Raw genomic sequence first — 72089 nt, 5'->3', positions numbered from 1 at the left:
TCCAATTTAATAAGAATTAATTGTTGAAGTTGAAAGTATATGCATACATTCCAGTTTTTCCCAAGGGAGATTATGCATAAGAAATGCCTTATAACTGGGTTGTATTCACTTTCCAGAACAGCTAACACTAGACTCACAAACGTATCATTTCTCAAATTTCTATCTGTCCCCTCTCCTTCTTTACTATCAATGATACTATCCCTTCTGTTCCCTCAAGATAACAATCAGACTGTCATGAACCAACAACATGGCCTATATAGGAAAACATCTGATCCATGTTTCTTCTGTAGCACTTTCTCTCTAATCACATATTAAGGTCAATTTCTCTGTCTCTGTCTCTGTCACTGTTGCTATCTGTGTGTATGTCTGTTTGTCTTTCTTTCTCTCTCACTTCTCATGACTCTGCCTCCCTTTCTTCCCTACCTTTACTTACTCTAATATTATTTTTGGGCCAAAATGTTGACCAATAAGTTTTTTAAATCATATATGTGTTTCTTTGATAGCAAGGAGGTGGAATGAAATAATTTTGAGGTAAATTTAGATAAAAAGAGAAATTGGTGCCGTTATCATCTAAAGGCCTTGTTATTTCCAAGACAGTCCTTTCAAAAACTTCATAAACATTTCTAACTCCCATCCTCCTCTAATTAAATCTATATTTCTCAAGCACCACCATGTCAGGGAAAACAGAATTTGTCACTCAAGTTTAGGTGGTTGTGAAACCCAAATTCCAAACACCTGAATTAAAAATAAATTGAGGCAATAACATTTAATTTTGATTTGGAAATGGTCTATTAAAAAAAGTTACCCATTGGACCTGATAGTCATCCTAGCTGAATTGGTCTGCATTTTCTTCTAAATGATTGTTGTTTATCAAAACAAATCTCATCTGTTTGTTAAAGAAAATCTTCTGGTATGTCTATATTTGTGATTTTCTGAAAGAAATAAATTAACCTTCTTTATGAATATTCAATAATTCAGACTCTCAGTCTGATAAATTAATGAAATTTGACTGTCCTGACTTCTTACTACATCATACAATAATTTTTTGGAGGCCAACAACTTAGATGGAATTTTTGCAAGTAAAATGACTAGGAGTTAAAATTCTTGGGTTCTGGTTCTGACCTTACCTTAGGTTTGCTCCTTTGATATTTCCATTTTTCTTTCTCCCTACTTCTTACCTTTACCAACCTGTTCAGGGTACTAAAGAACCTAAAAAGTAGATCCAGGGAAGGCAAACCTCCAACTCAACCTGTATCTCTGCTATTATTCCAATCTTGGTGCTCAATTGTTTCATCTACCCCTAGAGGAAGGGCAAATGAAAAGAAATTTTTATAAACAGAAGAGGAGGTAAAGGAACTAGTAGGTTTTTTTTGTAGGGGGAGGTCATGTCTGTTCTAAGAAATGAATTTTGGGGGGCCCAGCAAGGACAATATTAGATTGCCATGCCAACACCTAAGCCCCAGTTTTCCCACTGCAACACACTATGATCCTCCAGGACCATATTAATTAATATTTGACAAAATACAATAAAGATTTTTGAATCCAAATACCCTTAACACCTATGATATCACACTCCTTCAGTAAATCTTTCTACTTTGTCCCTTCTCTGTCCTAAGTGTAGCATTCTTACCTGGATGGCAGAAGACCAGGAAAACATCTCATCGTCAGTGATGAGACTTTAAATGCAGAACATAAAACAGATAGCTGAGGACTAGCCTCTGAGTAGGATAGAAAGCACAATGATCCTGTCCAGGACACAGAAAGCATATTTCAAATCCTTGTAAAAGGGATGGGAAGAGAGAAGGAAGAAGGGCAAGGGGTGGGAGAGAAGAGTAGAAAACTGGCTCAAATTAACCCTTTCTATCAGAAAATATGCTTAGTGGTTCAGAGTACTTACCTTTCAAATAAGGGTTGCTTCTTTGAGGATAGTCCTGTTTTAATGGGCTTTGGTGTGAGCTGGTCTCTGGAGCCTCTAATATACTCTGGAGGGTTCTTCCTCATTAGGGTAGACCTGGTGCTCTATGTTTTTATTCAGGATGGTTTTCAGGTGTTATCAAGGGTGACATTATAGAGCAGGTACCTCAAAGTTACACACTCAGTTGTAAACTCTGAATGTTCTCTTTCTCTCTCACCCGTATTCTTTTTGACCCCCTCATGGGTAGGTGCATAGAAGGAAATAAAATAACTAAGTGTGTGGTCTACTCAAATTTTTCCATGATACCAGATATCTTCTAATCTATTTATAAGAATATATATGTATATATATATATATTTCTGATCCTAGATTTCATGATTTGTTTTCCTAAAGAAAAAGCATTTGAGGTACCCATACATTGCATCTATCAGTGTAGTAGTATGATCTTGGGGTTTGGTGGTATTTGGATATTTGAAATCAGGAACTAGTAAGAGGGTCTCAGAGTTGAAACTACAGAAGTCATCTGGTCCAACCCAAATGATCAAGCTTCCCTGCTACATCCTTGACAACTGACCCTCTCAGCACCACTTATGACCATAGGTGATCTCAATACCTCTTGCTATATTTCATTTTATTTTGGAACTGTCAATTGGTCAAATAATTTTTTTCTTATGGGGGTGAAACACACATTCTTGTACCTATTTTCCTTGAGCCCAGTTGAAACTAGAGTGGGATGAATGTAGCTTCATATCAGGGTACCAGTATAGAGGGAACATGCTTTATCAGTGAATTTGATGGCTGTCTGTACACCTATCCTTACCATCTTCCATTGATACTCTTAATAGCACAACCATCATAGGCTGCCAACCTCACAGCTCCATCACTGCTGCATCCTTATTCTTCCATGGGCTTTTGCTTCCAACACTTATAGGTGCCTAAGTTATACTTTCTGGGAAATGAGCCATCCCCATTTCTGTAGCCACCCCACCATTAGTCACAGTGCCCTCTGTGCTGTTGCAGTCTTTCCCTTACAGCTAAATTAGGCATGGTAATGAATATAGCTAGTTACTGCTCTACTCTCTGATACCATGTGGAGCAACTTTTCAACATGATGACTATTCAAACATCTTAAGACAACTCTCATACACCTTAATTTTTCTCACCAGGATAAATATCCCAGATACCTTCATTGATCTTCATGTGACATGAAAATTTACTTCTTGTCTATAAAGATATATCTTTGCTCACCAGGCTGTTTCATGGTTATCTGCCTTCCCTTGGATTGACTGCTCTTCATAATTGAGAGCTATATGTCACACTCATTTACCTTTTCCTGTTTACTTTCTTCCTACTCTTCTCTTATGGGAATAAGTTTAAAGCCATTCCAATACATTTTCTTAGTACTTTTTTGCCTTAGGAAGCTCCTCATCAATAATAGCTAATAGCTAATAATAACTAAGCATTTTATATAGCACTTACTATGAGCCAGGCACTGTGCTAAGTGTTTTATAATTATTATTTCATTTGATCCTCACAGCAATTCTGAGGCAGGTGCTATTATTATCCCCAATTTAAAGATGAGGAAATTGAGGCAAATAGACTTGAAGTGACTTGCTCAGGATCACACAACTAGTAAGTGTCCAAAGTTGAATTTGAACTCAGTTCTTTCTGATCCTAGGTCTAGTGCTCTATTTACTGTGTCACCTAGCTGATCCAATCATCCTTCCAACCCTTCTTCTGACATTTAACAAATTGTCAGTCTACCTTCTAAATAATGATATCTAGAATTTGGTCTGCTTCTTAGGGGTTATCAGGTCTATCACCCTTCCTCACTCTGAGCACTATATTTTTATTAGTGAAGTCTCTCCAAGATTGAACTTAAAGGGTAAGGTCCATGACTCACCATACCCCAATTCTACCAGTGGAACAGGATCCAAATTTTAGGGTCATTTGGAGTTAGGACATAATTTATCGAAGTCTAGATAAAACCCAAAGGAAAAATAGAGCCAACATTCTCCTAAATAGGAGATCGATGATCTGAGGGGGCCTTAATTATGGACATGAGTAGAAGCTCCTACAATTCAAGCTTTTTAACTTTAGATCATCACAGGGGGATCATAAAAGGCATCTGAGTTGATAGCATACCCTCATTGTCAAGACTTTAAAGGTATTCAGAAACATTATTGCAGCATCCCATCTTGCCCTTTACAAGAAAGGCAGGCAGAAAAAAAATTACAGAAGAGAGATCAGAGATTGCTGGACAGAGAAAAAGTGAGGCATGTCACATAGAAGCATAGTTATGGAGCAGTCAAGGCAATAAAAAGCCAATAATCACCCATGACCTAGACAATAAAGACTAGCTTTTCAGATAAAGGCCTGAGCAGTACAACCCACATGTTTTTCTTGAGAGTTCTCATTGAAGATATCTATATCCCTCCAATGATTAATCCTATCCCTCAGTGTATTCATAGGTCTGGGTAAATTTCTTGCTTCCTCACCAGTAACAACTCATAAATTCTTCTTGAAATATCTTTCCCCCAATAGGCTAGTCTTCAAATGCAATGCCCTTTTCTCATCATGTGCAAATTGTCTTTAATTCATCTAGGTCATCTAGGTGGGGGGACTGTGGCCTTGAAGCACATATAGCCCTCTAGGTCCTCAGGTGCAGCCCTTTGACTGAATCCAAACTTCACAGAACAAATCCCATTAATAAAAGGATTTGTTCTGTAAAACTCGGACTGATCAAGGTGAAATCATAACTTCATCAACTTTGCACAATCTTCAAACTCGTGTATATTCTAATAATTTGGCAATTTGATTGTATTCATTGATACCTTTTATATAAACTAATAAATACTATCAATACATTAATGTAGCTCTCATTTCAGCTAGATTATGTTAAGCCCTCTTATTCCTATTCTTTGTAATATATTTAACTAATGTGACATTGATTTATTAACTTTTATAATCATGGATTGTACAACTATTAAATTGTGTGAATGCTGTGGATAAGTTCACTTACCTTGGTGGTGTACTTTCCAGGGATGTACACATTGATAATGAGGTTGACGCATGCATTGCCAGAGCTAGCTCAGTGATTGGGAGGCTTCAAAGGAAAGTATAGGAGAAAAGTGGTATTAGACTGACTACCAAACTGAAGGTCTACAGAGCCATTGTGTTGATCTCATTGTATGCCTGTGAAACCTGGACAGAATACCAGCACTTTGCCAGGAAACTGAGTCACTTCCATTTGAATTGTCTTAGGAAGATTCTGAAGATCACCTGGCAGGATAAGATACCAGACACTGAGGTCCTTTCTTGAAATAAACTGCCAAGGATTCAAACTCCATTTCAGAGAGTACAATTCCAATGGGTTGGCCATGTTGTTCAAATGCAAAATGTACTCTTGCCAAAAAAAACTATTTTATGAAGAACTGACACAGGGCTAGTGTTCACATGATGGTCAGAAGAAGTGGCTCTCAAGGTCTCTCTTAAGAGCTGTGGAATTGATTGTGTGACATAGGAGACAGTGGCACATGGCCACTCAGCCTGGCATGCCCACATCAGAGAAGGTGCTGTGCTCTACAAGCAAAGCAGAATTGAAAAAGCTCAAGAGAAACACAAGATGTGCAAACTTAGAGGATCTACCCCAAATGTTCACACAGACTGTTTGTGCCCAGCCTGTGGTAGAACATTCCAAGCTCGTATTGCTCTGATCAGCCACAGTCAGACACACTAAACTTGACTCTAGCATAGTGATGTCATTTTGGTCCTCTTTGAAAATGAAGGACAACAACCAACCAACTCTTGTCCTCATTTGTGCCTTTGTTTCAGAAATCATCTTCCCTTTCTGTAGGACTCACAAGGGAAAGTCAAACTTTCTACCTAATTACTTTGAATCCAGAGAAAACTGAATTGTGCATTCATAATTTCAAATTCTTTATCTGAATATAAGAACCAATCCATAGTTCCACACATTGTTTATTGGTATGACTGTTTTTCTCTAGTCTCTTCAGCATTGACTATTTCCATTTTGTGTCACTGCTAATTTACTATGTGAGATAAAACTTAGCATTATTTTGACTTATATTTTTCTTACTAATAGTGACTCAGAAAACTCTTTCATGTGATTGTTCAATGCCATTTTTTTCTTTTGAAAAGAGATTTTTCATGTCCTTTGACCTCTGTGCTTTGAGAAATGACTCTCTCTCCTACATATTTGTTAGTTCCCTATACATGTTAGATATCTGACCCCTGTTAGGAATGTTTCATGCAAAATTTCCCCCCAAATATCAGCTTCCTTTAATGGAATTCATTTTATTTGTACAATATTTAAATTTCTTGTACTTAAAGTGATCTATTTTACATTTTGTGATTACCTGTTTCTTATCTTTGTTCAAGCATGTTATCTTTAGCCAAGGCTGTTGAAATGTACCTGATCAAATTCTGTTTTCATCCTTATAAATGGTATGATCTTAAATAAACAGGTTGCATATCCCTTTTGATCTTACTGTGAAATATGGGGTAAGCTGTTGGTCTAAATCAGGAGACTACACCTAGAGTCTATGAAATAGTTTACATTTATTTTTGATAATTGTATTTCAATATTATTGGTTTCCTTTGTAATCTTCTGTATTTTTATCTTCTGAGAAGATGTAAATAGACCCCTCTAGATTATTAATTCTATCCATGGCCCAAAAAGGTTAAGAATACCTCATCCAAACTGAATTTCTGTCAAATATCTTTTTCAGTTTTTACAGCAATTCTTGTCAAACAGGGAGTTCTTGCTCCTTCTCTCCAGTATTTTTTTTTGTTTTTAGTTTAATTAACCACTGTATTACTAGGTTTAATTTTTTATGATTCTCCCAAATCTAGTTTGTTCCAAAAATTTACTTTTCAGTTTGTTAAAAAATTATTCCAAGTTTTTTTTTTGATAATGTTATCTTTATGCCATAAACTGTACCTTCTGGTTGGTATCTCTCCATTTCTCCTTTATTTCCCTTAATAATTCAGATCCTTTTAAAATTAATTTTGTTATTATACCTACTTTTATTTGGTTTCTATAGTACAATATCCATAAATTAGTTTAAGTAATATTATCAATTTTATTATGTTGGTATGACCCAACCAGGAACACTGAGTATGCTTCCTATTATTTAAGTTTTGACTTTCTTTCTTTCTTTTTTTTTTTTTTTGCTAGGCAATGGGGTTAAGTGACTCACCTAGGGTCACACAGCTAGTAAGTGTTATATGTCTGAAGCCAAATCTGAACTCAGGTCCTCCTGAATCCAGGGCTGGTGCTCTATCCACTGCGCCACCTAGCTGCCCCCAGATTTTGATTTTTCTAAAGAGTATTTTGGAATCATATTTGTATAATTCTTGAGTGTACCTTGGTGATGGCCTTCTAGATATGGTATACATTGATTTCAGATGAGATTTCCCATTCAAGTATTTCTTCCTAGATTTTGTTATTATTAACTACAAATGCTATTAGTTTTGTGGGCTTATTTTATATCCTACTACTGTATAAAATACAGGGTGTTTTATGCTATGAAACTATTGTCTCTTTAAATTTATTGTCTGATGTGGTTTATAGAGGCATCAGAAACAGGGATAGTTTTTTCTTCTTTTTGCCTGTATCTGAGCCTTTAGTGTTTTTCTGTTTTCTCATTGTTATTGGTAGCATTTCTAGATCCATGTTAAATTTTTAAGGTTTTGGTGGAATAAGCATTTACTTATTTACTTAAGCATGGAGATTGACTGCCAACCTCTGTACAAACAGTCATCTTGGCCAGAAGTGCCCCCTCCGTAATTAAAATGTTTAATTTTTCTTCTTTCATTTTTTTAATTTATCCTCTTATTTTATTCTTTCTCTTTACCTTCCAGCTAAGCAAGTGTCAGCATATTCCCTCTTCTCCTCTTTTGCAACTTTTAATTTTTAGTATTGTTCTTTTAATGTATCCTTTTCAAGGAGTTTTTCTTTGCCTTATCCTTCTCATTATTTCTCTGCTTCTCTAGTCAACTCTGAATTTTATATCCTGTTTTTTGGATTATATCCTTACTTATTCCTCATTCATTCTTTGGTCTTTTATGTGCCTTTAAAGCTTCTGAAGTGCCAGGGTTTAGCTTCTTCTTCTATGTCATTTCCTCCTTATTGCCTCTGTAGATTTTACCTTATTGTACCTTTTTTCCCCTTTTACATCACTCTCAGAAATATCAATTATTGCTTGAAGCCATGATCAATGAAAGCAATATTTAAGATATTTGGTCCTATCTCCTGCCTTTCCCATGATTACTCTACATTTCCAGGGTTATTTTGCCCTATCTCACTGAACCTCAGAACTTGAATTGGTGGCTTCCTTTAAGAGCTCACATGTACTCTCATATAGGCTGGAATTTTTTCTCAGGATTTGCAACCCTAACTCAGAGACAGTAGTTTGAAAAAGTATAAATTCCTTCATATTTCATTCTCTGGAAATACTCACTATAAAGTCCCATTCTTTTACTGAAGACACAAAACTCTGCCATGTGAATATTCTTTAATTACATTTTATTTTTTCCTTTTCACTTCTGGGGAAAGTCCTTTTATCCTTTCTAGTCCTTCAACCATACTTCTTCCATTGCTTTTATTTCATTCTCCCAAAGTCGCTATTGTTGAGAAAATATATGAAGAACTATGACTTCATTGTTCATACCTGGAGTTGGTATGGGTATGTTACACACTCTCCTTTGTTCTTTATTATCTCTGACTCCACTGTCATACCTTCCTATTTTGTTATTCTTTGCCACAATAGATATTGATAAATTTATTTGGGATGATAGGATTTAATCCATGGAGTATTAATTCAATTCTTCTACCTTTGCTTCTTCTGAATCTTTAAATTTCCCTAAACATTTAGGTTCTTTTTTCACCTAATGTCTTCTTTTTGTTTTTCCTTTTATTATATAAATTAATCATTTTCTTTTTTAATACCAAGAATCCATAAAGATGAGAGAATTGATTTCATCACTTAGTCTTTTCTTGAAATTATACTTACTTTCTCTTTGTGTATTCCTAGTGTTTGGTACTGTTTGAATGATTGGCTCACTTTGAATTTTTTCCTTTGCATGAATGACTCACTTTTGTTGGATATCTCCATTTTAAAATTAATGGTCAGGCTCAGGTTTGCAAGCAATATTATTTTAGGCTGGTTGCTTGAACTCCTTTGCTTTTTGGATTGTACTCTTGCATTCTCTTTGATTTCACATGAATGCAGAAGGTATTTGTTCTGATTTTTCTTTATGCCTGAAGTTGTTTCTTCTGATTATAAAATTTGCTATTAACTACTTTAATAGTTATATTTAACTGCTACATGCGTTGAATTTTCAATCTTTCCTTCTTTTATCTTCATTTTTGCTCACTTCCTGACTCTCTCCCCACCGATTGTGGTTTCCTGGGGGTCTAGATTTCAAAGCATCTCAGCCTCCTTCTGTACTCGACAATTCATGGTTCACCAGCCTAGGCCTCTTCCCCAAGTGTCTTTTGGGTGGTCAGAACAAGTCCCAGCTGGGTGCTGTGCTCTTTCCTTCAGATTTGGAGTGCTGCACAGTCCCCCATATTCATGGTGTGTTGTCCTGGTGACTTGTCCCACTTTCTCTGTTCCTTAGTTCTATGGCCTAACACCAGCAGTTCAGATACCTGCTTATCCTAGCACTGGCAGAGCCCACTTTCCTCAGTACTGAGAATTCAGAGCTTTGTAGCCCTGGTGCTTCTGGCTTGCAGCTCCTAGCAGACTTTTTGTTTCTGAAGGGATACAGCCAAACTGACTGTCAAGGCCCAAGCAAATTTCCACATCCTGGAGTCAGGGTCTCTATGGCACTCGAAGAGAGAGAAAAGAAAGAGGTACAAGGGTGGGTTTTGACATGCAAGTAAAATCGTTGGTGCCAGAGCAAACCAGAACTAGAACTAAAATCAAACCTAAACCAAAAATTTAGAAACCAGTGAGGGTTTATTGAGTTCACCAGCAAGGGAGTCCTATACATGGAGGCAAAGATTCCCCAAAGGAACAAAAGGATCACACTTATATAGGTTTCAATTTAGACAGGAGATAAATTGGGTATGGGCTACCTCAGGATAAGACAGGACTTGTTGCTGGGAGCTTGCAGGTAGGAATAAGAGATGTGGTATCTCTTGATTGGACAGGATCTGTTACAGGAAAGGCTTTTAATCAGGTTAGTTATTTCTTGTAATTCCACCCACATAGATAGGACTGCCCTTATCGTTTCAGCAGTAAGGAAAGTTACAGACAGGGCAGGGCTGCAACACAAACATGGTCAAGGGCAAGATAGAAGAACTACAGACAAAATGGAATTGCTTTAGTTTCCTTGGATACATACAGTTCCCTGCTTTGAAACTATTAATAGTCTTACAATTTTTAAAATAATTCCCAAATCAGTATCAGTCTAAGTAGAAATGACACATAGCTTACAGAATAGGTAAAGGTCCTAACACACATTGAACTAATAAAACAAATAAAATTACAATAGGGTGAATAAAAAAATACAACGTAACCAATATAGCTTTAGGGGTGTCAAGTCCTTTGGCAGTGTGCATGTCCATGATCTTCAAGAGTATGTGGATGGTTCAGGACAGGTCTATGGAAGTATTTCCATGACCATCTCCAGGTTTTAGGTTACTTGTAGAGATTTTCTAGATAATGCTGCTAAAGCCTGCTTGTAATAAGACAGTATAATTTATTAAAACCTGACAGAATCTAATCATATTGGCCTTCCAGTGTTAGTTAGTTCATATTGTGGAAATCAGTTCAGATGTTATGGAAATAACCTTATACACAACAGAGCTAAAAGAAGAACACCAAAATAGGCTATGCAATAAAGTACCTTATACTTGCAGCCATTATAGCAACTCAAAGATGCAGACGCATTGCAACAACAGGATTTAATATGAAAAAAATTATGGTTTTACCTGTCACGGTTAGAGAGATTTGCTATGACCAGAAGGAGGGACGTAGGTGTAACAACTTTAAGACTGGTCCTCCAGGCCTAAGCCTAAGGACACAGAGTGACTTAAGATAGATAGGATGGTATAATGCATCCTTTGTTCTGTTTTATTTTGGGTAAGAGTCATAGTTAACTTTTTGAAATAGTCAATTATTCAGCAATGTCCCAAATTATTCACAGGGTATCATAGCCAAAATCAGAATTAACCAACTGGGAAACATTCCTTTTCAAAAAGGGAATAAAATAATGGGGAAATTGAGTAAAGATGATTCTAACTTTATCTATACAAGGTCATCCTTTTAACTTTCCCAGAAACAGACATTCACCTGTAGCAGTTCTTGGCTTTCAGCAACTCGTGGCATTTCCCATGAATGGTGGATTACTGACAATGATAATTCAGAAGTTAATACCTGAATTCAAAACTTAGATCGATATCAAGTTACTTTCCCAAGAGATTTTTCCTCAGATAGCAAGTTTCACTAGTAATAGCTTAGGGCTAGATACAGTTATTATTACTTCTCTTATGTTATTACAATAACAATCAAAAATAAAAAGTTTGCCAGGCCTTTAAAAAATTTCACTCAACATCCTTTTCTTCTTTTTTCTTCTCCTCCTCAAGTTTAAAACTCATCTTAGTGTAAAAATTTTACTCCATCTTATTTTTCCTCTGTTTATCTTTCTGTCTCTCTTTCCTTTCACTCATCTTTCCTCACTAATGCTTTGCTTCTGACCAGCCCCTCCCTCCAATTTGCTCTCCCTTTTATCAGTCCCCACTTCTCTTATCTACTTCCCCTCTTAATTCCCTATATGGTAAGATAGATTTCTATACCCAACTGAATGTGCATATTATTCCCTCTTTGAGCCAATTCCAATGAGAGTATAAGGTTCAAGTGATGCTTCCCCCCATCTTTCCCTCCACTGGAATAGGTCTTTTGTGCCTCTTTTTGTGAAATAATTTATCCTACTCTACCTCTCCCTTCCTTATTCTCCCACTGCAATCCTCTTTCTCACCTCAATTTTTTATATTATCTCCCCAAAGACAACGTGTACCTATGGCCTCTGTCTACGTATACTCCTTCTAATTACATTAATAGGGATAAAGTTCTTAAGAGTTAAAAATATTATTTTCCTGTGTAGGGATATAAACAGTTTAACCTTATTGAATCCCTTGGGTTTTCTCTTTCCTGTTTACCTTTTTATGCTTTTCTTGAATCTTGTATTTGAAAATAAGATTTTCTGTTGAGCTCTGGTCTTTTTATCAGGAATGCTTGAAAATCCTCTATTTCATTGAAAATCCATTTTCCCCCCGAAGGATTATACTTAGTTTTGCTAGGTAGGTGATTCTTGGTTGTAATCCTAGCTTTTTTGCCTTCCAGAATATCACATTGTAAACCCTCTGATCCTTTAATGTTGAAGCTGCTAAATCCTGAGTAATCCTGATTGTGGCCCCACAGTATTTGAATTTTTTACTTCTGGATGCTTGCAATATTTCTTCCTTGACCTGGAATCTGTGAAATCTGGCTATAATGTTCCTGGGAGTTTTCATTTTGGAATCTCTTTGCAAGTGTGATCAATGGATTCTTCCATTTTTTAAACCATATTTCCATATTTCACTCTCTGATACTTGGACATCAGGGCAATTTTCTTTTTTTATTAATCAATTTATTTTTAGTTTTCAACAACCACTTCCATAAGCTTTTGAGTTTTAAATTTTCTCTACCTTTCTCTCCACCTCCCTTCCCAAGATAGTATGCAATTGGTATGCAATCTGATATAGGCTCTACATATACATTCCTATTAAACATATTTTCAGGAGCCAAGATGGCAGAGGGAAAGCAGTGACTTGCTTGAGCTCTCTCCCCAAACCCCTCCAAATACCTATAAAAAATGTCCCTAAACAAATTCTAAAGCAGCAGAACCCACAAAAAGACAGAGTGAAACAAATTTCCAGCCAAAGACAGCCTGGATGGTTGATCAGAAAGGTATATTGCACCAGGTGGGGAGAGGAGCACAGTGTGGTGTGGGTGCACAGGCCACAGCGATCCTGGAGCAGGCCTCAGAGGACTGAATCACAGGCAGCTGTGGCAGTTTCCAGACTTCTCAACCCACGAATCCCAAAGACAACTTAGAAGGTCAGTGGGAAAACTCTGTGACTGCGGTGAGAGTCTCAGGTGCCCCTGAAGCTGCAGCTGTTTCCTGAGCTTCCAGCCCACAGACTGAGAGGGAATCAAGTGGCTGATCAAAGGGGGATTGCAGGGATCTCTTTGCCAGTGCTGAGGCAGGAATCTCTTGCTCTGCCCATGCTTGGATCTGGGTCACAGTTCTGAGGGGTGGTGCTGGGGCAAGGAGGAACGCTGGTGTGGTGGAGCTTGTTGTGGCTGTGGAGAGGAAACACCTCGCCCCTTATCATAGCACCTTGGAAGAACTGAAAATTTTCAGGTCCCTAGAAGTAGCTCTGAAAACAGCTGTACAAACCCCCGAAGCTTGGGACAGTACACTCTTCACATTGGAAGCAGACTTTTACCTTAACAAAGAGTTTAAAACTCAAGTAATTGGCCAGGATCATGAGTAAGCAGCACAAAAAGAGTCAGACTATATTATCTTACTTTGGTGACAAAGAAGATCAAAACATGCAACCAGAAGAAGACAACAAAGCCAAAGCTCCTACATCCAAAGCCTCCAAGAAAAATATGAATCAATGCCAGGCCTTGGAAGAGCTCAAAAGGGATTTTGAGAAGCAAGTAAGAGAAGTAGAGGAAAAACTGAGAGTTTTGCAAGAAAATCATGAAAAACAAGTCAACAGCTTGCTGAAGGAGACCCAAAAAAATACTGAAGAAAATAACACCTTAAAAAGTAGCCTAACCCAAATGGCAAAAGAGGTCCAAAAAACCAACGAGGAGAAGAATGCCCTAAAAAGCAAGATTGGCCAAATGGAAAAGGAAGTCCAAAAGATTACTGAAGAAAATACTTCCTTAAAAATTAGAATAGAGCAATTGGAAACTAATGACTTCATGAGAAATTAAGACACTGTAAAACAAATCCAAAAGAATAAAAAATTAGAAAACAATGTGAACTATCTCATTGGAAAAACAACTGACCTGGAAAATAGATCCAGGAGAGAGAATTTAAAAATTATTGGACTATTTGAAAGCCATGATCAAAAAAAGAGCCTAGACATAGTCTTTCAAGAAATTATCAAGGAAAACTGCCCTGATATTTTAGAACCAGAGGGCAAAATAGAAATTGAAAGAATCCACCAATCACCTTCTGAAACAGATTCCCAAAGGAAAACTCCTAGGAATATTGTAGCCAAATTCCAGAGTTCCCAGGTCTGGGAGAAAATATTACAAGCAGCCAGAAAGAAACAATTCAAGTATTGTGGAAACACAATAAGGATAACACAAGATTTAACAGCTTCTACATTAGGGGACCAGAAGGCATGGAGTATGATATTCCAGAGGGCAAAGGAGATAAGATTACAACCAAGAATCACCTACCCAGCAAAACTGAGTATAATCCTGCAGGGGAAAAAATGGTCATTCAGTGAAATAGAGGACTTTCAAGCCCTCTTGATGAAAAGACCAGAGTTGAATAGAAAATTTGATTTTCAAATATAAGACTCAAGTGGAACATGAAGAGGTAAACAGGAAAGAGAAATAATAAGAGACTTATTATGGTTGAACTGTTTACATTCCTGCATGGAAAGATGATATTTGTAACTCATGAGACCTTTGTCAGTATTAGGGTAGTTGGAGAGGAAAAAATTAGTTGTACGTATATATAGATATAGATAGATAGAGAGAGGGTGGGTGAGTTGAAAATGAAGGAGTCATATCTGGAGAATAAAATTAAGGGGTGAGAGAGGAATATACTGGGAGAAGGAGAAAGGGAGAGGTAGAATGGGGTAAATTATCCCACAAAAAAAAAACTAGAAAAGAAAAGGCTCTTACAGTGGAGAAGAAATGGGGGAAGGTGAGAGGGAATGAGTGAATCTTATTCTCATAGAATTTGACTTAAGGAGGGAATAACATACACACTCAATTGGGTATGGAAATCTGTCTTACCCTACAGGAAAATGGGGGGGGGAGGGGACAAGAGAGTAGGGGGATGATAGAGAGGAGGGCAGATTGGGAAAGGGGGTAATCAGAAGCAAGTACTTCTGAGGAGGGTCAAGGTCAAAAGAAAGAATAGAATAAATGGGTGGGTGGGATAGGATTAAGGGAAATAGAGTTAGTTTCTCACAGCATGTCTACTATGGAAGTGTTTTGCATAACTACACATATATAACCTATATTTAGTTGCTTGCCTTATCAATGAGGGTGGGTGGGGAGGGAGGAAGGGAGAAAATTTGGAACCCAAAGTTTTAAAAACACATGTTTAAAAAAAATGTTTTCACATGCAACTGGGAAATAAGAAATACAGGAAGTGGTGTACAGAAATCCATCCTGCTCTACAGGAAAATTGAAGGGGAAGGGGATAAGAGAAGTGGGGAGAGAGGTAGAAGGGAAGGCAGACTAGGGGAAGGGGTATTTAGAATGCATGCCCTTTTGGAGTGGGGGAGGGGTTAGATGGGATGAAAATTTGGAACTCAAAATCTTGTGGAAGTAAATGTTGAAAACAAAAAAAAAGAAAAAAATCAAAAACAAAATAAAAAAAAAGGAAAAAAATGTTACATTTTATCCAAAGAAGTTCAGATTAAAGTAATAATCCCTTGCTTGCCTTCTTTCAGTAATGGACAGAAATTTGGCAAACTTCTATTATCAAAAACATGGATGTTATTTTTTCTTATTTTATTCACATGAGAAATATAGCAAACTATATTGATATTCTTTTTATTTGTATATCTAACTCTAACTAACTCATCAACCCAGACTTTCAGTTAGAAGATCTCTTTTGTAAAGGAAAAGCAGTATAATCAGGCAATAGAAATCAAAGAGAGCATCAAAAATTCATTTTTTAAAATGCACAGAAGAAAATATAAATGTAGAAAGGGACATAGGGAAATCCTGATAAATTTAATATACCAATCTATCAATAAGCATTTACTAAATGTTAACCATGTGCAAGATACTTTGTTAAATGCTAGAACTTTTTAATGTGCATTTCCTTTTGACAGTTTATCAAGTTATATTCTTTAAAATATATATTTAAAAAATTTTGAATTTTATCAATAAAACTATATGTGTATATATAAAAAATATTTTCACATGTCATGTTGTAAAGAAGAATTAGAACTAAAATTAGAAACAAAACAAAACAGAAGAGAAAAAAGAGCAAATAATATGCTTCAATTTGCATTCCAACTCCATAGTTATTTCTCTGGATGTGGATAGCATTTTCCACCATGAGTCTTTTGGAGATGTCTTAGATCCTTGCATTGCTGAGAAGAGCTAAGTCTATCAAAGTGAGTTATCACACAACATGGCTGTTACTGTGCACAATGTCTTCCTGATTCTGCTCACTTCACTCAGCATCAGTCCATACAAGTTTTTCTAGGTTTCTCTGAAGTCCACCTACTCACCATTTCTTATTGCAACAGCATAAGAGAAGTAATAATAACTGTATCTAGCCCTAAGCTATTATTACTGAAACTTGCTATTTGAGGAAAAATCTCTTGGGAATGCAACTTGGTATTGTTCTAAGTTTTTTTAATCAATTTATTTTGATTCATCAATAATCACTTCCATAAGCTTTTGAGTTTAAAATTTTTCACTTCCTCCCTCCCCACCTCACTCCCCAAGACAGCACACAATCTGATATAGGCTATACATATACATTCCTATTAAACATATTTTTCACATTAGTGATGTTGTAAGTAAGAATTACAACCAATAGCAGGAACCACCAGAAAAGGGAAACAAAACACAACAGAAGAAAAAAATAGCAAATAGTATGCTTTGATCTGCATTCCAGCTCCATAGTTCTTTGTTTGGATGTGGATAGCATTTTCTATCATGAGACTTTGGAGATGTCTTAGATCCGTGTATTGCTGAGAAGGATTAAGTCTATCAATATTAGTCATTGCACAACATGGCTGTTACTATGTACATTGTTCTCCTGATTCTGCTCACTTCACTCAGCATCAGACCAGGTTTTTCTGAAGCCCACTTGCTCATCATTTCTTATAGCACAATAGTATTCCATTACATTCATATATCACAACTTGTTCAGCCATTCCCCTATTGATGGGCATCCCCTCAATTTCCAATTCTTTGCCACCACAAAAAGAGCTGCTATAAATATTTTTGTACATCTAAGTCCTTTTCCCATTTTTATGATCTCTTTGGGATACAACCTTAGAAGTATTATGGTTGGGTCAAAAGGGTATGCACATTTTACAGCCCTTTGGGCATAGTTCCAAATTGCTCTCCAAAATGGTTGGATCATTTCACAACTCCACCAACAATGCATTAGTGTTCCAATTTTCCCACATCTTCTCTAACATTTATCATTTTCCTGTTTTGTCATGTTGGCTAATCTGATAGTTGTGATGTGGTACCTCAGAGTTGTTTTGATCTGCATTTCTCTAATCAATAGTGATTTAGAGCATTTTTTCATATGACTATTGATAGCTTTAATCTTTGACCATTTATCAATTGAGGAATGGCTTGCATTCTTATAAAGTTGACTTAGTTCTCTATATATTTTAAAACTGAGACCCTTATCAGAGACTCTGGTTGTAAATTTTTTTCCAGTTTTCTACTTTCCTTCTAATCTTGGTTTCATTGACTCTGTTCAAAAACTTTTCAATTTAATGTAATCAAAGTTATCCATTTTGCATTTCATAATGTTCTCTATCTCTTGTTTGGTCATAAATTCTTCTGTTCATCATAAATCTGACAGGTAAACTATTCCTTGCTCTCCCAGTTTGCTTCTAGTATCAGTCTTTATATCTAAATCTTGAAACCATTTTGACTTTATTTTGGTATATGGTGTAAGATTTTGGTCTATGCCTAGTTTCTGCCATACTCTTTTCCAGTTTTCAGGGCAATTTTCTTTGATAATTTCTTGAAGTATGATGTCCAAGTCCTCCTTTTGATCATAGCTTTCACTTAGTGTAATGATACTTTTTTTCCAGGGTAATTGAGGTTGTGATTTGTTCAGGGTTACAGAGCTAGTAATTATTAAGTGTCTGAGACCAGATTTGAACTCAGGTCCTCCTGACTCCAGGGCTGGTACTCTATCCACTGTGCTTTCTAGCTGCCCCGATTCCACTGATTCTTAAATTATTTCTCCTGAATGTACTTCCCAGGTCAGTTGTTTTCTAATGAGGTATTTTATATTTTCTTCCATTTTTTCATTCTTTTGATTTTTGTTTGATTGATTCTTGATGTCTTGTAGAGCCATTTAGCTTCCACTTGTCCAAGTCTAATTTTTAAGGAGTTTATTTCTTCAGTTAGCTTTTTAACTTGCTTTTTCTACTTGGCCAATTCTACTTTTTAAGGAGTTGTTTTCTTTTTCCCAACCTCTTTACTCTTTTTTTCATTATTCTCTTGCACCACTCTCATTTCTTTCTCCAAATTTTCTTTTACTTCTCTTACTTGATTTTTAAACTTCTTTTTGAGCTCTTCCAGTAGTTCTTTTTTGGGCTTGAGTCCAAGTCACATTTTTCTTTGGGCCTTTGTATATGTTTTGACATTTTTGTCTTCTTCTGATTTCGTGTTTTGATCTTCTCTATCATAATATCTTTCTACAGTCAGATTAAATTTTTTTTGTTTATCTTTTGTAGCCTTTCCCCTTACTTTAAATTTGTGTTCTGCTCCTGGGGTAGAAGGGCCACTGTCACAAGCTTCTTGTACAGGTGTCTGCAGGCCCTGGCTGTTTCCCTGGTGCCGTACTGGTGTTGCCCTGAGGCCCATGGGGGACCCTTGCTCTGTGGAGTTGTAGGGGTCTAGCAGCTTATTTGGTGCTACATTGAGGGAGCAGTGTGGAGTAGGGCATGGCTGGCACAGTTCCATGCTTCAGGGGTCTGGCAGCTCACCTAGTGCTATACCGAGACACATGGAGGTTTCTGGCATTTGCATCTGCATATTCACTTGTTGCACTGAATTACATTCAGGATACTGTTGCTGGTGTCTTCCATTTGTATGGAACTGCACTGTGGCATCTAGAGGGGTTCTGTCATTGGCGTGGCACAGGAGGGAGGGGTCCTGGTGTTGGTGTTTGCCTGCTTGCCTGGTACCATACTGGGGCTCAGAGCCTACCAATGGCTTGCTGAGGAAGGTCCTGTTTTTGGCTTGCTGAGACACTTCCTGTCTTCGACTGTGTTTCCCCTTTACCCAAGTGAAATAGACCTTTCCTGTAGACCTTCCAAGTTTCTTGGGCTAGAATATTGTTTCACACCTTTTTGCTGATTCTGATGTTCCAGAATTAATTGTGGGGTGCAATTTTATAGTTGTTTGGAGGTGATTTGGGGAGAATTCAGGCAATTTCCTGCTTACTTCGCCATCTTTGCTCCATTTGCGCAATTTTACTTTTTAAGAAGTTATTTTTTTCAGTAAATTTTTGTAATCTTTTCCCCCTTATGATCTTTAAGGTGTAGAGTGCTATATTTTCATGATTTTTTAGCAGGGATTTTAGGACAGTATTAGGAACCTCAAAGCTCTGGGCCTGGGGTGTTAGGGACAAAGCAACAGCCACATTGTAATGGTGCTTGTCCTCTGCACTGGAACTTCCCAGGGCTTTCATAGATCACAGACTGGGCATTTCTAATCACTCTGGGTCTTTAAGAGGGGAGCACTACACTAATATTGCCTCAAATCACTGAGCTTTGTAGGCTACATGTGTTTCTGGACCACTCTGTGAAGCTACCTTGTGGGAGGTCCCCTTTCCTATTGCTTTTGGATTTCTGCCTGATCTCTTTTGCAGTCTGGGGTGAAAGAAGTCACTTGAAATTTCCCATTGGACTTCTTTCTCTATAATTATTTGATTCTGTATCAATTCCAGTGCTTTGTTGGAGTAGATATGTGGGAGTAGGGTGGTCTGCCTACCTTGCAGGCAGAATTCTGCAATGAAAAAGATTTCTATTAGCTTGTGTACCTAATCTATTCCAGTGATCAACTTTTCTATTTTTAATCCATTCTGAAATACTTTCTGTTAATAACTGTTTTATAGTATAATTTTAGATGTGATACTACTAGACCCCTTTTCTCTGGACTTTTCCTTCCCCATGATAACTTTTTACAGTATTGCTCTTTTCTTTTTGCAAATGAATTTTATTATTTTCTTCTAGCTCTATTAAAAGGGTTCTTAAGCTTTTTGTGTCATGAGCTCTTTTTGTAGCCTGGTAAATCCTTTAAAGTCCTCAGAATAATGGTGCTAAATGCATAAAATAAAATAAAGTTACAAAGGGATCAAAAGCTTAATGGTTATAAAGATGTGTTTTTTATCCAAGTTCACTGAGGTGCTAAAATATAGCCATTATTATAGCTAGCATTTCTACAATTATTTCTAATAACAGTAGTGAGGAAAGGTGTTCTTGCTTAAAACCTGGTGCTATGTGAAAGGTCTTTACCATTTCTTCATTATGTAATGCTGCTCCTCATGTTAGATAGATACTATAAACTGTATTAAAGAAAGTTCCAGTTATTCCTCTAACTTGTAGTGTTTTTCACAAAATAGCATGTTATAGTTTGTCAAAAGCTTTTTTCTGCATTTATTGCTATAACTATATGATGTTTATTGCTTTTGCTATTAATAATTCCTATTTTATTTTAGCTTTCCTATTATTGAATTGACCTAGAAGTTCTAGTGTAAATCCAGATTCTGTTATTCTTTGAACCAATCTTCATATAGCTTGTTTTAAATCCTCTCATTTTCCTCATCAGCATAATCTGGATACATTCCACTTTAGGATTTCCCCTATGAAACTGCTACATTAAGTACAAAACACAGCTTTTTAGATGTAGACTAATATACAATGTTACTAAAACCATAACCAACTTTAACTCTGTTTCTAATAATACGAGTACGAGATCAGATTCAGGAGGCAGGATCACTTGGTAAATATGAACACCCTGAGTGTCAATAAATGTGGTATCTAAGTCACAATTGTTGATTATGTGACCTGGGCCAAGTCACTTCACCCATCCATCTTCCTGAGTAGCTTTTATGTAAGACACTATATCTTACAATATTTGCCAGTCCTCATTGATAGAGGGAGCTTGTTAATTGGAGTTCACTATAATGACAAAAAGACAGGTATATACATATATCTAAAAGGTTAGGTTAACTTTTTATGCATCACTTAATTAGATTCCTAGTGGCCTGCCTGTTTGCCTTTCTTTGTTGCCATGAATCCTTTTGCCACAGATGATTCTGTTCTCCAAAGTCTAATGTAAAATTTGTAAGACCTTTGACAACTCCACATTGCTAATACTCTTCCCTGAGTTTTCCATATTAGCAAAACTCCACCAAAACTCTGGAGACATTGATGAATCACCTCAAACATTTCTCAGTAATTGAATCATTGTAAGGATGAACAATAAATATAATATACATAGGTATTTAGAGAAGGAAACTAGGTGGTGTAGTGGATAAAGCACTGGGCTTACAATCATTTGAATCATGCATTCAAATCTGGCCTCAGACACTTATTAACTGTGTGACTCCAACAATATATATAAATGTACATATAGATATATGAAATAAAAGGACAATATTGTTGTGTATTTTCCACCACTGGTCATAGGGAAATGGTCATTTTCTGCCAGAAGGCTAAATGATCCTTGTTGAAGGTAAGAGATGTGGCCAAATGTAGTTAAACCACAATAATCAGGATTACTTCCTGTTAAGTGCATTTCTGAATGCCCTCATTACATCCTTATTCCTCAGGCTATAGATGAGAGGGTTAAGCATAGGATTTATGACACCATAGAATACAGCAACCCGTTTCATCTGCTCCCTGGAGGACTTGGGTGTCATGTAAGAAATTATTAGTGTCCCATAAAAAAGGATGACCACAAGGAGATGGGAGCCGCAGGTGAAGAATGCCTTGAGTCTCCCTGAAGTTGTTTTCATTCTGATAACAATGACTATAATAGCACCATAGGAGACCAGGATCAGGGCTACAGGTGCAAGAAGAATCACTACACCCATGGAGAAAATGGCCATCTCTGCTTTATGAATGTCTTCAGATGCCAGAGTCAAGAGAATTGGGGCATCACAAAAGAAATGAGCAATCCTATTGTCTCCTTGGTAGGTGAGGCATAGTGTGAATATAGTGTCAACTGAGGATGTTACAATACCACTAACCCAGCACCCCAATGCCAATTGGCCACATATCTTCCACGTCATGATGAGAGAGTAATGCATGGGGTCACAGATTGCCAAGTACCGATCATAGGACATCACAGCTAATAGCAAGCACTGTGTAGCTCCAGAAATGATGGAAAGAAAAATCTGAGCTGCACATCCAATAAAGGAAATGACATTCCTTCTAGTTAACATGTGAACTATTGCTTGGGGAACTATGACAGTAGAGAGGCCAAGGTCAGCCAGAGACAAGTTACAAAGGAAAAAGTACATGGGTGTATGGAGCTGTGAGTCAATTAGAACTAGGTAGATGAGGAGTAAGCTCCCAATCACAGTGCCTAAGTAGACCCCCAAGAACAATACGATGAGTAGCATCTGAGTCTGAGGGTCATCAGAAAGTCCCAGAAGCAGAAATTCTGTCACCCAGGTGTGGTTGTTCTGGTTCATGTTGGATGTTCCTGCTTCTTTTGAAAGGAACCAACAAATATTTGATGTAGAGATGTAACCTTAGCGTCATAGAATCTTCAAGTTGAAAGACAACTGAGATATCATCTGGTCCAACTTTTCACTGAACCATTTATAGCTGCCATGAGAGTATTTCCAAAGATAATTTTCACTGATATGTAGTGAACCCTAACAGAAGAAAACCATTTCATTGTTTGCCATCCAAAGAATTCTAAAATATTCTCCAAATAATAAGCCAATATTGACGTGACACATGTCATAGTGTTGTAGAAAAGATGTGACCTAGGTAGTTTCTGAGTCTAAGTCTGCTATCAGACAATGGCAAAGTTCCAGGGAGGAGAGAAAAGCAGCAGGGAAGGATCCATTGGAACAGCAAGGCTGAATAATCATGGTAATATCTGCCTTTAACTTCCTTTCCTATCATTTGTGTTTGTGAACTTAATTGGTAATTGGTCAAAACTTCTTGTTGCAATGTTGCAATTCTCTAATGTGAAACTAATGATCATCCACTTTTCTTCTCTTTGCCTTTTTGGTATTAACGTACCTTCTTATATTTTATGCTCTCTGCCTAGCCCCTCTGCCCCCCTTGACTCCCACAACAAATTCTGTAATCCAGTAACACTGAACTCCTCATTATTCTTCAGACAAGACACTTCATCTCCCATCTCTGGGTGTTTTCAATGGTAGTTCCTAATGCTTGGAATACTCTCCCTCCTCATTTCCACCTTCTGGTTTCCTTCCCTTTTTTCAAGTCCCAGTTAAGAGCTCAAATTTTTCAGGAAGCTTTTCTTGATCCTCCTTAATTCAAATGCATAGCATCTGTTGTTTATTTTCAATTTATCCTGTATCTGGCTTATTTGAACACAGTCATTTGCATGTTATTTCTCCCTTTAGATTGTGAGCTCCTTGAGATCAGGGACCATCTTTTGGCAGTCACTCAATAAATATTTATGAAGTGCTTTCTGTGTGCCAGGCATTGCATTAAGTGCTGAGGATGTCAAGAAAGGCAAAAGACAACTCTTGCCTTCGAAGAAGTCACAATCTAATATGGGAGACAACATGCAAACAACTATGAACAAACAAGTTACATGTAAGACAAATAGTAAACAATCATCAGAAGGAAGATTTTAGAATTAAGATGATTTTGAATGGCTTCCTGTAGAATGTGGGATTTTTAACTTAGACTTGAAAGAAGCCTGGGAAGCAAGGAGATGGAGATGAGAAGGAAAAGCATTCCATGTGTCAGACAGAATCAATGAAAATTCCCTGCCTAGGGAGTGCCTCATTTGAGGAACAAAAAGCAGGCCAGTATTACTGGATTGAAGAGCATACATGTGTAAGACTGGAAAGGTAGGGAAAGTCTTTCTTATGAACAGCTTTGAATGTCAAGCAGAGGATTTTATATTTGATCCAGGGGGTGATAGGCAACCATGTCAATTTATTAAGTAGGGGTGTCATATGATTGGACCTTGCACTTTAAGAAAAGCACTGTTCCTGACACAGAGTAATTGTTTAATAAATGTTTTTTGACTGAGAAATCAACTCAAATATTACTTGCTGCTGATGGTTTCTTTGACACACCTATTTGGTAATGACCTTTCCCCTCTACCCTCCTACATTACTTTGTTTTGCAATAATCATGTAAAATTGTGTATTATGATTTTCTTTTTTAGAATCTTACCTGTACAATGAGTAAAAGATCCTCGAAGAAAGAGACTGCTTTTCTATACTTTGTGTTTCCTCAGCTTCTAACATATTGTTCTGCTCAAAATAATGCATAATTTATGTCTGTTGAATGGAGATCAGTGATCTAGTACCCTACCCTCAATTTAATGATGATCTGAATTGATATTTCTTAGATTAGGGGTGGGGAACCTGTGGCTTCGAGGTCACATGTGGCCCTCTAGGTCTTCAGGTGTGGCCCTTTGACTGAATCCAAACTTCACAGAACAAATTCCCTTAATAAAAGGATTTGTTTTGTAAAACTTGGACTGCCCTGTCTCCCATCACTGTCTTAGACCATTGCTTTTTCTCAGGGAACATCTATTGGGGTATTTGGGGGCAAGAGCCCCCAAAGTTTGCAACTTCCTCAGCAATTGTAGATAAAGTGGGGGAATAACAAAAAGAAATTCAAGGGATGATGGCATAGATTATATCACTGAAGAACCTCACTCAGGAGCTGTGGCAACTCCATCAGTGCTTCTAGCTGTAGCAATATTGTCACTGTCTGAGTCTGCCTTGTTCTCTTTACCAATGTTCCAGGGTTAGTTGAAACAAAGTGACCATGCTAGATGAATCTGAATTATTATTTAAGATTCTCTATGGTTTGTTTTCAATAAATTTTGATATGTATGGTAGGCTTTGTTACTGGTAAATGGGAAAATATTGGTCTGAATTGAGCTGTTTATCTGATGGAGAAGGGTCCATGTGGAGTCCATAATGGTTTCTGCAAGACTATCCTATGAAACGTAGGTTAGTGGAAAGTGCTTTGGATTTGGAGTCAGAGGATGAAAGTTTGAATACCCTTTGGTACTTATTGTTGTGTGATCTAGGTTAAATTACTTAACATCTTTTTTACTCTTCACCTGCAAATGTAGTAGAACAAAGCAGACACTCTCTAAAGTCATTTCAAGATTACATCTGTCATCTGATGATCCTTTCTTGCACAGTCAACAGAGATTAACTACATCAATGAATGTTTATGCTTTTCCTCTAAGGTAATTTTTAGAGTGCAACTGAAATTTTTTAGAGTGTAACTGATACTCTCTGTGGGAAAAGCTGTCACTTATTTGGTACATGGATATACTTATCAATTCTCTCCCGTGGTTGTGATGATCAGCAAATGTATTTTGAAGTGATGGATGGTACATGTATTCATTCCCTTGTATTCAATTTTGGAGTGAGAGTTGGTATTCATATCCTTTTATATACATGTATACCCTATTCAGTAATTATCTATTCTCTATTTTCTTTTTCTTCTTCTTCTTTCTCTTCCCTCTTCCTGTCCTCTCCTATTATTTACACTTTTCTCCTCCCTTTTTCATTCTTCTCTTGTCCTCTTCTCTTGCTCTGTCTTCTTCTACTCTTCCTTCTCTTTTTCCTTCTTCTCCTTCTCCCTTCCTCTTTTATCTTCTCAAACTCCTCTTTCTCTTCCTCTTCCTCCTCCTGCTGGCTGGCCTTTGGTAATTAAGCACTCATAACTTCAACAACTAATATGAATGCTACCCTCTTGGATACTTCTAGTGTAACTCTAATGTGAATGTGCAGAAAAAGAGAAGTGGATTACTTAATACAACTCTGATTGGTCAATATTTCTACATAAATAATTGAATATCCCAGGGCACAACAGACTTGTCAGATGGGGCATCAGTTTTTCTGCACCTTTCCCTCCCACTTTCTATTATTAAATACCTAAAATCTGTAGTGATCTTCCTAGACAAATTTCTCTCTTTCCCAAGCCTTGTAAAAATCAGTCAACTATACTGAAAAGTAGAGGATCAACTAGCTTAGACAGGACAGCAGAATAAACAAAATTCAACCAAAAAAGGGAACTAAACTTAAGCTTAGGAAAATCAGACCACCTGAGAGAAAAATGGACATTTTAGCTATAAGAAAAAAGCCTTCCAGATTCCAAGGAAAATAAGGTAGAAACAAAATTAATCTCCAAGCTCTGAATACCTTTGATATATTTTTACTCAGCAATCCTCTTGAGTATTGAGTATTGAGTATTTCCAGTCTCCTCTCTATCCTGAACATCTTACTTCCTAGTTGGAAATGTTCTTCCTAAAATGTGGCACCCAGGACTGAACAAGTTCTCCAGATATTACATAAAAAAGAAAGAATGATGTAGTACTATCAATTCCCTTAACCCCGTTGTGGTAGGTTATTTTTTTTTAAATATAGAATGAAATAGCACTGGTTTCTTTGGGTTTCATGTGAAAATATTGGTTCATTTTGAATTTGTAATAATTAAAACCTCAACACTTTCCCTCACATAAACTGTTATATAGTCATAACTACCCCTGTACTGTATTATAAAGAAAAAATTTAGTATCTTGATAGAACATTTCTCATTTTTACTTGTTAAATGTCATTTCATCACAGCAAACTCATAATTCTAGTCTATCAAAAATTTAAAGCAGTTATCACAACCCAAATACCAGTTTTGTTCAATCATTCAACCAGTACCAATTCCATTTAATTTTTATAATTATATTGGCCATATCTCTCCAATCTATTCAAAAGGATTTCATGAGAAATTTTGCTAAATACTCTGCAGAATTCCTTAGTATACTTCAGTGCTCATTAGGGGCTATCTTATTATCCTTTTCAAAAACTAAATAGGGCTAATTTGGGATCTTTTCTACTTTAAAGAAGCCATGTTAGCCCTCAGTGATTATTTCTTTTTAAAATACTCACAAACAAACCTTTGCAAGAATATGCCTTAGAATTTCATCTGGATTCAAAGGGAAGCTCACTAATGTCCAATTTATGTACTCTCATCTATTTTTTTTTAAATTAGGACAATACTTCCCCTTCTTCTTCCTTTCTTGACCTCTTCCATCATATTAGGTTATAGAATTTAATCAAATAGAAAATCAAATAATCAAAGTCAGAAATAAAAGAAAATTAGCAATCAAACTCCATTCTGAATTAACTTTCAAAAACCTTTAACCTGAATTACTTTAACATACATGTTACAGAAAAGTTAATAGAATGTACATTTTTTGAAGCCAGTACCTTTCATTTTGTTGTCACTGTATCTGAAGTATCTAACACAGTGCATGGCACATAATAGGTCCCTCAATTAGTGTTGGTTGATTGCAGAAGAGAGTGATGGGTCCAGAGCATTTAGCTACAATTGAGATGAGTTTGAAGAAGTGGTCCCAACGTGGGAAAGAAGTCTTACATCAGGTCATGGATTGTTGAAACCATTATTTCCTTGCATGTAATGCCTGTACTAGGAGTTGTGGAACCCTGTCTACAAGATTCTGTTCTTCCACAATGTTTATCACTTCATTATGGAAAGAAATATTTTTGCCTTGAATTTCATGAGTGCCTCCTTGTTAATTAATATTTTATGGAAGTAGGCAGAATGAATTTTAGGACATTCCACTCACACTGTTTTATAAGTTCACTGAGAATGAATTATTGAAGCTGGTGCCCAGTGCACATATGAATTCTAACTTTTCCCAAGAATCTAATGAGACAGTGAATGTGAAAATTCCTTCTGTTCTCTAAGATATGCACCCATTCCCTCAAAGAGGTAACATCAAATTCACAAATATATAAAAATTCAGTTTTCTGTTGTTCTTTGCCCTCTCTCCTCCTTCACCCACTGTGATGCTCTTTCCCCTGCTCACTGAAGATAGAAATCAGATTATCATGAGCCAACAATACTACTTGATGATGTGTGAGAAGCCATCTGATGCATATCTCTTCACTAGCACTTCCTCTCTAATATCATAAGAAGGTCAGTCTCTATCTCTGACTCTGTGTCTATCTGGTTTTCACTTTTCAGGACTCTACTTACCTTACTTCTTCTTCTACCTACCTTACTCCCCAACCTCTCTTGACCTTAATTTCATCTGTGAGCCAAATGGGCTAATAAGCTTGTGAATCATGCAGGTGATTTAATGAAGTCAAGGGAAATGGAAAGGAATCATGTTTTGAAGTAAGTTTAGATAAAAAGAGAAATTGATGCAATCATCATACAAAGTCCTGTGATTTCTAAAATAATGCCTTTAAAACTTCCTCAACAGCTTGTGTCCAATTCCATGGTCCTCCAACTCAATCTAAATTTCTAAAGCACCACCACTCTACGTAAACCAGAATCTCTTATTCAAATTTAGAGTGTGGTTTAGTTTTATTATGATGATTATAACTGTGTTTTCTTCTATTTCTCATAGAAAATGTACCATTTTATAATAGGCTTTTGAGTCTAGGTATAAGAACCTAAATACCAATGATAACATGTTTCTATTGAGTACTGAAGTCCACTTCCCAAACTCTTGACTTGCAAGTGAATTTCTGTAATAACATTTGATTATGATTTGGTAATAGAAAATGCTGACCATTTGAACTGGTGGTCATTCCAACTGAATTTAACAACATTCCCTTCTATGTGGCTCTTGTTTATCAAAACAAATCTTACCTTCTTGTTGAAGAAAACCTTCCAGGTTATCTATATTTGTTAGTATCTGAAAGAAATAAATTACTTTTCTTTATAAGTATTTCAAATTTTACACTAACTTAGCTTTGTAGTACACTTGATTAAGGCAACTTAATGAAAATTAATTGTCCTGATTTCCTGCTACATTATAAAAATCTTATCTTCTTGGTCAATAAATAAGATATGATTATTCTAAGTAAAATGATTGGTAGTTGGAATGCTTTGGTTCTGATTCTGACCCTACTTTAGATTTGCTCCTTTTGTGTTTCCATTTTCTCTATTTCTTTCTCCACTTCTTAACATAGCAGCCTGAGATCTTGATTAAGTTCCAAAGGCCCCAGAGAGGTAAATCCAAGAGAATGCAAATCTCCATCTGCTGTGAAGTGGGGTGCAAAGAGGAGCAAATTCATAAAATCATGCAATCACATAGATGGGAACAACCTGAGATCTCATTTAATGCAATCTATGTCTTGCTAGGAACCATTGTTCCCCTTTTCCAAAACCTTTCATTTTTCACTCTAAAAATTTCCAGAAACATTTAAGTTATCTTAATATGATATATCTCTAAGTTCCTCTCACTATCATCTGACTATGCTTTAGTTTATTCTTTCTTCTTAAAATGTGGCCCCCAGAAGCAGACAAAATAGAAGACCTATATTAGCAGGTAGAAGACCTACTACTCTGATTGCTCTTCTCTGGTAACTTTGCTTCTATGATTGCATTGACTTTCCAGGCTGGCATGTCCTATTATTTAGTAAAATTAAGATTTCAGTATGCTTGAAACCATGTATTTTTAAAATATGAACTGTTGTCTCCTCACATCTACTTTTTCACAGATTGGTTTCAGCTGAAGTCTAGGAATTTATATTTGTGCATATTACATTTCTTGTTTTTACTTCTCTCTTTGCTTTGTTTGTCAAGATTTTTTTGGATCTCAACTTTCAATTCAGTATTTGTCTATACAAGATTTTGATGATCATGATATTCATTCCTCCAAATCATTGATTCCTAAAGATAAGGAAGTGACTTCTGTATGAGAAACCTATGGAACAACTAATTCCCTCCAGCTAGACCTCACTTTTTCCTTGACATTTTTAGTGACAAAAGTAGTGAAAAGTTCTTGGATGGGTGTCTCAATTTATCATAATGGGTTTTAGATTTTTCATGGAGACACAGTTCAAGATTCTGAGTAAAAACCATGCTGGTATGTTAAAGACTGTGGGACTGAAAGGCAGATAGTGGAGGAGACTCAAAATTTCCCTGAGATAGTTAGTTCTGACGTATGAAATCTTGCCAAAAGATAGTGATCTGCTAGGCTTTGGACCCTGGGATCTCTGGATAGTGACAGGATCCTGACTTCAATAGATCAGTTCAAAATAACAAAATTCAGGACAGGATTCTAAGATGGAAAGTTAAATTGGTCCTCATAGGCAATCTTATACAAACTTCTCATTTTCCAAATGAAGAAACTGGAACACAGAAATGTTAAGTGAATTGCCCAAGGTAACAGAGGTAGTAAACATCAGAGCTGGGATTTGAATCCAGCTTCACTAACCGGTTGTCTTTCTATTATGTCATGGACTACCTTGGACACTGAAACACCCTATTGTTGGATACTGACAACACCCTGTGATCCTCTACAGATGGTTAAATGAGGTTTAAATAAATGCATCACTTACAGTTTTGATGTCTAGAATTACATTTTGGGGGTTATCTGATTAGTGCTTCTTCCTTAGATCATCACCAAGCCTGTGTGAGGTAGGGCATGTTTTTCCTGAGGGCGCATGGTAGACTAGTTCCTCTCACTTTTGGTCTATAACTATGAATGGAAAATGTTTTTTTATCAGAACATTAATAATATTTAATGTTTATGTAGGGCTTTAAGGTTAACAAATCACTTTATATAGGTTTTATCATTTAATACTCACAACAATCCTGTGAGGTAGGTGCTATTTTTTTAAACACATAAGGAATTTGGAGTTGATTGAAGCTAAATGATTTGTCTAGTATCATACAGCTAATTAGTGTGTGAGGCAGGATTTGAACTCAAGTCTTTTTAACTCCCAGCCCAGCACTCTAGCCACTGCTCAACCCTTCTTAATTATGGATAATGTAAATAGCATCTACATACTGTCTGCATCAATGGAAATTTCATTTCGTGCATGCTGTCACTCAGGATTCATTCTAGGCCAGTTCTTGAGGAATTTGTGCTGGTGAAGGGAGACACAGCTTCATATAGAAACTCATCTGCCTATTTCCATTGCCAAAGGGAGAACACTGGCATGTCAGATTCAGTGGAAATGTGTTCTCAAAGCAAAAAAAGTTAAAGTAAGAGAGATACATAATTCAAATGCCCTTGAAATATCGAATATTAAAATCTCCTTCCTCACTAAGCCTGTTCACTTTGCCCCTTCTCTGTCCTGGGTTTAACCCAAGCATTCTCACCTGGATGGCAGAAAAGAACAGGAAAATATCTCATAGACAGTGAAAAGACTTCAAATGCACAGTATGGAACACAGAGCTGAGAAATAGCCTATAGGTAGGATAAGAAGCATAATGATCTTGTTCAGAATTCAAAGAACACATTTCATATTCTTATAATGAGGACAGGAAGAGAGAAAAAATGGGTAAAAGGAAGGTAAGAAGAGTAGAAAACTGACTCAAATCAACCCTTTCGTCAGAAAATATGCTTGATGGTTCAGAGTACTTACCTTTCTAGTTAAGGACTGATTATTTGAGAATAGGCCCAGTTTAATGTTTTCAGCTGGTCTCTGGAGCATCTAATATACTCTGGAGGATTCCTCCTCATTAGAGTAGACCTAGTGCTCTATGTTTCTATTTAGGATGGTATTCAGGTGTCACCAAGGGGGAAATTATAGTGCATGTGTCTCAAAGCTACATCCTCAGCTCTCAACTCTGAATATTCTCCTTCTCTCCTCCCCCCATGCTTTATGACTTCATAGGTAGGTGCATAGAAGGATGACTAAATGGCTAAGTATGTGACCTACTAGATTGTTGCTACGAACCAGACATCTTCTCATCTGTTTAAAAGAATATGTACATTTTTGATTCTAGCTTTCAAGGCTCGTTTTCCTAATGAAAAAATATTTGAAATGCCCATAAACTATAATCATCAGTGTAATTCTATGATCTTGGTGTTTGGTTATGTTTGGATATTTGAAATTAGGAACTAGAAAGAGAGAATCTCAGAGTTGGTGATTCAGAGGCAATCTAGGCCAGTTCAAATGATCAAGTATTCCTGTAACGTCTTTGACAACAGGACATATTTGTGCTGCTTGATTACCCCATATGATCTCACCACCTCTTGAAATAGCTTATTTTATTTTTGTACAATTATTAATCATTTAAAGAATTTTTCCTATATGGTTGGCATCGACCTCCTTGTAACTTTTATTCATTTTCCTAGTTGGGTCTTCTGCCAGAGTTGCAACTGGCAAGGGTCTAATATGACTTCATATTAAGGCACCAATATATAGAGAGGGAATGATTCATTTATGAGGTAATGGTATCCTCACACCTGAACTTACAATCTTTCATGGGCCCTCCTTACAGCACAGCTACCCCTGGATGTCAGTCCCATTGTTGAATTCCCATGAACGTTTGCTTCCACTTCTTATAGGTCTTCAGTCACACTCTTTGGTAGATGGGCCATCACATTCCTGAGCCAACTCCACCATTGGCCACACTCTCCTCTGTGCTATTGCAGCCTCCCCTTTCCAGATAAATTTCCCCTAGGAACACACATTTCTAGTTATTTCTAGTTACTGCTCCTCTCAGGCACCAAGCCAAACATTTCTAATGTCTTTTCAAGATGGCAACCATTCAAACATGAGAAAACAGTTATTGTCTACTAATTTTCCCCAGGATAAGTATTCTCTATGACATGATAATTTGCTTTTGGTCTATGAAGATATGTCTTTGCTGTCCAGATTATTTCATGGCTGACTGTGTGCCTTTCCTTGTATTGGCTCCTCCACATAATTGAAAGTCCATGTGTCATATCTTAGTATGTCTCTCTCTTGCTTTCTCTTTTGCATCTTCCTTTCCATTTTCCTTCATGCTTTTTTCCTAAAAGAGTAGAGCAACAACAATCATATACCAAGCACTCTGCTGAGGTCTGGGGATGCAAATGCAAAAGGAAGACAGGACCCGCTTTCAAAAAGCAGATTTTTTTTTTAGGCAATTGGGGTTAAGTGATTTGCCCAGAGTCACACAGCTAGTAAGTGTCAAGTGTTTGGTCTGAGGCCGGATTTGAACTCAGGTCCTCCTGACTTCAGAGCCAGTGCTCTATTCACTGCACCACCTACCTACCTCCAAAAAGCAGATATTCTAAGCAGCAGAGGAAAAAAACACACAGAGAGAGGTGATACCAAGGGACAAGGGAAAGGCATTTGAAAGTTTGAAGAGATGGTGAATGGAGACATAAGAGTAGATTGACACACATTTTCTTGGAGCAATGATAGATTTGATTTGATTGTGGGTTAATAATTATAAAGCAGGGCAAAGAGGAGAAAAAGAGGGTATAAACAAAGAAGCAAGGTACCTGGTAAGAAGAAAGGGGAGTGAAATAAAGCATTGATAGGATTGAGCCTTGATATAGTATATATCAGAGGTAACCACCACTTAGCTACCACAAGAAGTACTTCCATGGATATTCTGGTGTTGGTGGTAGTATTCTTTGACATCCTTTGGCCACATGGCTATCAGTGAGATATCTAGTTCTTTTAGTAATTTGTGGTGGTTTTAGTCACTTTCTTAGAAGATCAGGCCTCACATCTCGTCACAGTGGGAATTCTTAGCATTGACCTTGGATGCTAGTTAATCAGCATCCAATAATCAAATTGAAACTGCCATTGTTTCCGGAAAGGGCATGATTTTGGGTTACTTTGTGGTTTCACTCACCAATCCTTTGATTCCCTAGGAAAAGGTACCTGTTCTGGACAATTATTCCCTTTTATGTCTTGTCTCATTCTATTGGAATGTAATCTTCAAGAGAGGAGGACCTGTCTCACTTTGGTATTTGTACATAGCACAGAATCTGGCACATGGGTGCTAAATAAATGTTTTTTAATTCATTCATTTATTTGTAAACAATTTCAAATTCCTTAAATATTAGGACCAATTCATTACTCCACTCAATATATGTCAATTGATGTGTATATTTATCTCTAGTCCCTTTCACATTGACTATTTCCATCCCCTTTGCTAATTTTCTGTGTGAGGTGAAATGTGGGATTTGCTTTGATTACAGTTTAATTAGAAATTATGCCATGCAATGATCAGTTGATGGAACTGGGGATACTTAGCTTGAAAAAGAAAGGATCCAGGGGGACATGTAACTGCCTCCAAACATTTGGAAGGCTTTTAGATTTAAAAATTTTCATTTATTTTTTAGCATTTTTACATTTAAAAATTAATCTTTTATTTCCCCCAGTTATATATTAAATGATTTTAACATTATTTAAAAAATTTTTGAGTTCCAAATTTTTTCCTACCTACCTGCCCTTCCCCCTTGTGCAGTCATGTGAAGCATATTTCCACGATAGTCATGTTGTGAACAGATTAAAAAAAACAAGAAAAATAAAGAAAGCAAAGAAAAAATATGCTTCAATATGCATTCAGACTCCATCAGTTCTTTCTCTGGAGATGGATAGCAGTGTTCATCCTAAGTCCTTCAAAATTGTCTTGGACCATTATATTGCTGAGAATAGCTAAGTCATTCACAGATGATGATCATACAATATTGCTATTACTTTACACCATGTTCTTATGGTTCTGTCCATTTCATATTGTATCAGTTCATGTGAGTCCAGGCTTTAATGAGAGCATCCGGCTTGTCATTTCTTATGGCACAATGCTATACCATCACAATTATATACAACATCTTATTCAGCCATTCCCCAATTAATGGGCATCACTTCAATTTCCAATTCTTTGCCACCATATAAAGAGCTGCTATAAATATTTTTGTATACACACATTCTTTTCCCTTTTGTTTTTTCATCTCTTTGGGATACAGACCTAGAGGTGGTATTGCTGGGTCAAACAGTATGCACAGTTTTATAGATATTTGAGCATAGTTCCAAATTGTTCTCCAGAATGGTTTGATAACTTTGCAATCCCACCAACAGTATATTAGTGTCTCAATTTTCCCATATACCCTCCAACATCTGTCATTTCCCTTTTCTGTCATATTAGCTGATCTGATAGGTATGGGTTGGTAGCTCAGAGTTGTGTGTGTGTGTGTGTGTGTGTGCGTGTGTTTTATTTTTTTGGTGAGGCAGTCAGGGTTAAGTGACCTGCCCAGGGTCACACAGCTAGTGAGTGTCAAGTGTCTGAGGCCACATTTGAATTCAGCTCCTCCTGACTCCAGCTATCCATTTCACTACCTAGCTACTCCATCAGAGTTGTTTTGTTTTGAATTTCTCTAATCGATAGTGATTTAGAGCATTTTTTCATATAACTATTGTCAAACTGGCCGCTAACCTGTGGATGGCCAGAGCTGAGCAAAACAGGCCAGAGACAAGAAAGTCAGGAATCAAACAGAAGTTTAATTTCAAAGTGAGGGAAATGGCTTGCAAGTAAGGAGACAGATTAGACATGTGCTGAGGACCTACCCCTAGTAGATGGACCCAAAGCATTGTGGGGAGATCTCAATACTTACACCAATGACTACACAGTGAGCTGTAGCCATGACAATGACAGCAACAATGAAACAAGTTTGATTCATAGCAGGACTTCATGACTGGAACATGTATATAGCAGGTACTTGTCCAAGCTCAGAGAACGCCTGGTGGTGGTCAAAGCAGTACAATAATTACATGATTTTACCAGAGGGTAAGAGCATCCAGAGGGTGAGTACAAAGGATTGTTGTTATGCCAAGTTCAGGGCACAGCTTGCTTGCTGGGCCTTAGTTCTGGAAAACATGGTGTCTACTAATATCTTGACACTACAGATAGCTTTGATTTCTTTGTCTGAATACTGGCTGTTTATATCTGTTGACCATCTATCAATTGATGAATGGTTCTTATTTCTATAAAGTCGACTCCATTTTCTATGTATTTGAGAAATAAGGTCTTTATCGAGAAACTTGCTATAATTTTTTTTCAGTTATGATTACTGTGTATTTCCACCCATCCTATTGTCCCCTTACTTATCCTACTCTCTCTTTCCTTTTACCCTATCCATTTTCAAAAGTGTTTTTTTTCTGACTTTTACATTTCCCAGTCCACCTACTCTTCTATCAGCATCCCTTTTCTTTTATCCTCTTCTCCTTCCACTTTCCTGTATGGTAAGATAGATTTTCATACCCAACTGAGTGTGTATATTATTCCCTCTTTGAGCCAATTCCAATGAGATTGAGGTTCATGAGCTCTCTCCCCAACTCTTCCATTTTCCCCTCCACTGTAAAACCTATTTTACGTGTCTTTTGTGTCAGATAATTTACCCCATTCTACCTCTCTCTTTCCTCTTCTCCCAGTGCATTTCTCTTTCTCACACCTTAATTTTTTTTTTACATAATCATCCCATCATAGTCAACTCACACCCATGCCCCCTGTCTATGTATATGCCTTCTAACTGTCCTAATAGTGATAAAGTTCTCAAGAGTTACAAATATCATTTTCCCATGTAGGAATGTAAACAGTTTAATCTTATTGAATCCCTTATGATATTTACCTTTTTATGCTTCTTTTGAGTCTTGTATGTGAAAATCAAATTTTCTATTCAGCTCTGGTCTTTTCATCAAGAATGCTTGCAAGTATTCTATTTCATTGAATATTCATTGCCCTCCCCACCCCACCAAAATATTATACTCAGTTTTGCTGGGCAGGTGATTCTTGGTTATAATCCTAGCTCTTTTACCTTCCAGAATATCATATTCCAAGCCCTCTGATCCTTTAATGCAGAAGCTGCTAAATCTTGGGCTATCTTAACTCTGGCTCCATAATATTCGAATTGTTTCTTTCTGTCTGCTCGCAATATTTTCTCCTTGAACTAGGAGCTCTGGAATTTGACTATAATATTCTTGGGAGTTTTCATTTTAGTAAGCCTTTCAGGAGGTAACCAGTGATTTCTTTCTATTTCTATTTTACCCTCTGGTTCTAGGATATCAAGGCATCTTTTCTTGATAATTTCTTGAAATATGATGTCTAGGCTCTTTTTTAAAATCCTGGCTTGCAGGTAGTCCAATAATTCTTAAATTATCTCTCCTGGATCTATTTTCCAAGTCAGTTGTTTTTCCAATGTGATAGTTCACATTTTCTTCTAGTTTTCATGCTTTTGATTCTGTCTTATTGTATCTTGCTTTCTTATTAGCTTCCACTTGCCCAATTCTAATTTTTAAGGAATTGTTTTTTTTTCAGCAAGATTTTGTACTCTCTTATCCATTTGACCAAGTCAGCTTTTTAAAGAATTCTTCTGTTCAGTGAATTTTTGTACCTATTTTTCCATTTGTCCAATTCAGCTTTTTGAAAAATTCTTCTGTTCAGTGAATTTTTGTATATCTATTTTTTTTCCATCTAGCCAATTCTGCTTTTTAAGGCAATTTTTCTCTTCATTGTATTTTTATGTCTCTTTTACCATTTGGCCTGTTCTGTTTTAAGCTGTTGTTTTCTTACGTATTTTTTGTATCTCCTTTACCAAGCCGATGACTCTTTTTTTCATTATTTTCTTGTACACTTCCATTTCTTTTCCCAAATTTTCCTCTATTTTTCTTACTTGATTTTAAAAATCCTTTTTGGGTTCTTCCAACACCTGAGACAAATTCATATTTTTCTTTGAGGCTTTGGATGTAGGAGTTTTGACTTTATTATCTTTTTCTGAGTTTGTGTGTTGCTCTTCCTTGTCACCACAGTAACTTTCTACAGCTAGGATCTTTTTCTGCTGTTCGCTCATTTTTCCAGCCTACTTCTTGATTTTAACTCTATGCTAAAGTGCAGGTCTGCTTCCAGAGTGGAGGGGGCACTGTCTAAACTTAAGGTTTTTTGTGCAGTTCTTTTCAGAGGTAATTCTGGGGACCTGTAAATTTTCAGTTCCTCCAAGGTGGTATGATCTAGGGAGAAGTGTGTTTACTGCTCTCCAAGCCTGTTCTCTGCTGTGTTAGTTCTGTTAGTTTCCATCCTGGAACTGTGACAAGATACCCAGTTCCCCTGCAGTCACAAGCTCGGATGTGCTAGTGCTCCTTCTTGCCCTGGCACTATGACCCAGGACTGCCACCCAGATCCAAGTATGGACAATGCAACAGAGTCCCACCCCTGGTGCCAGCAAAGGTACCCCTGTAATGTCCTTCTTAATAGTTGTCTGAACCCACTTACCATCTGTGGGGTGAGCAGTTGAGAAACTGCCACTGCTAACACTGATTCAGTTGCTCCCAAGCCATACTGATGGTTTGCTGGGGTGGTCAGCACTGGACTGTGCTCCACTCTCACCCTGGCGCAACATACCTTTCCTGCCAACCTTCTAAGTTGCCTTGCTGGAAAATTGTTTCACTCCATCCTTTTGTGGGTTCTACTGCTCCAGAATTTGTTTTGAGGCATTATTTAAAGTTGTTTGGAAGGGTTCTGGGAGGAGCTCTGATGAGTCCTTGCTTCTTCTGTGCTATCTTGGCTCCACTCCACCTTTAGCATTTGTTTTTTGATTTCCAAATCTTCTCTTTCCTTCCTGCCCCTCCCCCAAGCATTGAAAAGGCAAGCAATATAATATAAATTATACATTTGAGGTCATGAAAACATAGTTTCATATTGTACATGTTGGAAAAACCCCCAATAAAAATCAAGAAACAAAGTGAAAAAAAGTATTCTTCAATCTGTACTGAGATTTCATCAGTCCCTTCTCTGCAGGTGAATAGTATTTTTCATCATGGGTCCTTTGGAAACATCTTGGATCATTGTCTTGATGAGTATAGCTAAGTCAGACAGTTGGTCGTCATCACACTATTGCTGTTACTGTGTACAATGTTCTGATCACTTCACTTTCCTATATAAGTCTTCCCAGGATTTTTCAGAAGCCATCTTGTTTGTTATGTCTTATAGCTCAGTATTATAGCACAGTAGTTTTCCATCATAATCATATACCACAGGTTATTCATCTGTCACCCAATTGATGGACATCCTCTCAATTTCCAAATTTTTGCTACTACAAAAATAGCTATTACAAATATTCTGTACATATAGGTAATTTTTCCTTTTCTTTGATTTCTTTGGGGTACAGACCTTATAGGATTATGTTGTTGTTTCTTTGTCAATGAGTTGTGTTTGATTATTCCTGACCCCATTTGGTGTTTTCTTGGCAAAGATACTGGAGTAGGTTGCCATTTCCTTCTCTAGTTCTCTTTACAGATAAGGAAGCTGAGGCAGACAGGTGAAGTGACTTGCCTGGGGTCAAACAGCTAGTAGGTGTCTGAGGCTGGTTTTGAACTTAGGCCCTCCTGATTCCAGGGCTAGCAGTCTATCCACTGTGCCACCTACCTACCTCATGAAAGATTACACCTAGATTTTAAGGCATTTTTATTGCAACTTTATATCTTTTTTGCCTTTTGGAATATTGTAATCTAAGATCTCTTCTGATTTTTAGTAGAAGCTTTCAGGTATTATGTAATACTTGGTATTTGAACTGCTATTTTCTGGATGATAGAAGTAATTTTTTCTTTGATAGCAGAGATATAAATTTTGGCTGACATTCCTAGGATTTTTCCTTTTAGAGTTCCTTTCAGAAAATGATTGATAGATCTTCTCTACTTCCACTTTATCCTTTTTCCTAATTGTTATGTTGTCAGCTAGTCATGTCCAACTTTTCATGACCCCATTTGGGGTTTTCTTGGCAGAGATATTGGAGTAATTTGTTATTTCCTTCTCCAGATCATTTTCCAGATGAGAAAACTGAGGCAGGTAAAGTTAAGTGACTTGCCCAGGGCCACATACCCAGTAAGGATGTATTTTTCAAATAACCCAAGTTCACTGAGGTGCTGAAATCTATCCAATGACAGCCTAAGAACCCACAGGTATATAAACAATCCTTATTGAATTTCATTGGTATTGGCACTAAATAAGAAATTTAATTTGAATTGTATTGTCAGTTTTATCATGTTGGTACTTGTTTTGATAACCAAGAAATACATGTAAAGGAATATAGACTAATTCAGTTAAAATGAGCACCAGTTCTAATGGGTGGTATTTTCTTTGTAGATTATTATCAAATCATAAGCAGATGTTATTACAGGAATTCACTTGTAAGTCAGAGGTTTGAAATTTGGACCTCAGCACTAAATAGAAAACATTATCATTGGCACTTAAGTTCCTATTTCTAGACTTAAATGCCTATCATAAAATAGTATATTTTCTATGAGAAATAGAAGAAAAGACAGTTGCAATCATCATACTCTAAACTTGAATAAGAGATTCTGGTTTTCCTAGACTGCTGGTGTTTGAGAAATTTAGATCGAATTAGAGGAGGATGAGAATTGGACACAGCTGTCAAAGAAGTTTTAAAGACATTATTTTAGAACTCACAGGAGTTTGTATGATGATTGCATCAATTTCTCTTTTTATCTAAACTTACTTGAAAATGATTCCTTTTCATTTTCCTTGATTTCATTAAGTAATCTGCATTATTCACTAGCTTGTTGGCCACATGAGAAGTAGCCTCTGCACAGACTAGGAAGCACTGTGATCTTTCCTAGCAGGCAGAGAGCACATTTCAAATCCCTGTTAAACAGACAGAAGGAGAGAAGGAAGATGGGCAAGGGGAAGGAAAGAAGAGTAGAAAACTGGCTTAAATCAACCCTTTCCATCAGAAAATATCTTTGGTGGTTCAGAGTACTTACCTTTCTAATAAGAGCTGATTCTTTGAGGATAGTCCTGTTTTAGTGGGCTGTGGTGTGAACTGGTCTCTGGAGTATCTAATAAACTCTGGAGGATTCCTACTAATTAGGGTAGAAGTGGTGCTCTATGTTTCTATTCAGGATGGTATTCAGATGTTATCGAGGGGGCCAATATAGTGTAGATGCCCCAAAGTTGCATTGTCAGCTCTAAACTCTGAATATTCTCTTTCTCTACTTCCCCATATTCTTTGTGACCTCATAGATAGGTGCAAAGAAGGATGACTAAATAACTAGGTATGTGACCTACTCGACTTTTGCCATGGTACCAGACATCTCATCTGTTTATGAAAATATGTACATTTATGATGCAAAATCTTACAGTTTACTTTCTTAAGAAAAAAATAATTTGACATGCATATACATTGTGTAATTTATCAGTGTAATTCTATGATCTTGGTTTTTGCTGATACTTGGATATTTGAAATCCGGAACTAGAATGAGAGGATCTCAAGAGTTGGTGCTTCAGAGGCAATCTAGGCCAGCTCAAATGATCAAGCGTTCCTATAACATCTTTGACAACAGGACATATTTGTCTTTATTGATTATCTCATATGATCTTGCTACCTCCTGATGTAGCTCATTCTCTTTTTGAACAACCATTAATCATTTAAAGATTTTTTTTCTTATAGAGTTGAAATTTACTTCCTTATAAGTTCTATCCATTTTCCTAGGCTAATTCTTCTGCCAGAGTTGAAACTAGTATGGATTGAATGTGTCTTCACATTAGGGCACCAATATATAGAAAGAACATGCTTTATCGGTGAGGTGATGACTTTCTTCACACCTGTCCTTACACACCTGTCACTTACACTGACCCTCCTCACAGCACAGCCTCCTCAACCCACCAATCCCATGATAACACAACTTTTGCATTCCTATGCTTCTGTGGACTTTTACTTTCACTTCTTATAGGAGCTCAGGTCACACTCTCTTGGAGATGGGCCGTCACATTCCTGAACCAACTCCACCATTGGCCAAACTGTTTCCCTTGCTATTGCAGCCTATCACTTCCAGTGAAAAATTTCTCTCTGAACAAATATTTGTAGTTATTTCTTTACTCTCTGGCACCAGGTGAAGCAATTCTAATATCTTTTCAATGTGATGACCCTTCAAACATTTGAAAGTAGCTATCATTTCTGCTAACTTTTATCCAGGATAAATATCCTAAGATGATTATTAATCTTCATATGACATGATAATTTACTGCTGATCTATAATGATATGTCTTTGTTGGCCATGCCATTTCTTGATTGACTATCTGCCTTTCCTTGTATTGGCTCCTCCGCATAAAGATATATGTTATATCTTAATATGTCTCTGTCTTGCCCCCTCTACTCCATCTTCCTTTACAGTCTCCTTCCTAATTTTCTCCTAAAGGAGTAAGTTTTGCTTAGAGCCATTCCAATAATTGTTCTTAGACTTTTAATGTCTTAGAAGGCTCCTCATCATCCTCCTGCCCCTCTTTTCAAAACATAAACTGTTAATGTACATTCTGAATGATGGTTCATAGAATGTGGTCTACTTAGGAGGTCTCTCAAATTTTTCACTCTGGACACTATATGTCTTGTAATGAAATCTCCAGTCTTAAAATCTTGATCTTAAAGAGTAAGACTCTTCACAACCCCAGTTCCAAAATTATGTCATAAACAAAATTTGTGGGTCATCTGGCACTGGGATACCATTTGTCAAGGTGTAAATAAGACCCAAAGGGAAAAGAGAGCTGACAACATCCTCCTAAATGTGAAATCTTTGATCTATTTGCCTTTTACTATGGGGATGAGTAGAAGCTCCTTGGAATCAAGCCCTTTAACTTTAGGCCAACACAGATGAATCATTACTGTAAAATGTACATGAGCTAGCACACCTCCATTAACAAGATTCTAAAAATATTCAAAGACTAAGAACTATTATTATGACTTGATTAGTTCCTTATGAAAAAGTCAGGCAGGAAAATTCACAGAAAGGTGGATCAGTTAGTGCTAGACAGGGAAGAAGTAAGGCAAGCCACATAGGATTTTAGTTATATCAAACAACCAGAGCAAGACAAGGCCAATAATCCCCCATAACTTCACATGGACAGAAAAGACTGTGGTTTGGCAGATGAGAGCCTGTATCGTGGATTCTCATGGTGAATACCCATACTTTGACTGGTCAGTTTTACTTGCTCAGGGTGCTCATAAATTTGGATAAATTTCCTGCTTCTCCACCAGTCATTTTTTCTTGCTAATTCCTCTTGAAATAGCTTTTTTTTATGAAATGTAATTTTTTTAGATGCAGTACCCTTCTCTCATCAAGGACATTAACTCATCTAAGTACAGTTATGACTTCTTCAAATCTTCAAACCCATAGTTATTTCCTGTTGATGTAGTAACTTGTTAGTATTCATAGATATCTTTTATATGAGTAAAAAGCACCATAAATGCATTAATGCAGTCCTAACTTCAAGTGATTATATCAAACCCTCTTATTTCTTTTTTTGTAATATATTTAACAAATGTGACTGATTTTTGTTAACTCTCACCATCATGGGGCAAATAGTTATCAGTTTATTGACCATTGCTTTTTCTGACCAACCGCTAGGCTAGAGGAACAACAATTCTATCCCAATATGGCATTGCTCATATCTTCATATGTAGCTTTATAGCAGCTTTATCTTGGATACCATCTTCCCTCTTATGTTGGCATTGCCCCCATGACCTCTTTGTCATATTAGTGAGTTCCTTCCTGGAACCCATATTTGAAGATTATTACACACACTAACCACACTCACTTTGAACCTTGCTAAGCTAAATCTGTGATTCATCAGAAGACTTCCCCTTTCTTGTATGTATTTTCATTCACCTGCTTTTCAGGTCTCTTTTATATGTTGTCTTCCCCCATTAGAACGCAAGGTTTTAAAGGGAAGGGACTGTTTTTATTTTTCCTTGTATTTGTGTTATCAGTTCTTAGCACAATGCCTGGTACATAGTAAGTGTTTAATGAGTTATCCAATGTAAGCAAATCTAATATACCTGAAAAATGACTGTTATGAAAGTTTTGGTGGACATGAGACCCCTACCATCCATCCATCATTCCATTCTTTCTTCCTTCCTCCCTTCCTTCCTTATTAATTCCTTCTTTCCTAACTTCCTTCCTTCCTTTCTTCCTTCCCTGTTTTAGGTTAGTGTTCAATTGAGTGGATCAATCAAATTACCTCCCATTACCTAAAGTAAGTGATAAACCGCTACAACCTGGTACCTTAACCAGGTGGGAACTTATCTGAATTGAATCAACTCAATCAAAGGCATTCCAACTAAGTGTGAAAAGGCATTGATCAATTAAGTCTCTGATGAACCTTTGAAAGAAATTGATGTTATTTTGCCCAGGAAATGCTCAGGTTTACTGAGGAAAGTTGATCACTCCCTAGGATCATCTATAAACCACCAAGACATTTAGGTCCATGAAATATTTGAACTGACTGAGCATCTGTCAGTGGAGAGGGGAGAGAGTTGCCTCTGAGAAGAAATCAATTTTGGGGTAAGAAAGTACCCCAACCTTGGCTTTAGCCTCCTTCCTCCTCACTAACTTTCACCAATCAAGAATGTCATGAATTTTGGAGGTTTGGAGAATTTCCTAGCTTCCCATTGATGTCTTAGCTGCATCTCTGGAACAGTTGGTAGCAATGTCTGTTATGAGAGCCATAATGGACACAGATTCATGGATTTATAAGGACCCCAGCTAAGAGGTTGCCTAAAGGCAACCTCTTGAGTAACCCACAAAGGGAGAAAAGAATTTTTAGCAACAAAGAGCTGTGATTCACCTCTTTGCTACATTTGCTTTTTTAACTGAAGCCCAATTTCCCAATTGTATGTATTGGTAGGATATTCTGTTAAAGGTTTTGGAGGAATGCTTTGTAATAACTTACACTACTTTAGTAAAAAAATCCTTTCAAAAAGTTAATTAAAGTTAATCTATAAGTTAATCAAGTCTAGCTGACTGTTAATCAATTGACAACCATGTCAGGAAACACACTAGTGGGGGTTCATGAACTACATAATGATAATCTACCCCTGTAGCCCTGAGGGATGCAACTGAGCTCTGGAGACCTACCTCATAAGTGCAAGTGGGAGTCAGCATAAGGAACTCAGAGATTTTTATGTACTATATCTAGCAGTATGATATCTGAGTCCAAGATTATGGGGACTGCAATTTCTTTTTTGGGGGGGATCTTTCATTTTTATTTTTCAACTTACAAAGAAGGTATACAATAAAACACGTTTTTTAAATATAAGCGCCTAGGTATGAGGTAAGTCCTTTCTCTAGTAACATTTGCTGGCTTGACACATCCCATAACTTCTAGAGTAATATTTAGAGCTAGAAGGGACTTTTGGGTCTGTCTAGTCCACCCTCCTAATGTTACAGTTGAAAATATTGACACTCCGGCATGTTAAGTGACTCTCTCAAAAAGCTATAGCACAAGTAGTAAGTTAAACTGTAGGTTTAACTATTGTTTAGGTAAATATTATCTTTTATTTCTACTTTCCACAAAAAATCTTGTCATTTGGTGATTGATACTGGCCCTGAACAAAATTTTTCTGGTGCTTGCAGTCTGGTCTTAGCTGTTGCTCACTTCTAAATCACTTGACACTGTGTGGTTAATAGATCTGCTTCATGCAGCTCCTGCTTTCTTTGTTGACTTTCTTTTATCTTACCCCAGTAGAACAGAAAAGCCTAGAGAAAAATCAAGCTCATCTTCTATTTTTCATTCATTATCTCTCTTCTGAGGATGAAAAAATTAGTTCTGAAAGCCATGTGTCCACCTAATTTCTTTTTTAAAAATTTTCAAATGTTTTATTTTTTCCAATTACATGCAAAAAACAATTTTAAAAATTCATTTAAAAAAATTTTGAGTTCCAAATTCTTTTTTTCACTGTCCTCCCATTTCCCTGAGATGGCAAGCAATTTGATATAGCTTTCTACATGTGCAGTCACACAAAACATATTTCCATATTAGTCAGATTATGAAAGAAAACACAAACAAAAAAAAGCCCAAACAGAATAAAGTAAAACAAAAAGGTTTGATCTATATTCAGTCTCCATCAGTTCTTTCTCTGGGGATGCAGAACATTTTTCATCAGAAGTCCTTCAGAATTGTCTTGCATGATTGTATTGCTGAAAATAGCTAAGTCATTCACAGTTGATCATTATACAATATTTCTCTTACCGTGTGCAATGCTCTCCTGTTTCCTGCTCACTTCACTTTGCATCAATTTGTGTCAGACTTTCCAGATTTTTCTAAAAACATCATACTTATCTGTTCTTATGGCACCATAAAATTCCATTACAATCATATACCACAACTTGTTCAACCATTCTCCACTTGATGGACATCCCCTCGATTTCCAATTCTTTGCCACTACAAAAAGAGATGCTGTAAATATAAGTTCTTTTCCTTTTTGGGTGACTTCTTTGAGATAGTAACCTAATACAAGTGTTCCTGTGTTAAAGGGTATGCACAGTTTTATAACCCTTTGGGCATAGTTTCAAATTGTTCTCCACAATGGTTGGATCAGTTTATAACTCCACCAACAGTGCATTAGTGTCCCAATTTTCACACATTCCTTATATTTGTCATTTTACCTTTCAGTCACATTAGCCAATCTGATAGGTATGAGGTGGTATCTCAGAGTTGTTTAAATTTGCATTTCTCTAATCAATAATCAAAAATAGAGCTTTTTTCATATGCCTATAGACATTTTGATTTCTTCATCTGAAAACTGCCTGTTCATATCCTTTGACATTTATCACTTGGAAAATGACTTGTATTCTTCTAAATTTGACTCAGTTTTCTATATATTTGAGAAATAAGGCCTCTATCAGAGACATTTATAAAATCCCCACCCCAGTTTTTGGCTTTCCTTCTAATTTTGGTTTTGGTTGTGCAAAACCCTTTTAATGTGATGTAATCAGAATTATCCATTTTATATCTTATAATACTCAAAGGCTTCTTATCTCTTGTTTGGTCATAAATTCTTCCCTTGTCCATAAATCTGGCAAGTAAATTATTCCATACTCTCCTAATTGTCTTACGGTATTATCGTTAGTGGTAGTAATCCAAGCTCCTTTGCCTTCTGGAATATCATATTCCAACCTCTCTGATCCTTTAATGTAGAAGCTTCTAGGTCCTATGTAATCCTGACATAATCCTATATAATTCCATGACATTTAAATTGTTTCTTCCTGGCTGCTTGCAGTATTTTCTCCTTGACCTGATAATTATGGGATTTGGCTAAAATATTCCTTGGAGTTTTCATTTTGGGATCTCTTTCAGGAGGTGATTGGTGGATTCTTTCTATGACTATTTTACCCTCTGGTTCTAGGATATCAGGGAAGTTTTCCTTGCTGATTTTGTGAAAGATGCCACATAAGCTCTTTTTTTGATCATGGTTTCCAGGTAGATCAATAATTCTTAAATTATCTCTCCTGGATCTGTTTTCCAGGTTGGTTTTTCCAATGAGGTATTATACCCCAGTGGTGTGGAGCAGGCAAACACCAATGGCAGGACCCTTCATATGCCTCAGTATAGTCAGGGGAAATGGCAAACCTCAGCTCTGAGAACTATCCATGTGCTTCAGTGTAGCCCTGGGCAAACAGACAGCCACCAGCAGCCAAACTTCCCTAAGTTTCAGTGTATCCCTGAGAAATGCAGAAACACCCCGCTGGCCTCAGTACATGCCAGACACCACCACTAGGACCCTAGCTTAGCACCAGGTAAGCTGCCAGAACCCTATGCCCTCTAGCAGCAGTAGCTACCACCTACCCTATGCCCTCATTGCAGCACCAGATACAAGGGGCCTTAGGGAAACATCAGTGCAGCACCAAATAGCCAGAGTGTGCAAGCTCTGGCACCAGAAGCCTGAGACAGTGCCCCTTCCACCCTGGGAGCAGAGTTCAAATTTCAAAGAAAGGACAAAATTCAAAAAAGATGAGCAAAAAACAACAAAAAAGAAATCTGACCATAGAAAGTGACTATGGTGACAGAGAAGATGAAGACACAAACTCAGAATAGAACAACATTGTCAAAACACCTGTGGGCAAAACCCTAAAGAAAAATGGAAAGTAATCTCAGGCCTAGAAGGAACCCATGGAAGAGCTTAAAAAGGAGCTTAAAAATCATATAAGAGAGGTAGAATAAAAATTAGGAATAGAAATGAGAGAGATGCAAGAGAATTATGAAAAAAGAGTCAATAGTAGACAGCGGCAAGATGATGGAGTAAAGGCAGAGACTTGCCTGAGCTCTCCCCCAAATCCCTCCAAATCCCTTTTAATAATGACTCTAAACACATTCTAGAATGGCAGAATCCACAAAAAGATAAAGAGATACAAATTTCCAGCCCAAGATAACTTAGAAGGTCAGGAGGAAAGGTCTGCTGCACCAGGATGAGAGAGGAGCACAGTCTAGCACAAGCTGTGCCAGCACAGACTGAGCCCCAGCAAACCCAGAACAGGCCTTGGGGTGATTAGATCAGTGGTAGCAGTGCCAATTTCCACACCTCTCAGCCCACAGAAGCCAAGGACAACTTAGAGGGTCAGCAGGAAACTTCTGTTGCACCTGGGTGAGAGTGGAGCACAGTCCAGCACAGGCCATTGTCAGCACAGCCCTAGCCCCAGCAAACCAACAGCAGGCCTTGGGAGCCACTGAATCAGCAGCAGTAGCAGCTACTTCTGGTGCTCTTAGGGCATAGGCAGTAAGAGGGTTGAACAACTGGTCAGAAGATTACAGGAGTCTCTTTGCTAGCACTGAGGCAGGACTCTGTTGCATTGCCCAAACTCAGATCTGGGTCCCAGTCCTAGGCGGTAGTTCCAGAGTGAGGAAGAATACTAGTACACTAGATAGCAAGACCATAGTGGAGAAGCTACCCTCCTCCGAGTTCCAGGGTAGAAAAGAGTACTTGTGGTCACTCATAGACCAGAACACAGGCTAGGAGAGTACCAAACTCTTCTCCTTAGATCTTACCACCTCGGAAGAATTGGAAACTTACAGGTCCCTAGAAGTATCTCTGAAAACAGCTGCACAAAACCCCTGAAGCTTAGGACAGTGTGCCCTCCATCCTGGAAGCACAGCCCTACAAAGAGTCAAAAGTCAAGCAATAGGCTGGGAAAATGAGCAAATGACAGAAAATAATTCTGACCATAGAAAGTTACTATGGTGACAAGGAAGATCAAAACACAAACTCAGAAGAAGATAACAAAATCAAAGCTTCTACATCCAAAGCCTCCAAGAAAAACATGAATTGATTTTAGGTCGTGGAAGAACTCAAAAAGGATTTTCAAAATCAAGTAAGAGTGGTAGAGGAAAAATAAGGAAGATAAATGAGAGTGATGCAAGAAAATAATTAGAAAAGAGTCAACAGCTTGGTGAAGGAGACACCAAAAAAAAAAAAAACCTGAAGAAAATAACACCTTGAAAAATAGACTAGGCCAAATGGCAAAAGAGGCCCAAAAAGCCAATGAGGAGAATGCCTTAAAAAACATAATTGGCTAAATGAAAAAAGAGGCACAAAAATTCACTGAAGGAAAAAAAAATCCTTTAAAATGGCCAAATGGAAAAGGAGGTACAAAACTCATTGAAGAAAATAATTCCTTAAAAATTTGAATTGAGCAAATGGAAGCTAATAACTTTATGAGAAATCAAGAAACAATAAAACAAAACCAAAAGAACGAAAAAATGGAAGACAATGTGAAATACCTCATTGGAAAAACAAATGAGCTGGAAAATAGATCCAGGAGAGATATATTAGAATTGTGTATTATGGTTATGTGTCTTAACTGTCTACAACACCTCATAAGTAATGACTGTTGCATAGATAAACTTTGTATGTCCTTAGCACTAATTTCAATATGCTGCATACAGTAGGTGCTTAATTAATGTTTTTGAATGAATGAACTAATTATTTAATGCTTTGGCCTCATTTTTCTAAGTTTCTGGACCAAAATTTCTGAGACCATTGCTCTTCTCCAGGGCAAGGTTATTGGAATAGTATGGGAGCATTGATATGGGGTATGCTATCAGTAATATCAGCATCATGTAAGCTACCTTCTCTTTAATTCTAGATGAACTTGGTCAAGAGCAGAAGAAAGATGAAGGGAATGATGATACCACTGTCCATGCCTCACACAGTCTCTATAATAAATCTGAATGGACAGTGGAAATAAACACTAACTTTGCTGAAAGTGTGGTTTATTGTTTGAGATCCCACCAGGTATCTTTTTAAATGATTGATGATGGTAGAATTTATTAACAAATTGGGAGGCATTGCTTGGAATTGATACATTCTTCCATTTTGTTTATAAACATGTACATGCCTCTCTCATCCTTAGAAAACCTTACTTGACCCAGCTGTCTCTATTTGCTATCATAATATATCACTTCTGTTTTTGAATTTCTTGAGTAAGCCATCAATAAATGACATTTCTATCTCCTCTTCCCTCATTCGTCTAAATTCTCCATAATTAGTTTCAACCTCATTATTCAACTATGCTACTCTCTAAAGTTATCAATGATCTCTTAATTGCTAAATTTAATGATTTTTCCCTTGATCCCTCTCCTCTCAACCTCTCTATATTCTTCGACACTGTCAAGTTCCCTGTTCTCATGTATATTCCTAAGTTTTCATGACATTGTTCTTTCTTGGTTCTTTTCCTACCTGTATCCTCCATCTCTTTTTCTAGAAATTCATCCAAGTCATACCCACTACCCATGGGTGTCCCACAAGAGTCTGTCCTTCCTCCTATTCTTCCTCTTGCTTGGTGATCTTTTCAGATCCCATGCATTCAATTACCATGTCTAGTGAGGTGACTCCCAAATTTATATATCAAACCATAATACCTGTCATGAACTTAAGTCTAGCATCACCAATTGTCTTTTAGAAATCTCATACTAGATGTCCCAAAACAATTTCATACTCTGTATGTCCAAAACTGAAGTCATTATCTTTTCTCAGGGCAAGGTGTATACAATCTCCTCAACCACCTAGTACATCCTATTCACCAGATTGCAAAAGTCTTTCTAAAATTCAAAACCTAGGACTGAACACAACTTTGCAGAAATATTAGCTAAAGTTAACAGTACAATGTGACTATACATTCCCTATCATGGTCATTGTATGTTTCTTAATGTAACCTAAAATAACCTTACATTTTTGAGCTATCATGTAACTTTGACTCATTTCGAGTTTGTTAAATCTTGATTTTCTTAAACTTTCATGCTTTTTCACATGAATGGTTCTATAACCTTATCTCCTGAATACTGTACTTACAAAGTTGAAGTCTTTTTTTAATCAAGATATGAAAGTTTGCATTTTTTCTTAAATCATTGCATTAGGTTCAATGAATCTTTCTTGGCTGCCAAAATATTTTTGCATCATGATTCTGCTACTCAACATGTTAACTTCCCTTTCTATGCTCTATGTTCTGCAAATTTTATTAGGTTTCCTTCTAGGTCTTCATCCAAGACATTGGTAATGCTTTTACATGGAACAGTCCAAGGAGAGATCCAATTAATACTTTTCTCCAAATTGACTCTGGGTCCAGTCATTCAAGCACTTCCAAATCCAACTAATTGCATAATCATATAACTAATACACTCTATCTCATGACAGGCTTCATCCATACCTTTGACGAAATTTGTATGAAATATGCTTCATATGTAATGCTTTCCTGAGCTACCAATTTTGGTACCATTTTCAAAAAGCAAACTATCTTCTCTTCTTGATGAAGCTACCTTACTGTATCCTTTTCTAAATGCTCCCAAACTATTCCTTTAAGACTCTGACAAGATGCTATTTGACCACAAAAACATGAGCCTGGTCATCACAGTCCAGTCTGGAAAGGGGAGCAAAGCTACTTTCAGCGACATGTGATCCTTGTCTAGATGGGAGTGCTCTTTTCCCACCATTTGTTTCATCCTTTCTTCGTGGTCCATCATAGAATCTCCCTTCTGATGCCTGGAAGAATTTGATCTCTACATAGATATAGTCAATAGAAGAACTGCCATGGACATGATCCTCAAGATGGCTGATTCCCAGTACTGCCAACAGTTCATCCTGCTCACTCCACAGAATGAGCTTTCTTCCACCAATTAGATTGATTAGAATATTCTTAATGCCAGACCCAGAAAGAGGCCAGAGAGTCATGCCTTTCTAGCCAGTCAACAAAGAAAAGGAAGAAGATTGAAGCTGATTTCTCATTAATGTGATTGTGCTACCTTCTCAGGATGGGCTTGTATGGATGGCATATTCTCAAAGTATCTCCAGTGTCAGGTGTGAAATTGCACTACTTCAAAGAATACTATTTGAGAATTAAACATTTTTCAGAAATGAAAAAAAGAATATGTTGTACAATTTTTTCTGAAATGAAAGACAAGTTTACTGATCTCTAGTTAGGAACCTCTACTCTTTTCTCACTTTGGAGAGTCACTCAGTCAATAATATTTGTCATGTGCTATCATATGCTCTCATTTAGTTCCTTATTATTTTCTCATTAATTAGGTCATAGAACTGAATTAAATAAAATAGAAATGCAAACAAACTTGTAGAAGTCTATTTTAAATTCACCTTCAAAAATCATTAAACTATGACATTCTCACAGTTCACATTTACATTATTTTGGTAAAAACTTGATATCCTTCAGTTATTTTGCATTTGTTACAATATATTTAACAACTGGCATTCAAATGCTATTAACCAGGAGGGCTAATATATTCCTGTGAATCAAAATCCCCCCTAGAGGTCGAGACTGTTTAATTAACAAGAACCATATCAGAATGCAAGCCACAAATCCAAACCGAAGAATAAACACTGCAGAATGCTATAGTTCTCCAGTGGCTGGTGACTAAAAGAGTCAATGTTTTACTTCTTTTGCAGGTCCCACACTCCCTCTTGGGAGTTGTTCTATGATCAATGAACCTTCTCCAGACCAACCCACAGCTGTTTGAGGTAGGTTTGTATTTTCTTGAGTTAGGCTGGAGGAACCAACCCCTTTACTTTTGGAGGAACCAGCTCCCTTACTATATAAAGTAACCTTTAATCAGAAGTGGCAAAAATGATTGGCATTCCACTCTGGATCAGTTTTGATTACAAAATCATAATCATAATTATCAACATCATTACCATCCTCATCTAACTACCATTCATATAGAATCTCAAGATTTATCTCCTTATCATCTCCTTATCTCCTTATCATCCCCCCCACTTTAAAAAACAAAAACTAGGAAACTGAATTGATAGAGTTTAAATGATTAGCCCTGTTTCAGAGAGCTACTAAGTATATTTATTAGCTGGATGACTCTTAATCACAAACCTCTGGGCTTGGTATTTTCATTGTGGCAGTTCATTCATTCCTGTTAGGGATAGGGATGTTAAAGGAGAATGCTATTTATTAAAGTTCTTTGTTGGTAATTTATCAAATTAATATTACATGAAGTTTAGGTCTTCTTATCTTATGAATCCAGTTATAATTGTACCAGGTCTGACATTTATTTTCTTTTTTTTGAGGTTTTAGGCCTAGAAAAGTTTTTAGAAAGAACCAATTCATTCATTTTTAATTCCTATTTCTTTATAACAACAATATATCAACTAACATTTATATATCACTTTAAATATTGTCAGGTTTTCTACATTCACCAACTCATTGGAGCTATTTTTAAACCTTTGGAAATTTGTGGAGAAAGGGAGAAGTGCTTCTGAAGAGGAGATCAGCAAACACTTCGGTTTTGAAAAAAAATTAAGGTAGGGTCTTCAAACTCTAAGCTTTTCAAAATGAAAGCAGTGGCCACCAAGAGTCAGCATGATTTCATTTTTAAAATATTATTAATATTAGTATTGATTAATAGTCATATTAATTAATAGTATTAATAATGATAATAACTAGCATATACTTATTATGTGCCAGGCACTGTCCCAACCACTTTACAATTATTATCTCATTTGATCCTCACAACAATTTTGGGAAATAAGTGCCATTATTATCTCCATTTTGCAGATAAGGAAACTGAGACTAAAGTGACTTGCCCTGGTTCACACAGCTAGTAATTGTCTGAGACTGGATTTGAACTCAGATCTTCTGGAGGCCTTCTTCACTGCAGGCCTATTGCTCAATCCACTGTACCATCTAGCTGACAAAAAAAAAAAGAAAATAAGTAATTCTAAGTATATGAAATTGAAAAGGTTTTGCACGAAGAAAATCAGTTCATCAAAAATAAGAAGAGAAGTGATCCATTAGGGGGAGCATATTTTCCCATATAAGGTCCTGATAATGAAGATATATAAGCAATTAAGGTGAATTTATAAGGCCAAAAGCTTTTCCCCAATGGGTAAAGGGTCAAAAGACATGAACAGTTTTTTTTTTTAAAGAATTGTTAGCTAGTGACAATATCAAAGATAGTGCTTACTATCTTTGGCCAGGCATTCTGCTAAGTGCCACTGTTACAAAAAACTAAAACTGAAAATCAAAATAATTTGATACCTGGCTTACAATTTTCTCTCCTCCCTAACTCCTGTCCTTATGTTAGAGGGCTTTACCTTGCATACTGATTCTTCCTCCAATACCCTAACCACTTAATTCCTCAACCTTTTCACTTCCCATGAGCTACACCTCCACCCCACCTCAGCCCCATACAAAAATGGCCAGAACCTTGGTCTTGTCATCACCCATATTTGTGCCACTTCCATATTCAAGAATTCTTAAATTCCCTTATCTAGTCATAATCTATTGACTTTTCACCTCTCCCTCTGCCTTCTCTTATATAACCTTACTTTTCACCTGCACTGTAACCTCAATCCTTTGACCCTTCTGTTTTCTCTCAGGTCATTTCTCTTGCACTCTCTCCTCTTCTTCCTATAGAGACACCTTGGTCAACCAATTCAATTCCACATTGTTCTACTTGCTTTAATTCTTATCTCCCTTCATCACATCACCAATTATGCTCAGCTAAGCTTCAGCCTTGTATCACTCCCACTTTTTGTCTCCTTTTTCCTTGTGTAGCTGAATGAAAGTGGAAAAATCATGCAATCATTCTAACTGGGTCCACTACAAATTTATGTTAAATTCCCTCAACAGAACCCTTACTGCCCAGCAATCCTACTATGCTTTTTCATATCTCTTTCTGTACTGGCTAATTTCTTATACCTTTCAAACGTGCCCATGGTTCCCCTATCCCAATAAAATCCTTACTTAATCCTTCCATCCCTGCTAACTATTATCCGATATTTCTTCTTCCTTTAGTAGTTAAACTCCTTGAAAATGGTGCCTATAATAGGTGCCTCCATTTTCTTTCCTCTCACTCTCTTCTTAATACCTTGAAATCTGGCTTTGGATCTTATCATTCCACCGAAACTGCTCTCTCCGAAGTTACAAATTAATTTAAAAAGAAGTTCACTGATCTCTAGTTAGGAACCTCTACTCTTCTCTCATTTTGGAGAGTTAGTCAGCCAATAAATATTTGTCATGTGCTATCATATGCTCTTGTTTAGTTCTTCACTATTTTCTTATTGCCATGGGTCCTTATGTCACAGATTGCTCTATTCTCCAAAGTCCAGTGTAGAATTTCTAGGACCTTTGAAAACTTCACATTGATAGCACTCTTCCCTGAATTTTTCATAATGGAAAAACTCCAACTAAATCTCTGGAGGGAATGACGCATCACCACAAACTTCTCTCAGTAATTGAATCATTGTAAGGATGTATAATAAATATAATATAAATACATAAATATATATACACATATAAATATATTTATATATTTGCATACATATATATATATTTACAGAGGGCAACTAGGTAGCACAATGGATACAGCACCGGGCTTGGAATCAGGAAGACTGATCTTCATAAGTTGAAATCCGACCTCAGACATACACTAGCTGTGTGACCCCAACAATATGTGAAAATGTGTGTATATGTGTGTGTGCTTAAGTGTGTGTGTGTGTGTGTGTGTGTGTATGAAACAAAAGGACAATATTTTCGTGCATTCCCTACTACCAGTCTTAGGGAAATGGTCATTTTCTTCCAGGGCACTAAATGATAAGTGTTGGAGGTAAGAGATGTGGTCAAATGTTGTTATAGAACAAGAATCAGGATTATCTCCTGTTTACTGCATTCCTGAATGCCCTCATTACATCTTTGTTCCTCAGGCTGTAGATGACAGGGTTAAGCATAGGGTTTATGACACCATAGAACACAGCAATTCACTTGATCTGTTCCCTAAAGGACTTAGGTGTCATGTAGGCAATTATTAGGGTCCCATAAAAAAGGATGACCACAAGGAGATGGGAGCCACAGGTAGAGAAAGCCTTGAGTCTTCCTGAGGTTGTCTTCATCCTGACCATAGTCACTATGATAAAGCCATAGGAAACCAGAATCAAGGACACAGGTATAAGAAGAATCACTACACCCTTGGAGAAAATGGCCATCTCTGCTTTATGAGAGTCTCCAGATGCCAGGGTCAAGAGAATTGGAGCATCACAAAAGAAATGAGCAATCTTATTGTCTCCTTGGTAGGGCAGGCATAGTGTGAATATGGTATCAACTGAGGATGCAACAATACCACAGATCCAGCACCCCAATGCCAATTGGCTACATATCTTCCATGTCATGATGAAAGAATAATGCATGGGGTCACAGATTGCCAAGTACCAATCATAGGACATCACAGCTAACAAAGAACACTGTGTAGCTCCAGAAATGATGGAAAGAAAAACCTGAGCTCCACATCCAATAAAGGAAATGACCTTCCTTCTAGTTAGCATGTGAACTACAGCTTGTGGAACTATGATAGTAGAGACACCAAGGTCAGCTAGAGATAAATTGCAAAGGAAAAAGTACGTGGGTGTATGAAGCTGTGAGTCAGCTAGAAATAAGTAGATGAGGAGTAAGCTCCCAAGCACAGTGCCTAAGTAAGCCCCCAAGAACAATATAATGAGCAGCAGCTGAGTCTGAGGGTCATCAGAAAGACCCAGAAGCAGAAATTCTGTGACCCAGGTACTGTTGTATTGGTTCATGTTAGAGGTTCCTGTTTCTTTTGAAAGGAGTCAAGGGATATTTGATGTAAGAATGTAACTTTAGCATCATAGAATCTTCTAGTTGAAAGGGACCTGAGATATCATCTGGTCCAACCTTCCACTGAACCATCAATATCCACCATGACAATATTTCCAAAGATCATTTTCACTGATGTGATGTGTACCCTAAGAGAAGAAAGACATTTCACTGTTTGACACTCAAAACATTTGAAAATATTCCCTTATTTAATAATCCAATGTTGACACATATCATGGCGCAGTAGAAAGGACATGACTTTGCTAGTTTGTAAGTCTTATTAGCAGGCATAAGGCTAGTGTCAGACAATGGCAAAGTTTCAGGAAGGAGAGAAAGCATCAGGGAAGGATACATTGAAACAGCAAGGCAGAATCATCAAAATAATCTCTGCTTTTAGCTTCTTTATGTGTTTGGTAGTTGGTCAAAAAGTCTTGTTGTAAAGGACACTAATAGGAGACTAATAGCTAATGACTACTCTTCTTTTCCTCTCTTTGCCTATTTAGTACCTATCTACCTTCTTATACTTCAGGCTTTCTCTTCAACCTGCCCTCTCTCAAATTCAATGCAATAAATTCTGCAATCCAGTGACACTAACCTTGATACTCCATCTTCCACGGCCGGGAGTTTTTCACTGCCTGTCCTCAAGTCCCAAATAACATCCCACATTTTACAACCACATTTCCTTATCCCACTTAATTTTAGTACCTTGCATCTATTGCATCTATTGATTATTTTCAATTTGTCCTTTATCTAGCTTGTTTGAACATAGTTATTTGCGTATTATTTCTCCTTTTATATTGTAATATCCTTGAAATCAGGGAAAGACTTGTCAGTCAATCAACATTTATTAAGTGCCTGCCGTATTCTAGACAGTGTACTAAATTTTGTGGATACCAAGAAAAGCAAAAGACAGTCCCTGCCTTTGACAGGGTTACAACCCATAGCAAGAGACAACATGCAGACAAATATTAACAAACAAGTTACATAAAGAAAAAATAGGAAATAATCAATAAGGGCAAAATCTTTGAATTAAGAGATTGGGAATGGCTTCCAGCAGAAGATGGGGTTTTATTGAGACTTGAAGGAAGCCAGGGAAGCCAAGAGACAGAGTTGAGTAGGAAAAGCATTTCATGTATCAGATAAAACCAATGAAAATGCTCAGTGTAGGGAGATAGAGTGTCTTATTTGAGGAACAATGAGGTCAGTGTCACTGATTTGAAGAGTATATGTGTGTAAGAAGCCTGAAAAGGTAGGGAAGGTCTAGGATATGAAGGCCTTTGAATGTCAAACAGAGAATTTTATATTTAATCCTGGAAGTGAAAGGGAAACACTTAAATTTATTGAAGGGGGACACATGTTTGGACCCTGAACTTTAGGAAAAGCGTTGTGCCTGACACAGAACAATTGCTTGATAAATGCTTTTGAATTATGGACAAATCAACTCCAATATTACTCACTACCTGATGGCTTCTCTACAGCTATTATTTGGTAATGACCTTTCCCATTTACCTTCATACATGACTTTGTTTTACAGTAATCATGTAAAATTGTGTATTATACTTTTCTGTTTTAAAATCTTACCTGAATAATGAGTAAAAGATCCTGAAGGGAAGAGACTCTGTTTTATCTTATCTTATCTTATTTTATTTTATTTTTATTTATTTTATTTTCCTCAACCTCTAGCATATTGTTCTTCTAAGAGTATATACATATTTTACATTTGTTGAATGTATGAATCCGTGATCTAGTGCTTTGGTCTTAATTTAATGAAGATGTGAATCAGTATTTCTGAGTTCATTGCTTTTCTTTAGGGAAGGTTCATGGGAGAATTTGAGGATAGGGCCCCCAAAGTCTCCTACTTCTTCTGTGATCCTAGATAAACCAGGAGAATAACTAAAAGAAATTCAGGGAAGGATGGCATAGATTATAACATTAAATAATGATATAATTATTCAATTATATCGCTCAGGACCAGTGGAGTTCCATCAATGCCTCTGGCTGCAGCAGCGTTACCACTGTCTGACTCTACTTTGCTCTCCTTACTCATATTGCAGTTAGTTAGAGGGAAAAAAAACAATGGCCATGCTGGATGAATGTTAATTATTGTTTATGATTCTCCAAGGTTTGTTATCATCAAATCTTGATATATATTGTAGCCTTTGTTACTAGGAAATTGGAAGGTATTGCTCTGTTTCAATGATAGAGAAAGGGATTCCCCTTTGGGGAGACTATCAGTAGGTCTATATGGAGGCTGTGTGGAGTCTATGAGAGTTTCTACTAAACTATCCTGTGATACATGATTAGGGGAAAGTGCACTGGATTTGGGGTCAGAAGATAAAGGTTCGAATGTCCTTTCAGTATTTATTGGTTCATGTGATTTGGGACAAGTCACCTAATCTCTTTACTCCTCACCTGAAATTTAGGAGAATGAGATTAACACTCTCTAAAGTCACTTCAAGAATTCCATCTGTCATCTGATTATCCTTCCTTGGGCATTTAACAGATTAACTACATCATTGAATGTTTATGCTTTTTCTGTATGGTAATTTTTAGAGTGTAACTGAAATTTGGGTGACCTTTCGGGTGAGGTCACATATTTAGGACATGGTGTACTTATGGTTTTCCTTGAATGGTTGTGAGATCAGAAACTATTTTTTGAAATAATGGATGGTATATGTATTCTTTCCTTTGCATTCTATTTTGGAACAAGAGTTGGTGTTCATATCCTTTTATATACATGTATACTCTATTCAATAATTATCTTATCCATGGCATTCTCTACATTCTTTTTCATCTTCTCTTTATTCTTCTCCTGTCCCCTTCTCTTGCCTTGCCTTCTTGTCCTCTTCTTCCTCCTCTTCTTTCTTTTGCTTTTCTTCTCTTCTACCCCTCTTCCACTACCTCTTACTTCTTAACTTCTAACTCCTTCTCTTCCTCCCCTTCTTCAGGCTCCTTATCTTTTTCCTTCTCTTTACCTTCTCCCCTTCCATTTCCTCCACTTCCTTCTCCTTCTGTTCCTTATTGGCCTTTGGAGACTAACCAATCATGGCTTCAGCACCTGATTTGAATGCTACCCTCTTGGACACTTCTTATAGATAATAGGAATGTGCAGCAAAAAGGATATGGATTAATTAATACCACTCTCTGGTTGTTCAATCTTTCTGCATAAAATAATTGAATATCCAAGGGTATAATGGACTTGACAGATGGGCCTCCAATCTTTCTATATCTGTTTTACCCCACTTGCTCTTATTAAATACCTGACATCTGTAGAGAATTTCCAAGTCAAATTTCTCTCTCCACCAAACTGTGAAAAAACCAGTCATGAACTTAAAAGTAGAAGAACAATTGGCTTAGACAGGACAGTAGCACAAACAAGATTCAACCAAAAAAGGGAACTAAACTAAGACTCAGCAATCAGGGCATCTGAGAACAAAATGGGCTTTTTAGCTCTAAGAGAAAGTCTTCCAAATTCAAAGAAAAGGGAGGCAGAAGCAAGATTAAATTCCATGCTCTGATCATCTTTGATGTATTTTTATCTAGCAATCCACTTGAACCTTGGTTTTCTGTATTCTCTCCATTGTGGACATCTTACTTACCAGTTGGGTATTTTCTTTCTAAAATGTAGTACCTAGGAATGAACACAATACTGCAGATATTACATAAAAAGAAAAGAATGATGTAGGAACATGTATTTTCTTTACCTGGTTATGACTTTTTAAAATATAAAATCAAATGGCATTGTTTTCTTTGGCTTCCATGTGAAACTATTGACTTATTTTGAGCTTCTCATGAGTAAAACACCAATACCTTTCCCCCTATATGTTGTTAAATAGCCATAGATACTCCCATAAGGTATGTAAAGATAATTTTTAAAAATATTTTTGTATAGGATTTCTCATCTGTTAAATGTCATCTCATTGCGGTGAACCCATAATTAGTTTGCCAAAATTTTCAAGAACCTACTATGATCAAACTACCAGGTTTTTTTCCAGTCATTCTACCAGTACCAAGTCAATCTAATTTTATAATTATGTTGGTCATATTTCTCCAGTCTATTCAAAAGGATTTCACAAGAACCATTACTAAATATTCTTCAGAATCATGATATGCCTTCTGTATTCAAGAACAGAACAAGAACTGTATAACAGGGAATATCAGTCTCATTATCCACTCCAAAAACCAAATAAGGTTAATTTGGGATCTTCTCTACTTTAAAGAAGCTATGTTCACTTTCAGGGGTTATTTCTTTCTTAAATACTCACAAACAAACCTATTTAAAAATATGCTTTAGAATATCATCTGGCTTTAAAGGGAAGCTCACTGATTTCTAATTTGTGTACTCTTTTCTATTTTTTGAAAATTGAGACAATATTTCACCTTCTTTCCTTTTGGCCCTTTTCCATCAGAATAGGTTATAGAATTTAATCTAATAGGAAAGTTAGAAATACAAGCAAACTAGCAGGCAAACTCCATTTTGAATTGACTTTCAAAAATCTTTAACCCCAATTAACCTTGACATATATATTTCAAATATGTAAATTTGGACAAAAACAATGGAATGCACATTTTAAAAGGACTGTTCCTATTTCATTTTTTTTCTCATTGTGTCTGCAGTATCTAACACAGGACATTACTCATAATAGGTTCTTCAATTAGTGTTGATTGATTGCAGAAGAGATTGATGGGTCCAGAATACTGACCCAAAATTGAGACAAATTTGGAATAAGTAGCCCCACTGCCAGGAATGAGCCCTACATTAGGCTACGGATAGTTGAGACCATAATCTCCCTACTGTAATGCCAATATTAGGAGTCATGGAAACTTTTTCCTAAGATTTATGGAAAGAAACACTTTTCCCTTGAATTTCATGGGTGCCTCCTTGTTAATTAATATTTTATGTATGCAGGTAAAATGAATTTTAGGACATTTCACCCACACTGCTATATACAGTTCAATGAGAATGAATTGTTGAAGCTGGTGCCCAGTGAACATATGAATTCCAACTCTTCCCAAGGATCTAATGAGATAATGAATGTAAAAATGTCTTCTTTCATTTAAGGAGCTATGTACCCATTTCCCAGAGTAGGTAATACCAAATTCACAAATATATAAAAACTCAATTTTCTGGTTGCTTTCTACCCCCTCTTCTCCCTCACACACTGTGATGCTCTTCCTCCTACTCACTGAAGATGGCAATCAGATTATAATGAGCCAGTAACACTACCTGATGACCTGTGGGAAGCCAGTTGATCCCTATCTCTTCCCTAGCACTTCCTTTCTAATCTCACAAGCAGGACAAATTCCATCTGTCTCTGTGTCTGTCACTTTTCATGACTCTACTTTATCTACTTCCCTTTCTCCCCAAACTTTCTTGGACTTAATTTCATTTGTGAGCCAAATATGGCCAATAAGCTTGTAAATCATGCAGGTGATTTAAGAAAATCAAGGAAAATTGAAAAGAATCATATTTGGAAGTAAGTTTAGATTAAAAAAAGAAATTAATACCATCATCCAAAGGTTTTGTGATTTCTAAAATAATGCCTTGAAAACCTTCCCAAAAAATTCTGTCTAATTCCCATCTTCCTCTAATTTAATCTAAATTGCTCAAGCACTAACACTCTAGGAAAGGAGAAGTATCCCTTATTCAAGTTTAGGGTGCTATTTAGTTTTATCATGATGATTGCAATTGTGTTTTCTTCTATTTCTGATAGAAAATGTACCATTTTATAATAGGCTTTTGAGGGTAGGTCTAGGTACTTAAGTACCAATGATAATATGGTTTTTATTGAGTACTGAGGTTCAAATTCCAAATGCCTGACTTACAAGTAAATTTCTATAATAACATTTGATTATGATTTGGAAAAATCTATAAAGAAAATGCTACTCACTGGAACTGGTGGTCATTCCAATGGAATTAGTCTATATTCCCTTCCATGTGTTTTTTGCGTAATAAAACAAATTTTATCTTCTTATTTAAAAAATCTTCTAAATATCTATATTTGTTAGTATCTAGAAGAAAGAAATTACATAGTTTTATGAATGTCCTAAATTTCAGACTTAGTTTTATAGTGCCTCTGATTAGTGCAACTTAATGAAATTTTATTGTCCTGACTTCCTGCTATATTATCAAATCTTATCTTCTTGGCCAATAAACAAGATGTGATTGTTGTAGGTAAAATAATTGGGAGTTGGAACATTTGGGTTCTCATTCTGACACTACTTTATATTTGCTCCTTTCAGGTTTCCATTTTCTCTATTCTCTTCTCCACTTCTTAATACTACCAATCTGAGAACTTGATTGTGTTTCCAAAGGGCCCAGAAAGGTAAATTCAGAAGAAGGCAAACTTCTGAGTCGATGTGTTGTTCTGCTGTGAAGTGAGGGTAAAAAGAACAGCAAGTTCATAAAATCATACAATCACATAGATGGGAGCAACTGCAGAGTTCATCTAATGCAATTCGTGTCTTGCTGGGAATCATCCTCCCCTCTTCCACCAAATTCCTAATGAGTTCTTTTAAAAAAAAACTTACCTTTTTCTACTCTAAGTATTTCCAGAAGCTTTGTTATCTTAATATAGTAAGTCTCCAAGCCCCCTTACTGTCCTCTGGTTATGCTTTAGTTTATCATCATTCTTTCTAAGATGTGATCCCCAGAATTATAAAAAATAAGAGTGCAAATCTTGACCTCTTTTGATTAGAAACTTATGCTTCTAAGATTGCATTGACATTCTTGGTTGCCATGTCTCATTATTTAGTGAAATTCAGATTTCAGTAGTCTTGAAACTATGTGTTTTTAAAATATGGTCTTCCCATGTCTACTTTTGTCCCAGTTGGTTTGAGATGAAGTAGTGTTTTATACTTGTGCTTATTATATTTTATATTTTTATTTGTCCCTTTATTTAATGTGTCAATATCTTATTGGATCTCAATTTTCCATCCTAAATTTAGCTATCCAAGATTTTGATAACCATGATATCCATTCCTTAATTCAAATAATTGATTCTTAAAGACAAGGAAGTACCTTCAGTATGAGAACCCAAGAGAGCAGCCAATTCATTCCATCTTCCTTACTTTCTACTTTACATTATTTGTGACTAAAATAGTGAAGAGAAGCCCTGGGGTGGGTGTATCAGAAGTCACTACAACAGGTTTGAGTTTGTTTTTGTTTTTGTTTTTTTGATGGAGAAAAAATGGAAGTTTCTCAGTAAAAGCTGTGGTATTCAGAAGATGTTAAAGACTAAGGTATTCAGAGCTAGATAGTGGAGGAGAATTGGAATTTCCCTGAGATAGTGATGAGAGATGCTAGTTCAGATCCTGGGATCTCTGGGTAGTGACAGGATCCTGATTCCTATAGATCAGTAAGAGATAACCCAATTCATGATGAGATTCTAAGATGGAGGGTTCAGTTGGTCCTCAGAAGTAGTCTTACCCAAACAACTCTTTCCAAATGGGGGAAGTCAGGTCCAGAGATGTTAAATGATTTGCCCAGAGTCATAGAGGTAGTAAGCATCAGAGCTGGGATTTGAATCTAGGTTCACTGACTCCAGAGCCAGTTCTCTTTCCATTATGTCATGGACTACCTTGGACATTGAAACACCCTATAGCTGGACACTGAAAACATTTTCTGATCTTCTTTACCTGAGTTAAGCAAGATTTAAGTAAATGTGTCACTTTCTTCAATGTTTGGAATTACACTTTAGGGTTATCTGCTCAGTGTTTCTTCTATAGATCATGACCATGCCTGTGTGAGGTAGGGTATTTTTTTCCTGAGTGAGGATGGGGGACTGGCTCCTCTCTCTCTTGGTCTACAGTTTCAAAAAGATAAGGAGTTGCTTTTCTACTCCAGAGCAGCTTTATCACAATAATTATAATTTTAATGTTTATATAAGGCTTTAATGTTAACAAATTGCTTTTTATAAGTTTTCTCAGTTAATACTCACAATAATCTTGTTAGGTAGATGGTAGTATCTATTTTTGTTACATATGTGGAAATTGACATTGATAGAAACTAAATGACTTTTCTAGTGTCAAAAAAAACTAGTCACTGTCTGAGGCAGGATTTGAACTTGTCTTTTTAACTCCAAGCCCAACACTTTAGCTAGTGGTGAGAGATGCTCAACCCTTCATAATTTTGAGTAATATAAATAACATCCACATACTTCAGCATCAAAAAGACTTTTCATTTCATGCAGGCTATCACTCAGGACTCATTCCAGGCCAATTCCTGAGGAATTTGTCCTGGTCTTGGGAGACACAGCTTCCATACAGAAACTCATCTACCTATTTCCATTGCCAAGGGGAGAACATTGGTATGTCAGATTTGGTGGACAGGTGTTCTCAAAACAAAAAGTGCAAAGTCAGAGAGATGCTGAATTCAAATCACCTTGCAATACTCAATATCAAAGTCCCCCTTCTTCAGTAAGCCTGTCCACTTTGCCCCTTGTATTCTCTCCTGGACTGCAGGAAAGACCAGGAAAACATCTCATAGGTAATGAAGACACTTCAAATATAGACTATAGAACAGAGAGCTGAGAAGTAGCCTCTGGGTAGGCAAGGAAGCAGAGTGATCTTGACCAGCACTCAGAGAGTACATTTCAAATTCCTGTGAAAGGGACAGGAAGAGAGAGGGAAGACTGGCAAAGGGAAGGGGAGAAGAGTAGAAAATTGGCTTGAATAAACTCTTTCCATCACAAAATATCGTTGGTGGTTTAGAGTATTTACATTCTAATAAAGCCTGATTCTTTGAGGATGGTCCTTGTTTAACAAAGGCTGTGGTGTGAACTGGTCTCTGGAGCATCTAATAAACTCAGGAGGATTCCTCCTCATTAGGGTAGATCTTGTGCTCTATGTTTCTGTTCAGGATGGTATTCAGGTATTATCAAGGGAGACATTATAGTGAAGGTGACTCCAAGTTACATCCTCAGCTCTAAATTCTGAATATTCTTTCTCTCTTTCCCAATTTCTTTTGTGATCCCACAGGTAGGGGCATAGAAGGAAGACTAAATAACTAGGTATATGGCCTGCTTGACTTTTGTCATAGTAGCAGACATCTTCTCATCTGTTTCCGAGTATACGTATATTTCTGATGCTAGATTTCATGGTTTTTTCCTAAGGAAAAATAATTTGACATGCATATAAATTATATACATTACTGTATTTCTATGATCTTGATTTTTGCTGATACTTGGATATTTGAAATCAGGAACTAAAATGAGAGGTCATCTAAGCCAGCCCAAATGATCAAGCATTTTTATAACATTCTTGACAACAGGTCATCTTGGCAATGCTTGATCACCCCATATGACTTCTCTACCTTCTCATGGTAGCTCATTCTATCTTTGAACAATTATTAACCATTCAAAGAATTTTTTGTCATAGGGTTGACATTTATTTCCTTGTAACTTCTATCTATTTTCCTAGTCTGGTCTTCTGCCAGAGTTGAAACTAGCATGGGTTGAATATGTCTTCATATCAGGGCACCAATATGAGAGAACATGCTTTATCAGTGAGGTGATGACTGTCCTCACACCTGTCCCTACTATCTTCTACTGGTCCTCCTCACAGCATAGCCTCCACATCTTGGCAATGCAAGGGTACCATGACCTTTGTATTCATATTTTTCTATAGACTTTTGCTTCTACCTCTCATGGGAGCTTAGCTGCACTCTCTGGGGTATGGGCCATCACATTCCTGAGCCAACTCCACCATTAGCTATTGTCTCCCTTGCTATTGAAGCCTCCCCCTTTTAGCTAAGATTTTCCTAAGAACAAATATATGTAGTTATTGCTCCACTCTCTGGCACCAAGTGGAACAATTATAATCTCTTTTCACTGTGATGAGCATTCAAATATTTGAAGATAACTATCATGTCTTCTACTTTTATCCAGGATAAATATTCTCAGATAACTCTATTAATCTTCATATGATATAATAATTTACTCCTGATCTGTAATAATGTCTTTGCTGGCCATGCCATTTTGTGGTTGACTATCTGCCTTTCTGCATATTGGCTCTCCCATATAACAGCGAGACTTTATGTCATATCTTAGAATGTCTCTGTCTCATCCCTCTCTGTTGCATCTTCTTTTGCATTCTCCTTCCTAATTTTTAAAGGAGTAAGTTTTGCTTACAGTTTTTCCAGTAATTATTTTTAGACTTTTAATACCTTAGGAGACTCCCCATCATCCCCCTACCCCACTTTTCAAACTATAAATTGTTAATGTGCATTCTAAATGATGGTACATAGAATTTTGTTTACATAGGTACTTTCTCAAATTCCTCACCTTGGATACTACATGTTATTTAATGAAACCTCCAACACTGAGCTTAAAGAGTAAGCCTCTTCATAACCGAAGTTCCAACATTATTTCAGGAACCAAGTTTCAGTGTTATCTGGCATTTGGATATCATTTGTCAAGGTGTAGATAAGGCCCAAAAGAAAAAAGAGAGCTAAACAGCATCCTCCTAAATATGAAATCTGTGATCAAATTGCCATTTACTATGGGGGTGAGTATAAGCTCCTTGGAATCAAGCCCTTTAACTTTAGGCCAACACAGATGAATCATTACATGAGAAAGTATATGAGCTGGAACACCTCCATTAACAAGATTCTAAAAATATTCAAAGACTAAGAACTATTATTTATGATGATTTGATTAGTTCTCTATGAGAAAGTGAGGCAAGAAAATTCACAGTAGGTGGATCAGTTAGTGCTGGACAGGTAGGAAGTAAGGCAAGCCTCATAGAACTTTAGTTACATCAAACAACTAGAGCAAGACAAGGCCAATAATCTTGTTCAACCTATTTTTTTTTTGTCATTTAACCCACTTGATTAGATTTTTTTTTTATCATTACATCAAAGTCAACTTATATCCATTCCCTTTATGTATACCCCTTTAACATGGTATGATAACAATACAGTTCTCAAGAATTGTATAAGTGTCATCTTTCCTTGTAGGGATGCAAACAATTTGCCCTTATTAATAACATGTTTCTTTCTGTCCTGTTTCCCTTTTTATGTCTCTCTTGAGTCTTGTATTTGAAGATCAAATTTTCTGTTGAGTTCTGGTCTTTTTATCAGGAAGGTTTGGAAGTCTCCTATTTCATTGAATATCTATCTCCTCCCCGAATGATCATGCTCATTTTCGCTGAGCAGTTGATCTTTGGTTGTAATCCAAGCTCCTTTGCCTTACAGAATATCATATTCCATGCCCTACAGTCTTTTAATGTAGAAACTGCAAGGTCCTGTGTAATCCTGACTGTGGTTCCATGATATTTAAAAAGCGTTTCTTTCTGGTTGCTTGCAGTACTTTCTCTGTGACCTGGTAATTTTGGAATTTGGCTACTATATTCCTTGGCATTTTCAATTCGGGATCTCTTTCAGGAGGTGATCGGTGAATTCTTTTTATGGCTATTTTACCCTCTAGTTCTAGGACCTCAGGGCAGTTTTCCTTGATGATTTCCTGAAAGATACTGTCCAGGTTCTTTTTTTCATTGTGATTTTCAGGTAGACCAATAATTTTTAAATTGTCTCTCCTGAATTGATTTTCTAGGTCAGTTGTTTTACCAATGAGGTATTTTATGTTTTCATCTATTTTTTTTGTTCTTTTGTTTCTGTTTGACTGATTCTTGCTCTGTCATAGAGTCATTAACTTCCATTTGCCCAATTCTAATTTTTAACAAATTGTTTTCTCCTATTAGATTTTGTACCTCCTTCCCTATTTGGTCAACTGTATTTTTTAAGGACTTGTGTTCTTCAGTGTGCTTTTTTTTTTCCAGTTGGCCAATTTTTTAAGGACTTGTTTTCTACAGTTAATTTTCATCCCTCCTTTTCCAAGCTATTGACTCTCTCTTACATACCTCTCATTTCTTTTCTCATTTTTTTCTTCTACCTCTCTCATTTGACTTTTAAAATCCTTCTTGAGCTCTTCTAAGAAGACTTTTTGGGCTTCAGACCAGTTCATATTCCCTTTCGAGGTTCCAGATGTGGGCTTGTTGACAATGTTGTCCTCTTCAGAATTTCTGCCTTGATCTTCACTGTTCTCATAATATGAATCTATGGTACATTTCTTTTTGCTCATGATGTTTGCTTATTTCTTGGCCTTTAAAGAGAATGAGCTCTCTTGCTGGGGAGCAGAGGGCACCAACCCAAGGTTCTTGTATTGGTAGCCTAGGTCCTGGTCACTGACTTTGTGTGCTGGAGCTTCTGATGTTGGCAGTTGGAGGCTGTAGGATTCTGGCAGCTTACCTGGTGTTGGGCTGGAATCAGCAACACTGGAACTCTCTAGGGGTAGGATTGGGTATTGGGTAGTGTGACCCCTGGAGATTTCCTGCTCACCTGGGCCTTTCCTTCCTTTCATTTCTTCAGCTCCTTTCAGATGAATGTTGCAGGGTGTTTATCTGCCTGGGGCCCCTTGGAGCACTACTTCCCTTAGTTTTGCTGAGGCACTGGGAAACCCGATCACTGTAGAATGCTGGGGTACCTGGTGGTTTTCCAAGCTGGTTTCCACCAGTTCCCCTACCCTCACTGAGGCACTGGGAGGTCCAAGTGTTGGTGTTTGCCTGCTCTACCACCTGGGTTTCAGAATCTCCTTCTGGTATGCTGAGGTGGGGCTTTCAGCTAGCTTGCTGGGACACCTCCCATTCTATACTGCTCCTTTTCCCCAGGGCAAGAGGGGCCTTTTCTGTTAATCCTTCAAGCTACTTGGGCTACTGGAGTGCTGCACCCTGTCTTTCTTCTGTTTCAGCTGTTCCAGAGTTTTTCCTGGGGTGATATTTTCTGGGCTTTCAGAGGTTAATAAGGGAGGGTGAGAGTGATTTACTTCTTACTCCACCATCTTGGCTCCCCTTGGGCAATCTATTTAAAGAATTTGTTCTCACCCAAACGTGAGTAGAGCACTATGGTTTCCCCATCTAGGTGGGATCTGAATAAGAAAGTTATTCCATTGCCATTATCAGTAAGTCCTTCAAGGAACTGAACTTTTAAAATTAGGACTTTATAAAAAGGGGGCAACTGAATCTCTTCAAATCATTGGTTAGTAATAATCATTTCTCTCAATACAGTCATGACTTCTTCAACTCTGTAAAGTTTTCAAACCCATAGTTATTTCTTATTGATTTTCACACTTGATAGTATTCATAGATATCTTTTATGTGACTAGGAAACTGCACCAAGACATTAATGCAGCCCTAACTTCAAATGGATTATATCAAACCCTGACACTACTTTCTCTTTGTAGTAGATTTAACAAATGTGACTGATTTTTGTTAACTCTCAGAGTCATGGGGCATACAGTTTTCAATTTCTTGACTATCACTTTTTATGACCAATTGCTAGGCTAGAGGAATAATTCCATTTCAATGTGAAACTGCTCATATGTTCATATGTACATTTATTTCAGATATCTTCCATCTCTTATGGACTCATGAGGGAAAGTCACACTTTCCACCTAACTACCATGGATCCCCAGAAAACCAAAGATATAGGCAGGTTCTTGGCTGTTTTTTTTTTAAATTTCAAAACATCTTAATGTCATTTATTAATATATTCTTTCATTATGCTCCATTATTCAGTTAGCTATCCTTTGCAAGAAAGAATAAAAAGGAAAGACCAAAATGAGTAGCTTTGCAAGATAACCAATGTATCTATTGCATGTATATGTATCTGCACATATATATATGTAATGCATTTATATATAATTTATACACATGCATTTATATATATACATAATATTCCAAAGCCATCATTCCTTATCTCTGCACAAAAGGAATGTAGGTGTCCCCTCCCCCTTTTATTGGGACCAAGTTTGGTCATTCAAGTTAATTAGCAATCAATTTCATCAAAAAATACTATTATGATCTTGTTCTTTCCATCTACATTGTTATAGTTACTGTATTAGTGGCCTTCCTAGTTCTGCCTATTTCATTCTATAGGCATTCCTACAATTATTCCCCTGTTTCTTTGAATTATTTATATTTATTATTTCTTACCAAAAAATAGTATTAATTGCTTTCCATGTTCAAAGAACTATGCCAAGCACTAGGGATACAAAAAGAGGCTAAAAAGACAGTCTCTAACCTAAAAAACTTACTATTTAATAGGGGAGACAACATGCAAAGAAATATATACTAAGCAAGTTATATACAAGGTAAGTAGACAATAATTCAATTGATCAATCAATAACCATTTTTAAATGCCTACTCTGTGCCAGGCACTGTGCTAAGCACTGGGAATACAAAAAGAGGCAAAAGACAATCCGGGCTCTCAAAGAGCTTCCAATGTAATGGAGGAGTTAACATGCAAACAAATACACACAAGGAAGCCAAACAACACACATAGGAAATAATAGAAGGAAGGTAGTAGAATTAAGAGTAGTTGGGGAAGGCTTCCAGAAAAAGATGTAATTTGGGGGCAGGGGTTGGTTTTTTTTTAATTTTTTAATTAAAAAAAAATTTTTTTTTAAAAAGATGTAATTTCAGTTGGGAATTAAAGGAAGTCAGGGAGCTCAGTAGTTGGAAGAGAGGAGAGTGATATAGTATAGGAGTATAGCCAGTATAGTATAGGAGACAGCCAGAGGAAATACTCACAGCTGAAAGATAAAGTATCTTCATTTTGGAACAGCCCAGAGGCCACTGTCACTGAATGAAAGCATATGTAATGAGGCATAAGGTATAAGAAGACTGGAAGGTAAGAGATGGCTAGGTTATGAAGGTCATTGAATGTCAAACAGGATTTTTTTATTTGATCCTGGAGGTTATAGGGAGCCACTGGAGTTCATTGAGTAGGGGAGTGACATGATTAGACCTGTGTTATAGGAAACTCACATGAATGTCTGAACAGAGGCTGAATCGGAGTAAGGAGAGACTTGGGTCAGGTAGACCCCACCAACAGGCTATTACAACAGCCCAGGCTTCAGGTGAAGGATGGCAGTGTCAGTAGAAAGAAGTGGGCATGTTCAAGAGATGTTAAAAAAGTGAAACAAAGTCCTTTGCAAGAAGTTGGATATAGGGAATGAGGAATAGTGAGGAGTCCAGCATGACTCCTAGGTTGTAAGCCTGATGGCCTGAGAGAAGGGTATTACCCTCCTCAGTAATAAGGAAAGTAATAAAGGGAGAAGGTTTCAGGGGAAAGATAATGAGTTCCATTTTAGACGTATTGAGTTTAAGATATTTGGTGGATGTCTGGTTCAAGATGCATCTGAAAGGTAGTGGGTGATGCAAGACTAGAGGTCATCAGAGAGTTTGGGACAGTATAGGTAGATTTGAGAATTTTCAGCCTAAAGATGGCAATCAAATCCATGAGAACTGAAGA

The 72089-nt window shown here is 36.9% G+C and overlaps 2 protein-coding genes across 2 annotated transcripts; both read right to left on the bottom strand.

Moving 5' to 3' along the window:
- Positions 1-21694: 21694 nt before the first annotated feature.
- Positions 21695-22615, bottom strand: LOC114046939 (olfactory receptor 2D2-like). Its single transcript, XM_027867574.1, has one exon. The coding sequence runs from the start codon at positions 22613-22615 to the stop codon at positions 21695-21697; it is 921 nt and encodes a 306-aa protein (XP_027723375.1).
- A 33314-nt stretch (positions 22616-55929) lies between these two features.
- LOC114046957 (olfactory receptor 2D2-like) lies at positions 55930-56742 on the bottom strand. Its single transcript, XM_027867605.1, has one exon. It carries the CDS (start codon positions 56740-56742, stop codon positions 55930-55932), a length of 813 nt encoding a protein of 270 aa, XP_027723406.1.
- Positions 56743-72089: the final 15347 nt, after the last annotated feature.

Source organism: Vombatus ursinus, unplaced genomic scaffold (assembly GCF_900497805.2).
Source record: "Vombatus ursinus unplaced genomic scaffold, bare-nosed wombat genome assembly UNPS02014786.1, whole genome shotgun sequence".
NCBI classification, from domain to species: Eukaryota; Metazoa; Chordata; class Mammalia; order Diprotodontia; family Vombatidae; genus Vombatus; species Vombatus ursinus.
Note: the sequence above shows the minus strand (reverse complement) of the source record. Positions and strands in the feature narration are given on the sequence as shown.

Excerpts from the sequence above, each read along its gene's own strand:
- LOC114046939 (XM_027867574.1), bottom strand. The coding sequence starts at position 22,615 with ATGAACCAGAACAACCACACCTGGGTGACAGAATTTCTGCTTCTGGGA.
- LOC114046957 (XM_027867605.1), bottom strand. The coding sequence starts at position 56,742 with ATGAACCAATACAACAGTACCTGGGTCACAGAATTTCTGCTTCTGGGT.